General features: G+C 55.7%; 4 protein-coding genes across 4 annotated transcripts; all 4 read left to right on the top strand.

Moving 5' to 3' along the window:
• Positions 1-28,187: 28,187 nt before the first annotated feature.
• On the top strand, positions 28,188-30,679 carry B0H18DRAFT_1125903 (uncharacterized protein; the record flags this gene model as incomplete). Its single annotated transcript, XM_048035083.1, has 3 exons — positions 28,188-28,347; positions 28,401-28,877; positions 29,202-30,679. 3 exons carry the CDS (start codon positions 28,188-28,190, stop codon positions 30,677-30,679), a joined length of 2,115 nt encoding a protein of 704 aa, XP_047886286.1.
• A 575-nt stretch (positions 30,680-31,254) lies between these two features.
• Positions 31,255-32,316, top strand: B0H18DRAFT_887592 (Endonuclease/exonuclease/phosphatase; the record flags this gene model as incomplete). The annotated part of the gene is made up of 1 exon (XM_048041187.1): positions 31,255-32,316. A coding segment is annotated over one exon (1,062 nt), but the record flags the coding sequence as incomplete, so codon positions are not given.
• Positions 32,317-40,703: 8,387 nt separating this feature from the next.
• On the top strand, positions 40,704-41,804 carry B0H18DRAFT_857153 (uncharacterized protein; the record flags this gene model as incomplete). Its single annotated transcript, XM_048039666.1, has 1 exon — positions 40,704-41,804. A coding segment is annotated over one exon (1,101 nt), but the record flags the coding sequence as incomplete, so codon positions are not given.
• Positions 41,805-44,407: 2,603 nt separating this feature from the next.
• B0H18DRAFT_1046952 (uncharacterized protein) lies at positions 44,408-45,344 on the top strand. The gene has a single exon (XM_048030819.1). It carries the CDS (start codon positions 44,507-44,509, stop codon positions 45,038-45,040), a length of 534 nt encoding a protein of 177 aa, XP_047886283.1. The 5' UTR covers positions 44,408-44,506; the 3' UTR covers positions 45,041-45,344.
• The last annotated feature ends 26,486 nt before the right edge of the window (positions 45,345-71,830 follow it).

Below are 71,830 nucleotides of genomic sequence, written 5' to 3'. Positions count from 1 at the left end.
CTGCTTACTGGCCCAAGAGCTGCATTGCGCAGTCTGACAGCAGCCACATAAAACAGAAGGTCAGCGAGGAGGACCTGACGCGGGCATTGCAGCAAGTGTACACGAAGGATGCCGATGGGACGACGCGACTTCTCGTACCTCACGAAGGTCGCATCAAGCAGGTCCGTTGGTCTTCCACTCTAACCTAGACTGCCGACCTAGCGCAGCGTTGGTCATGCTTTCTCACAGATACCCATCCGCTCTACACCGAATCCGTCATTGCTGCGATGCCAGAAGGTTTCGCCCCATTCCGCCTCACACAAGCCAGGGCTGGACAAGTCCTTCCTGCGACAACTGCTCGCCATCCTCCGTGTCGCCTTCCCAACCTACCATTCGAAGGAGGCTATCATTCTCTTCGCACACACCTTCTTCCTCGTCTTCCGCACCGTGCTCAGCGTCGCAGTCGCGCGCCTCGATGGCCGGATAGTGCGTGACCTGGTCAGCGCAGACGGAAAGGGCTTCTTGAAGGGGCTCGGGCTGTGGTTCGCGCTTGCAGTGCCGAGCACATACACGAATGTCATGGTAGGTGGTACCCTGAAACGAGAACAAACGCGAAGCTGACGCGCGCCTTCCAGATTCGCCACCTCCAAGCGAAGCTTTCATTGGGATTGAGGACTCGGTTGACGCGGTACACCGACGACGTGTACCTGTCATCCTCGCCAGACCTGCGATACTATCGCACCGCGCTCGAAGGCGGGCTAGACGATGTCGACCAATACATCACGTCTGACATTGCAGCGTTCTGCGATTCTCTCACCGGGATTTAGTGCGTCTGTCGCCGCTCGCGCACACCTTCCGACTGACATCGGATAGCGGGAATGTCTTGAAGCCTTCTCTAGACCTCATCCTCTTCACCTCGCAGCTCTCGCGGACGCTCGGCTTCCGCGGGACGTTCCTCCTGGGATTGAACTACTACGTTACGGCCAGGATTCTGCGCGCAGCGACGCCTGCTTTTGGACGACTGGCTGCGGTCGAGGCGCAGCTCGAGGGAGAGTATCGCGCAGGCATGGGCCGCGTCGACAGGGAGAGTGAGGAGATCGCGTGCGTGTCTACGCTCCGTGCTAGTCCACAAGACTAACTGCTGGACAGCTTCTACGGCGGTGGGCTCCGAGAACGGAGTATACTGTGGCGAGCGTATTTGAGACTAATTCGCCATGTCAACTCCATATACAAGGTTCGTGGTGGTCCATGCATATTGCTCGCTATCTGAATAAACCATGTTGTACATAGATCCGCATTGCATACGAATGGACGGAGGACTTCGTGATCAAGTACCTCTGGAGTGCCGCTGGGTACTGCCTGATTTCGATCCCCGTGTTCCTCACGCGGCGTCGACACGTCGGCGTGCAAGCAGGCGTGCCGACGGTCTCCAGGCCCAATGACGAGGTCGCGAATCGCACCGAGACCTACATCTCCTCGCGTCGTCTGCTTCTCTCCCTCGCTGACGCGGGAGGGCGCGTCATGTACGCCTACAAAGACCTTCTCGAACTCGCTGGGCTCACAACGCGGCTGTACTCACTCCTCTCGACGCTGCACAACTTGCCCCCGCTCCCGCCCACGTCCGACGCTGCGCACCAGGACTTCATCGAGCTCACGAACGTCGACGTCGGCGTGCCGACTGTTTCGCGCGCCGTCATCGCCGGGGTGCCAGAGAAGACGGGGTCGTCCTGGATCCTCGTGAAGGACCTGTCGCTAGTGCTGCATCAGGGAGAGCATTTGATGATTACTGGGAGCAATGGCGTGGGCAAGACTGCCGTGGCACGGGTGCTCGCCGGTCTGTGGGCTGCCCAGAACGATGGAGAAGTGAAGCGGCCGGCGGGGAAGCAGGGCGTGTTCATCGTACCGCAGAGAGCTTACATGGTGACTGGATCGCTGCTTGACCAGTGCGTCGGTATCACTCTGCAGTGGTCGACACATTGCTGATGTCTGAGACAGAATCATCTATCCGCACTCATATGCTGAGTACTTGGAGTCGGGGAAGACGGAGCAGGACTTGATGGACATCTTGGCTGCGGCGAACCTGGCGTACCTGCCCGCCCGGGAGGGCGGCTGGTTCACAAGGAAGGAGTGGCGCGATGTGTTGAGCGGCGGCGAGAAGCAACGGGTGAGTTCGCGTTCAACGCTCTTAGTTTGGTTCTCATCCGGCGAATACTCCCAGATGGGTCTCGCGCGAGTCTTCTATCACATGCCCAAGTTCGCTGTCCTCGATGGTACGTGACATGCTACGTCCTGACGCTGCGTCTCGTTGACTCCATCCCGCCCGCAGAATGCACGAGCGCCGTCTCCAGCGACGTCGAAGGCCGGATGTACGAGCATGCAAAGTCGCTCGGCATCACGCTCATCACCATATCCCTACGCCCGTCGCTCATGCGGTACCACACCCATCTGCTCACGCTCGCGGGCGACGGCACAGGCAAATGGCAGCTGACGCGCATAGGCACGGCGGAGGAGCGCATGGGCATCGACCGCGAGGTGATCACGCTCGAGGGCAAGATCGCGGAGGTCGAGAAGTGGGAGGCGCGCGTGAAAGAGCTGAACCAGATGCTTTCTGCGCAAGAACAATGATCATGGCCGTACTGGGTGGATGATCTCCGTTGAATCCGAGTCCGTTGATGTATGTATAGGTTCGACACGAACCCACACTAGCGCTGCGTGGAGGGTCTTTAGATGTATGTAGTTATATACTGCTGTAGGGTATGATCTCTGGTGCCGACGTATGGGCGCTTTCCCCTCCGTCGAAATTCTGAGGAACTTTTCAAGCTCTGCTCAAAATGACTTACAAGAGAACATTTAGTAGAGCTATACGCTTCAGTTGAAGTCGGGAGGACATGCAAGACAAGAGTCGAACCAAGGGATCTGCTCAGACTGGGACAACGGAAGCCAAACGGAAGCTCACAAGAGATGGGCGCTTGATCTGTACACGTTAATGGCAGCCTCATGCCAGTATGTACCGTTGCTGGGTCGCTCTCGACCAGCAGACAGTCCGACATCCTCTGCCTCCTTTGCTCGCTCTCTCAGCCAAGGTTTCGCCGGCCAATCGCCGGGATCTCGCAAGGTACAGATGGCGAATATCTTTACGGGGCAGCCGAAGCTGCGTGCGGTGACGTGATCGCGACTCAGTTGAGCCCGAGCCACTCCCAGTAGTACTTGAGTCAGCAAGGCTCTAGTATAAAGCCTTCTACTCAGTCAACACGGCCAAGTGCTCGTCTGGCCTCCTATGACCAACTTCCTGAGAGCTTCTCCCAGACTCGCACAGATCTCTCGCTTTCTCTCGACCTCCGCAGGTCGCAAGATGTCCTTCCCATCGCAAATCAAGGCCGTTGGTATCCACAAGACGGGCGACTTCGACGTAATCGAGGACCTCACGTTGCCATTTCCGGAGAATGCACCCGGCAATGTGCTCGTAAGGGTACGTCTTTCTCCCAGCTCGTGTCCGTAGCCGAGTCTGATCTCGATCGCTGTGGGTGCATGTAGGTGCGCTATGGCGGTGTCAACTTCATTGATACGTATTTCAGGTCAGTGCGTACTCCGCCTGCCGGTGTGCACATGGCGTGCCCCCAGCTACGTCGAAGGAGATTGAGATCGCTCAACGATCGAGCAGGAAGGGGCTGTACAAGATCGATCGCTTTCCGTACGTGCAGGGCACAGAGGGCGCAGGCACCATCGCGGCGCTGCCATCGGATCCCAGCGTCGTGAATGACGAGGAGTTCAAGAAACGAGGATTCAAGGTCGGAGGGAAAGTAGCCGTTGTGAGCGTAGCATCGTCAGAATCTGAGCAGACCGTTAACGTCAGATGCAGTACGCTGGGCCCGTCGGTACCTTCACCGAATATGCCACGATTCCTTGGGCCAAGGTCTATCCCGTCCCGGAGTCTGTCTCTCTCAGAACGGCAGCGGGTCTGTTCGTCCAGGGCCTGACTGCGCTGACGTTCATCACGGAAGCGTACAACGTCCAGCGGGGGACTACATCCTCGTCCACACCATCGCAGGCGGACTGGGCCTGCAGTTCGCGCAGCTGTTGAAGGACCGCGGCGCCATCGTGATCGGGACGACGTCAACCAAGGAGAAGGCGGAGCTCGCGAAGAGCTATGGCGCTGACCATGTCATCCTTTATCGGGACGAGAACGTGGTGGAACGCGTCTTGGAGATCACGAAGGGCGAGGGCGTACATGCTGTCTTCGACGGGGTAGGGAAGGATACGTGAGTCTACCATTGCTTTCTTTTGGGAACGGATCTGACGCGCAACTCGGATTCCATAGCTTCGAAGACAACTTCAAGCTACTCCGCCGGAAGGGGACCCTCGTCTCTGTCGGGAACGCGTCGGGTGCCGTCCCGCCGTTCCCGCCCCTGAAGCTCGTCGAGAAGAACCTCAAGCTTCTCCGACCCACGTGCGTCCCCTTGTTCCTACGCCCACCGCGCCACTAACTCGCCGCGCAGTATGGGCAATTACATCTTCACGCCAGAAGAGGGACGCCTGTACAGCTCGGAGCTCTTCCGCTTCGCCGCTGAGGGCAAGCTCAAATTGCAGATCCACAAGGAGTACCCACTTACCGGCGAGGGCGTGCAGCAGGCGCAGAAGGACCTCACTGACGGGCAGACGGTTGGTAAGCTGCTCGTCAGGGTTTCTGATGAGGAGAGATAGGGCCACTCCGAGATACAGAAATGCGATGGGTGGTACGAGGTCGGCGAGATATGGAGTGCCTGGAGAATATTGGTATTTCTCTGGTGGTCTTGCTCAGCGTAAGGACGACCCTTCGTCGCATGTCTGGCGAGCTGTTCACTCTATCGAGATCTGTCCCACCGTGACTCCGCCACGTTATCCACTCTAGACCCGTTCACTGGTCGCTCTTGACGGGCGCACGTAGATTTTGCTATACTCCGCAGCGGCGGCCTCAGCTCGGGCTGTGTGTGCACTGTTCGCGAACCGTCTATGGACTGCACTGCTTTCTATTGGACAGCTCAGAAGCACGCATCTGACCACAGGCGCCGTCGAGCTGTGGCTTCTGTGGCCCGGGCGCTGTGGCACGGCCGCGCCTGGACTAGTAGCATGGTCGGAAGCTGAGAAATAGTAGGTCGGTGTGCCAGATGCCCGGTTCGCTTTGTGGGGAATTTTGCTGACTCTGTTTGTTGCTTTCAATTCAGATCTGCAGGTGACTGTTCGTATCAAATTTCCGAAGTCACGGTGATGAGGACGATGGTCCATCTCTGCTGTATCACACGAGTACGCACTACTAGCCACAATGTCCCCGAAAATGGCTGAACCCTGAGAACCACGAGTTATCGGCACTGTCCCGCGGCCTCGGGGCGTGGCCTCGGTCATCTCTCGTCCCACCACCCTCAGGCTCCCTGGCAACCTAGTCTCAGCAACGAGCTTCGAGCGAGGCTGGTCTGGTCGGTGTGGTGCACAGAGCGCATCGTTATGCGCGGTGGGCTTGAAGGCGTCCACATCGTGGGAGCTCGTCAACCTATGAACCTTGTTACTTGACTCCGATTGTAAAGGATTCGTGTCACAAAATTGCAACTCCGAAGGAGGACCATGGTTCACCGCTGGGAGCCATCATCATAGCAGAGATTTGGCATTGTGCCGGCCCCGCATAATGGGTGAAGAAGAGATCGTCGTGGACCTCGGGGTCTAGATGCTGCGCTTCGAAGCGCATCTACTCAGTTCCAACTCTCCTGAGCCCCCACGGCTGGCTGCAAGGTGGGCTATCGAGCTGTTCCCCTTGCACACTAGAACTAAATCGGGCACGACAACAGCCACACTAGACACGGGCTTGTCCGTAGCTGGTATGTCGCTAGCTGCAATAAGAGATCAGTTGCGGTGAGGTGATATTGTTGCCGTCCATGTGGCTGCCCAGCGTCACATCTCAGGCATTGACTCTGAGGGTGCGCTACCTGTCGGAGGATTGACGTGGGCGGGCGCAGTTGACATCATGATCATGTCAGGACGGATGGTCTGAAGACACGCCTGTTCCGTTCTCAACCAGTAGCTCAAGCGCTCACCCGCTCGCCGAATCTAATTTCAACGTGGCTTTCGTGTGCCCCTTTCCACTGGGTACAGAGGTTGCCTATATAGCGGGGTGATTTTCCGGCCGGTACAGGTAGACAAGTCAATCGTTCTATTCTTCTGCCACTCTTTATTTGCACCTATTATACGACACTCATGTCCTTCAACCTCTATTCGATGTCACAGATCCCCCAGGTCCCCGTCGATCATGCCCTCACTTCGCTCCCATACAGAGTTTCGGAGCCAAGCGCCCGACTCGTGTCCTCCTACACGCCGCTTCAAAATCATGCATGGCCGACGAATTTATATGGATAGTAAGTCGGGAAATCGGCATTCATATGACTATCATTGACATTGAAAGCCGTAGCACCGAGCCTCTGTCAGGCTACGGCAACGTAATACCAAGGCAGCCCCTACCGCCTTCCAGTTATGATCACGACTATTCATGGGGATTGGTCTGTCGAATTGACTTTTGCTATCAGAGCATGACCTATTGACCCGTGTTCACTAGACGATGCAAGCTGATCGGAAAAACCCCGCGATAACTGTCCCAACTAGCGCACGGTACGTCGGCGGCCTTCGAAGGCTTAACTCTGTCACGTCTCATTCGAGTCATGGTCTGAATTCCTGTGCTATAGCTCGCACGTTGAGATCAGCGGATCAGGGGTGGTCGCGCAGACCCACGACGTAGCTTCATCATCCCAGCGCGATGCAACTCGCCGTCCCTGCCTCTGGGGTCAATGCAGAATCATGCTTGACGACCACAGCAACGGGGGGATAGCGCGTCATTTGCTGGAGTACCACACGGACATCCTATCCGGAGGCGCGGTCAACGCTGGTAGACAGTTTAACCGCGAATGCGCTTCGATCTGTCAGTGGAACTTGAAGGACGGTCAACCTTGTCGCAGCGAGCACGTCTATCGTACGGTCCGCACGCTTGCACGGCACATATCGTCTCACCACATGGGAGCCGGGCGAGTGACGTGCGAGGTTTGCGGGGTGGAATTCAGTAGGAAGGATGCTCTGAAGCGCCACCAACATGTGACCTGTCGCGGTCCATCTGTTGCCAATGGTCAGGGTAGCGGCCCGGGCCCTCTGCGCCGAACAAGACGGTATGCTAGCTCCATGCTGTATAAAATTATTATAAAGCACTGACAGCATCGTAGGCAGCGCAGCGCGGCAGTATCGAGTCGTACTGCCTAAGGGCTGATCTGAACACGGACCTCTGGCTGAAGCTGTAGAATCAGCGAACTTGAAACAAGCCTTCTGAACCTACTGGCTCGCTTACGATTTATGACATTCCTGTCCCGCCGTCCTCTCTTTCTTAATTTATGCTTATAATGTTCCTCGATAGTATAGACTCCTTCGTGGTGGTGATACGTCCTTTAGGGTACGATCGTATGGGCTATCGCGCAATGGATCGACCTGTAGCTTCCGTAGCCTAATGCGGCGCACGTGTACACTGTCATTGCACCTACTAGTAATGATAGCGTTTGTATGGCTAGTATGCGACTCGAGGTTGATTCGAGCATCATTCATGCAGTGAGTAGCATTTACACCCAGAAGACTTCGGAAAACTGGTGCTAGTAAGTAGATTACGATAAGTAGGAGCGAGCCTACGGAGATTGCCGAGTCAACGATGGGGTTGTGGCTGTCAGTCATTCTTATGGGCGCTGGCTCGCTTTCTACCGTGACAGTGCGCTCGAAGTATGCTGGACCTGAAAATCTACAACGTTCGGCCTGGCCTGGTTCCTCTACCTTCTATGCACCCCGCCAGAATCTTGAAGTACAACATCGAAGGACTCAGCCCGAACAGCCTTATTACCGGAAGGCGCTGGGGCAGTACAGCACCAAGCTACAGTCACATCCGGGTCTTATTCAACTAAGTACGTCCACTGGGCCACTCAATCTCTGCGCTGAGAAACGACCATGAAAACCCCCGACTCCGAGCTTCCTATGTGAACTCATGCATCGCTCTGACCGCCCGTATCAAGTCGGTAGATGTACTGTCCGGAAAGCACTGCACGTCATGACATTGCACCGCCCTTCAAGTTTCATGTCTCGCGGAATCTTCGTAGGCAGCGTTCTCCGCAGAAGGGGTCAGGCAAGTCATATTCGTACTATTCGCTGTGGTGCCGGACGCGGTTTCGAACTAGGACAGGGGTAAGCATCGATTCATCGGGTGTTGCATTCTGAGCGCCGGAAGGAATGAAAGCCTTGCCATGTAAAGGGGGACACGTGGCGGCGAACATGTCTGCCTCGAGTTATGCGCGTTGTGGCCTTTCGACTACTGCTCTCCGCCACAGTGGCACGCAACTGCCATGCTTCTTCGACATAATTAACATGATCGACACAATCTGTTCAATAGACGACTCTGGATGGAAATCTCCGCCTTCACCGGACCACGCCTCAAGGGCACTGCTGTAGAATGTCTCCGAGCCCTAACGGAGAACATTTTCTCTTTGGTTCCGAACCACCGCATTACCCTGTGCTTAATATTGCACTCGGATCGGGCTTGCATTGCGTATTGAAAGCAGTGGCAATGCGCTTCCGTGTCCAACCTAGTTCTGACCACAGAAACTAACAGAACTCGAAGAGAGAGGAAGGCTAGTAAATCCTCTGCACAACTAGGTAATGGGAGTCACCAAATTGGGTGATGGTGTGTCCGCTGCTCACCCAGAGAAAGCCATTGCCGCGGCAATCAAAACCGCTGGCAGTGGCGATAGCGATAAACCCCTGGTCCGCCCGCACACTGTCTGGCATGTGCGACGGAGTCGAGAAGACGACACACAAATAGTTCCAACTACACACACAAGCTCACAGAGTGTGTACCACTTCTTACCTCAGCGTGCTTCCGGTGCGCATGCTGACACTGCAGAGTCTTCGTTGAACTCTACTCAACATGATCTATATATCATGTGGTCCATATGCATACTCTCCGCTACTTATCGATTCGTTCCTTTCTTCTAGCCTTTTACCTTCTCTCCCCCGTCACTCGCAAAAAAAAAATCCAATCCGATACTCATTCAATGTCGCGGCAGAGCCGTGTTGCTCGTACGGGAAAACCGTACCCGCTTCCTTGGTCTGGACACCTGCCAACGATGACGGGCGCAATCAGTGAGCGTCAAGATGCCCTGCGAGTCAGACCCTGTGGAAAGTAAGTCCACGACACGTAGGCGGGTCAACTCTGTTTTGGTCTCACAGCACCGACCCCTCTAGACACGATTCACTGCAAATCGGAGCTTACGACGGTTATTGGGCGGCGAGGGCGCCTGTACAACCCCGGCCTTTTGGTCATCTTCAAAGACCGGTGAGTCGGTCGTATACGTGCTGTCTTCGGGCGCTCAAGCGCGGTCGCGGTGTCACCGTGTATGTGTCTAGCCAGCAGTAACGACACAGTATGATGCCGCAGAGGCTGATTCAACCGCTACAACTCTGTAAGTCTTCAGCTGCCGAAAATAATTCTTGCGACTTGTCTGACAGGGCAATGGTCTAACGTCGAATTCGCGCACCTGTACAGGACTGGTGTGGCCGAGGTTGACGTCGCTCATTCCCTCCCTCGCTGCCAACAGTGCCCCTGGGAGCAATGCCCAATCATGCTTGATGACCACAGCGCCGGAGGTATCAGGCGCCACTTCCTAGAATATCACACAGACGCGATGGTGTCTCAGAGCGGCCGCAATCAAAACCGCCCTGAGGGAGCAAGTGGTAGCCTCGGAACCACGGTGATCTGCCACTGGACTTCGGAGGACGGTCATACGACCTGCGGTCTTGAGTACAAGACTGTTGTCACACTGACCCGGCACATCTCGTCGTGCCATTTGAAGCATGGGAGGAAGACCTGTCGTTGGTGTAACAAGGACTTCAGTAGAGGAGACGCCCTGACGCGGCATGAACAAAGTAGCTGCCGCGGCGATGCGTAACCTGCGCAGGAGTGAAGGAGGAATGGTATTCGGCGAACGGGCTTCCCCTCCTACACACAGCATCGGAGATGCTGTGCAGGACATCGGAGGTCACCTGGCGTTCAGTGCGATGAAGGTGTCTTTTGTTTGGACATTGAATGCGAATCGGACAGTACTTATCCGTGACTCTCCTCTGTTTCGTTCATTTACCTTATGTAACTCGTTTTGTCGTTCAATGACTACTTATATGCAGGCACTGAAATACAGTTTTTGTCAGGTTCCTATGTACTCTGCAAGAATGGACTTCGTTTCCCTGAGTGGCAGTGGCAGTGAGACGCATAGCGATGCGCTTCTGTCCGGGATTCTGTCAGCAATTCTACGAAATTTGGCTGGAATATTCGAATGACACTGGAAGCCTGGGACATGGACTAAGCCCATTCTCAGATTAGATCTGATGTAAGATCATGATTTTGATGGGATTGGGCGCCTCTGGCTCAGCTCCAGTTTGCTTCCAGCATTCACGTTGTCCAGGACCACATTTCCCCTATCCACGCCCCGGGCCTGGACTCCCCTTCGCCATGGTCAACGACGAACGCCGACGCACGAAGTCCATAGTTAGACTATGATCCACGCTGTCATCGTGGGAGACAGAAGATTGAAGCAGCACTCGATCACAGCGTGCGCAGTGCTCGTGCCGGTGAGCTCGTCCGACTGGAAGTTAACTGCGTACGTGCTTTCGTGCGGAAGTTGGTACTCTCTAGGTGGACAGAGAGAGGTCCGACGCTTGCGTGGTCATAGCTAGCATTGCAAACAACCTCCGAGTTTCAAGCCGTTGGCAGTCGCCTGCAGTCGCCCCAAGCCACGTGTCAAACGTACGCCCGTGGACACAATTGCGCCGCTATGAAGGCATCCCACTTGTTTCACAACCTCAAGCAGCAAGTGCCATGGCGAGGGTTGCCTCCATCTAAGCAGTGTGCTGCGTCTATCGAGGAGGGAAGGGTGCGGTAGAAGTATGTGTGTTCAGGCTAATGTGGCATGTTTTAGCTTGTACGATTCCGCTACGCCTCACTTGCGCGTGCCTTCAAGCTCTACAGCCTGGGTCCTGATATGCGTAGTCTACGTACAGTCCTCATGAAAAGTCACGGCGCTGGTTCGTGCTACGCTCTCCATCTCGACTGCAAACGGTTTTGACATATTCGATAACAGGCGGCGATCCTGGGCACGGAAAGTCGTTGGGCCTCCATCTCAGTTCGCGAAGCTCACTCGAGTCTCAAAGATTGGACCGGAGGTTGCTTGCAGTATGGTTTATCGTGTATGGCCGCCAGTGATACTGATTGCTGCGCCTTTGGGATCGTACCCATGTGTCGTCATACCCTCGGCGCACTGTAGGTCGCCAGGACCGCTCATGCAGCAGATATATGCGCGATGGATACGCCTCGTCGGCAGGTCCTCTTCACGATCTCAAAGAAAAAGGCCCCTCCGCGGCGCTCTCACATGCGGTATTGAAACATCAGCGCATGGGAAAGTTATCGACATCATGTGTCCCCAGATGCGGCTTAACTAACCTTCGCTGTCATTGCCTTCTGCTCCCATGTCAGAGGTCCTCCTATCTCGGCCACGATAACGTCAAATCGTAGCTGCAGCCGCGGAATATTAGTCTTCATCGAGCGCGGATCGCTGCGGAAATTAGCCTTCTATGTCCGAGCTGCCAATTGCGCAATTCTGGACCTGGATATGTCTGCCGATTCGTTTGCGAAGACGGACCGAAGCAGGCACCCGGACTCAAAGTCGCTTCATATCTTCTGTTGACGGTCAACGTTCTCATCGGTGATCCACGCTCCGTCGCAGTGACGGCAGACCCTCGGGCGGTTTGTCGAATATAGTATCCCATGTGGGCTTCGTGCCTTCGAGCCGCGGAGTCAATACCATAGTAAATCGGAATATGACGTTGTGCTTTCCCGTCACAGACGTACGACCGGTTCGCTGTGCAGGCTAGTATTCTGACCACTTCTCTAGGTCCATCTGCGCACTCATGTGCTCCTCCACGAGGTAATTGATATTGTGTGGCCGTAAGATCAGATATGCTGACTACGTTATCGTCTGAGCAGCGTAGGTTTTAAAATTTTACGATGGCGCGCGAGGACCACAGACCACCCACCCCGTGATGCTCGAAGATGCATATATAGCGGGCGCATCTTTGCTCTAGAGCCCAACCCCTCCTCCCTTTCGTTGTACGAGGGACTTCCCGTCGTTTTCCCCCTTGTTCTCTTTCGTTTCTCTTCACCCTATACTTTATATTAGACCTTTAATTCACCTTTCCGTCTTCATCTCTCTCTCCGGCACCGCGCTCAGCTCCGACCAGTTCAATGTCTGCGTATAACTTCCAACAGTACGGATATTACAACTAGTACGTATCCTGCATTCGCGGGGTCGTTGCGGCACGTCTGACCGACATCACAGTGGAGTGGCAGGAGATGCCAACGGTGGCCCGAGCTATCCCTATCAGGGGTATCAACCCGCTGCGCCGGTAGCTCCTCCGCCCCTCGTCTTCTGCAGATGGGGACAGTGCAATGTCCCGCTCGACGACGTCAGCGGCCCGGGCATCAAACGTCACCTTCAGCAGTACCACGCCGCCGACATGCCGCCGAGGAGCGCCTCTGGGCAGCCACTGGGGAGCTCAGAGTGTCGGTGGAACGAGGGTCACGGTGCGGGCACCTGCCAGACAGAGTGCCGGAGTGCCGTCGCACACGGGAGACACATCTCGACGGTGCACCTCGGGCACGGCAGGAAGATCTGCCAGTACTGCCGCAAGAACTTCAGTCGGAAGGACGCGTTGAAGCGGCACCAAGAGCAGTACTGCCCTGTTTTGCAGGGGTACGTGGCTTGAGGTTGCTTGGCCGCTTCATGCCTATGTGAGTAGTCTTTCGAGCAGACGTGGGTGGCATTCGCTGAACTCCAATAGACACCCTCCTAGCACCGGATGCTAGCGCAAGTTCGTCCAGGAGACGGCTGCTGCGCAAGGGAGCCCTCGATGATCACTCTCGCATGCTCATAGACCACGCAAACGGCCGTGGCTCGGCACGCACTTCCATACATTAAATTATTCCTATCTCACATCGCTTGATGACCTATCCTACCCTCCACATCGTACACCCAACATTCATTTCACAATACCCACTTTTTAATCGTCGACAATTTGCTGTATACCTCTATGAACCCTATGTAGCCTTGCATCTGTACATTATGACACTTTTTACTGTACGTTCCCAACATTTATCCCCGACAGATCGGGAGTTTGTTCTATTGCCATGCTGGTGTGTCGCGCGCGAAAGGCTGCAGGTCGTCCACATCTCACAGCTTGAGATGTCATAGTCTTCCTTGGACCACTGGTATGTCGTTCGTTCCGGGACATGTACTGCGAACCCCAGTGCCAGTGGACACGGCACCTGTCCGGGTCGCCGTGTAGTATGCTGTGCTGTCTGTATTGCATTGCCTTCAGTGCCTTCACCTTCGCAGCATCTCGAGACGGGAAGAATGGTTTCCTCGGAGGGCTGTGCAATGAATAGGTGGTGTCTTCAGCGGTCACTGAGCGTGCTGCTGGCAGTACGAAAGCAGGGCAGTGCTAGTACGGATCATGCATATTCATATATTCGTCGAGGAGTCGTTCAATACAAGCACATCAAGATCGTGACTGAATATGGGTTATATCGTTTCCAAACATCGATATCCACGAGAACGGGATTAAGGAGGGCGCGTCTACGCGCGTGAAGCACAGCTCCACCGTTACGAAACAAGAAATGCCAGTTCCAAGCTGTTCAACATGCTGGGCCGTCAGACCCGCTGGCGACCGCGACGGAAAGGCTAAGTGCCGAGGCATGATTAGCACAGGATAGTCATACTCTCGCATATCGTGCTCACTTCATTGGGAGAAGGGGGCGGGGGCGACATCCGATTTACACCGGGCGATTGGCCACGCGGCACGACGCCTGGATGTGCCTGTTCAGCGCATCCTTCCGGCTCATATGCATCCCGCAGTGCGGGCAGTTCTCCGCAGACGACTTGAGATGAACCGTGGCGATGTGCCTCGTAATTGTGACCTCATTGGCGTAATGCTTTTGGCAGGGAGTCCCGTCTTCGGCCGTCCACTTGCATTCGCACGGCATGCCCTTTTTCATGTCGCCTTTATGGAACCCGTGAAGATGTCGCTTCATGCCGCCTGCGGAGTCGTCGTCGAGGGAAATACCGCAGTGGCCCCAGCGGCAAGGGACGGTGAACACGCCGGGCGGAGGGTTCAAATTCGGAGCTGTCGCAGGCTGACAGGGATCTGGCGCGTTATGACCGCTGCGAAAGCTGGTAAGCGGGTCTACCTGGGCAGAGCGGCTGGAAGGATTGTCGTTGCGTTGGGAATGCGGCCTACGTCTCATCAATACCATAACCGTGGGCCGTCTGGACAGGATCACTCACGATCCATCGTCGCTGGCAGAAACTAAAGTGGAACGATCGTTGATCACGGCACCCCCGTAGACAGGTGCACTGATATGTTGAATTAGACGACATCGACTATGAGATCGCACCGCCGGACACGTACTGTGATGCCAAGGCTTGCACACTTCGCTGAGCATAACGAGGGTCGCCCCTTCGTCGGACGACTCTCGTATCACCGCCAGGACGAGAGGGTGCTGACTCGGAGAAGTAGGCGTTGGCGCGATCTTGAGGCATAACGAACGTGAGCTAGGACGACAGGAGTGTGACCGACCGGGGAAAGGGAAGGACGAACGACAGCTGGTGGCGCATGGGTATATATCCAGACTACCATGAGGCCATGTCACAATGCGCATATTCTGTATCAATTTGGGGTGAAACCCATGTCACCCCATTCAGTAGGACCCTTCCGTGGGTTTGACTCGCCCAGTAGCGTATGGCCTCGTTGGGCGCGACTGCCCAGTGAGAATAGAAGGCGCGGCGGGCGCGCACTTCTTTGGTCCCAGTGGCTGTCCTTAACTTGCATGTTAGTCCGCAGCATTGAGCGTGACGCGGGCCAGGAAACTGGACAGACTTCACTGACGAATGCCCGCGAAGAGAGAATATTCGCACAGCCGACGGATGCCAGCCGGAAGCTGGGAGCACCGCCATTCGACCTGAATAGTTGTCTTGCATACCTTGCATAGGCCAGCGTAGAGACTCGAAGACCGCAGGCTAGCGGAGGTCGGTACTTGACTCGGGACATGTAAACGAAGCGCCTTCGCAGGTTCCCCGGCACGACATGACGTCCGCGGGCTTCCCATTCATGTATAGCCACTGCACTACACACGATATCGGAGCCAGAACGTTCGATATCAATCTCAATCGTTCTAAGCTTCCGCTTGCGGAAGCCGCATCGGGAGAACCGAGCCATTCGAGACTTAATGTCGCCGTGGCTCCCAGTGAAGCAGCGTTTGACTGCGAGACGTGACGCGTGAACGCTTGAACGCGTGAACGTTTGGAACATAGCCGTCCAGGCGTCTGCGCATTGTCCGCCCATATTGCAGTATGCTTTCCTGGTTGAGGAAATCACAGTTGAGTCTTGGAGCGTACAGGTACAGTCCATTTGCTTCAGGCGAAACTTACAGCTTTAAAAGATCGCCATACTCGACTCCTTCGCCATCAGATTGAAGAGACAATTGTACATTTTTCACGAGTACTGTAGTATTCAATACAGTCCGGCGGTCACGCGTCACAAGGCCCCTCGCCACACCGGTAAAGGACCCTTGTCACGGGTCACTGGGGGTCCCGCCGGTTGTGACAAATGCACAAAAATTTGGCCGCCTCCGGCGGCGGCCTCAGCACTCGTTTTGACGACGTTTATAGCCCATCGACGCTCCGCCGCACCGTCTGCACCGTCTTTGTCACACGTCACCGTCGCTCGCGCCGCGCCGCCTGGCGGCGGCGCGGCTGTCACAGTCACAACCTGCGCCGGATTGAATTGAATACTACAGTATCTGAGAAGATTTGGCGAGCTCGTGCGATTCCTTCGACAGTATCTTGGGCAAGTAGATGGGGAGGCCAGCGTTGCTCAAACAATCCTGCATCATCCTGTCGTGGCAGCAGCAGGGACTAGCTACATAGTATAGGCCGACTGGGACCCAGATTGGGAGGTTTTGCGGGGAGACCGGCTATTGCCGAATCTAGATAAGCGCCTGAGTACTGCTAACGTTCGTCGTTTGCTGTCGTTCTCATCTGCCTACTTATCATGATTTTGCTGCTCATTCTTGCATCTGAGCTGTTGGTCGTCCTCTAAGTCAGCAACCCGAAGGTCGATAGATGTGATGCGGTCGAGGACCCGCGCGCAAGATCACATCATGATGCATGACCTACGAGGGCCATTTGTCAACCACCTCCACTTCAGCCTCAACCGACTCGAGCAGCGTTCAAGCATTCTTTTCTTCTCTCAAATGATGAGTGTAATCTTATACAGGCCTGAATGTTCTTTCCATGTATACAACCTTCAGACGTGGCGTCTTGCTCATCTTCACCCATCAAACGACCACCCCGACAACATCGTATCGACGACATACTTCCGGACTCTGTTTGTGATGATCCGGTCTTGTCGCAGTCAAACATAAAACGCTTGTGAAGTGATTACTGTCTGTTTCAAGCCCAGGACGCACCTTTCGTTCAAGAGCGGCATCGCTTCTAGGTTCCCAGGCTGCAGGCCACGGCAGGGTGACATCAGAATTGTTGATCAAGAGCTAGGTACTTACTCCAAGGCTGGAGGACCACTTACACACTTTAAAGCCGCCTCGTAAGCTGCGGCGTAAGCTCGTATCACAGGCTGTGATACGAGCTTACAGGCAGGCTTACTCTAATTTTGAGCTCCCCTACTAGTAGTAAGTGTTGTCTCGTCAATCCATCATCTGTATCCGGCGCCACCACAACGATCTGCAGATAAACTACTAGCCAAGTTCACTCTGAACAATGAAACAAGCATACGGCCGCGCCGACTGGTAACTGTGCTCCGTTCAGGCCAGCGATAGTTGTATTTTCTCGAGGAGTGAGTCCAGAGTGAGGCGTGAGGCTTAGGACGACACAGCCTAGGTTCTCGGGTAAGTAACCCACAAAGCGTTGTCCTCGGTTTAACGCTGATCATCACATCCCTAAAGTCATACAATCAGAGCGCAGCCAATGCACAGGCAAGTTGATTCGCCATGTCTCTGAACGTCGTCAATACTGTGTCTAGATCTTCTGTCAAGGTAGACTGCCGGCCTTGACAGTCATCGACGCCGCAGCAGATTGGCGCAACGACGAGCCGGCGAATCGCGTCGTGCAGACTGACGCTGCTCACTCATACGGATGCTTCCTTACCCCTACAGTCAATGTGATCCTTCTACTTTAGTAGATAATCCTAGCTCGATACAGGGGACAGAGAACATGGTTGGAATGACGGGTACAGTGTTTTGCCCGTTACTTTCATTTTTCTCCACATACTGAACCCTGCGACTGGATATGGCAGAGTCAATGCACTATTCATCGAAGAAGTGCCACAGCTACATACCAATCAAATCACGTCGTGCGGTTCTTGAGCGCTGTACGGGAACCGAATTATATTGGTCATCGACATACTCTCTAGTAAGTGATCTCATTCCTTATATTCACTGCTGAGAATTAATGCAATCGCGAGTGTTTTGGGAGCTGTGGGGCAATGTGCTAGCGTGGTCAAGCATCGATCTGTCGTGTTGCTATCTTGCTAAGCCTCAAGCCGTTATCATTATGCAGTATCAGGCTGCTGCGACTCGGTCTCAACGTTTCTGCCTCCATATCCATCCATGGGTAAGGTTGGATGGGCAAACACCAATATGTTTATACCAGCCGACCAGCTCTCTTGATGACCGCGCCAGGAAGGCGAACGGTAGGCTTTGTCCCGATTTTGGGCGGAACATAACCACAGCAGCAGCTAGGTCATTGGCGCAATTCTTTCGATGCGCATAAGCACAATGCTAGCTGAGCGCCGAAGAAGCGTAGCTGTCGCATGAGGTGTTGACAGTGCGGTTCTGTTCGTACATCTTTTTCTTGTGCCAGTGGAGGGAGTCGCCACTCTACTTCGTCGTACCTGTCGCATCCCTTGTTCCATCGTACCTCTGCCAGTCTGCGTGCGCCCCTGTCTATTTTCGCTCGTGTGGTCATTTGCATTTTACACTGATTCGCACCAAAAGATCGTCAGGTAGCCGTTGAAATACACAGTCTTACTCCAAGGCGGATTTCCTATTCTTCGACGACGAGATCCAGACCTGCTCCAAGTAGAACTGTCGCAGCCACCCCCAGCTGTCATAATGCAGTCAACTCGGTGCGTCTCGCTCAGTGATAGTGCGACCGAGGTGAGGGACGCATTTCTACCGGATAGATCACTCACTGTCAGGGACGACTCACTGTCAGGGACGACTCACTGTCAGGGACGGTAGGACGAAGCCGCCGACCTGAGATGCATCGGATGAGGATGTCGGCGATACGCTCACGATAGGTGCACTGCACACAAACGCCCACCACAAAGGAAGATGCGGATACAATGCACAGGACGCCTACACTGGAAAGTCTGCTGTCGAAAAGCAGCATTCGAAAGCATATACAACTTGATCCAAGCAGGCGAGCGTCTTCGGGTCCTACTTATATATGTTGGCCCTCCCCGAGCAGCCTATTCACGCAGCGCCAAAACGCGAAGAAGTTCGCATTCCATTCACCAGTCCACTCTGCGGCATAATCAACCCACCGCCATTCCTCATGGACACTCGGGACCGAGACGGTCGAAGTGCGGACACCTCCCGTCCTTTCACGTCTGATCCTATCGATGCGACAGCCCGTCGCTTTGTGGCTACCGAGTACGGAGAAATGAGACACCCTGTGTCATACAGTGCACCGCAAGTTCCATGCATGAGTCCCTACTTGCCAGGGTAAGCGCGGGTCAACATATATCTGGACGTGGTCTAAGTCTAAGTGGTTTCTGCCTTTGTCTTCAGAAGCCCACCAACTGCGCCACTGGCGCCCGTTGCGGCATATCTGCCGGCGACAGACTCGTAAGTCTTGTCCAAAGGTTTTCGGCGACGTACCCATCTAACCTGTCCCGCATAGTCATAACTTAACGCAATACAGAGAGATCACGGCATACGATGACTCATTCTACGGACAGTAAGTCCATACATTTCGCTGGCTCATGTCACCTTATACTCGAGTAGAGCTCTGTGGTTGACTCTTGTCATTTTTAGCGACCAGTGCTCCACAACTCAAGTAGACGATCTCGAATGGAATTACACAGAGCTCAGGTAACACTCCGTGACCTACTACAGTTCGGCCTAAACTCATCACGCGCTATTCAGATATCATGAGCATCACGCTCCCTCTCTGAACATGACGTTGTCGTCAGATAGCCTGCTATGCGTAGCAGGACCCGCATACGAAGAAGCCGGCGTCATGTATGATCAATTTCCACACGGGTCAACAAGTTGGGACACTGGTGCCACCAATGTTGACGGCCGCATGGCCATCTTAGCTGGAGCGCCTATGGACCACCAAACTCCTTGGGGCAGCTCGACTACTTGGTGCTACTGTGCCACCTGTCGCAACTTCGAGGAGACATCGATCACCCACCCAAATGTCGGTGTGCCATACTACCACTACTATTCCGCGGTTCAAAACAACCATGTCGCCTCAGAGCCACCAACGCCGCCTCCCGCTGGCTCGGAACTCCGGATTCCACCCATCTGCCGGTGGGAGGGATGCAACATCCTGCTGGACGACTCCAGCCCGTCCGGGGTGAAGCGTCACCTGTACGATTACCACGACATCACCCGCGCTGACTGCGCGAGTGGCGCGCGAGGACACTGCAAGTGGGAGATCGACGGTGCCGAACGGTGCGGGCGCGCGCTGGACCTGAGCAGCTTTGCGAAACACGTCGCGTCCGTGCACCTCAAGAGTACGCAGAGGAGATGCGAGGACTGTCGGTGCATGATCGGGCGCGCGGATTCGCTCACTCGCCATCAGCGCGACCACTGCGCTGCGAGGCGCGATTGGCAACTTGAAGGCTGGGTCTAACGCACCTGTGTATATGGGTGTCCGTGTTCTGTACCAGTGGAAATGATCTAGGGGGCTTATTTCGAATTGTGGTATCAGGGAGCTATGCACGCGCTACAAAAATCTGTACAGTACAAGGTTGGTACAAGGCGAGGATACCCTATGTACACATTGACAGTTGGGGTGAACAATAGTATTATGATACAACTCTCATGGCGACTGTCAATCGAGGGCCATACTGCTACACAATCTTTCGTCCGTCCGAGTACGTATGACACAGATAGACCGTCCGACAACCACAACCTGATTTCAATGACCGGGGCCGCACGAAACTGATCATCGCCGTCTACGCCGAACTGACTGTCATGTCAGGATTCCGCCTATCCGAGTCTTGCATAGCCTTCAGACAGCGAAAGACCACATGGACACCTTCGCGCACTACCGCCTGATCCTCGTCAATGACCCTCGACAACAAATTGGAAATCTTGTCGGGGTGCCATCGCAGCAAAGACGCGCGGATGCGCTCGCGCTTCGTAACTGTGTTCTTCCTCACTCACAATGGTCCGAGCAGAAATTCCTCTATCGCGGCGGGAGCCAGCTCGTCCACGGCCTTGGGGAAAACAGGCAGAGGCCAAGGGATATGCGTGAACGTAACGGGGTCGGTGGTCGCGAGGAGGGCGCGCCATCGCGTCTCGTAGCTGTCCCACAACTTCGTAAGTCGTGTGTCTTCGTCCAAGATTCGGACCTCCTCGCGTAGTTGCTCCGTGCGCACCTTGTCGAGGCGCCCATTCGCGTCACGCAGAGAACCGCCGCTGCGCACCCAGTCCATCTCGCCGATGAGGGCCTCGGCGCGTTCCTGCGCCCGACGCTTTTCGCGTTGTTGGGCATCCCGCCGGAGCTTTTCCTGCCAGGCCTCTTCCTTCAGACGCTCCTGCCGCTCAGCCTCGACTGCGCGCGCAGCTCGTTCTTCGCGCTCATGCGCTGTTTGTGGGTCCTCGTTGACCGTGAAGGTGAAGACGACGCGTCCATCCGGAGTTACGGTAGGCGGGAACGCGAAGTAGCCCTTTGTCCGAGGGACAGACGGCCTTGCCGCCGTCGTTTTCGAGAGGTCATTAGTGTCGACAGCGTGATTATGGTTCGTAGACATAGAGGCAAGAAGTAAAGGTGTGATGGTGGTTGGATGCCCGGCGGGCGTCACTTGCTGTGGCGCGCATGTCTTGATCTGAACTCGGATTTGTATGTCTTCTGATACTGTACGTATGAGCTGGAGTTTAGCTCGGGGCTTTGTCCATCGCTATCAGCGCTGTATTGAAAGTATTGGCATTTATCTACACTATTATGAACACCAAGATGGAGCCCGAGATTCCTCAGTGGTAGCAACGTTTGAATTGCCATACTTAAGCGGTACCGGTACTTAATGTTCACGCAGCGTGTAAACAATCTCGGCTTCTTTGTAATGGGGTGTATACGGCTATTGTATGATCAGGACATACTACAGAACCCTCTGTAACATGTTAAACTTAACTTCTTCGTCACTTGCACTTGCAAAAAGTGCCCCAGGCAGTTCGGTTAGCGTCTCCTTCCTCTTTAGGTAGCATTGTGGCTCGAACAGGTATTACATAATAGTTCAACTCCTCTCAATCTTGAGTCGACATGTGTCAATCTAAAGCACTCAGAGCAGTCGTGAATTGGGATGGCTATATAAGACGCAATCCCTCCTAACCACCCGGATTCCCACCTTGATCTCAACCTCCATCTCGCCGAGGAACACCCATTTTCTCCTTCTCTCTCTGAGTCTCTTTACAGACTCTTGTTTAGGAAGCGCGGTCCCAGATGAGCTTATGTAATCCCCTGCGCATGCAACTGCGAGTCTGGGATTGAGCGGAGACGCTGGAAGGCTCGCAGTTTTCCGACTCCGCCAGGAAGTGCTCTTCACAGTCGTCGACTCGGTGCGAGTGGAAGGCCATGGCGTCGGGTCAGTCGTCTGGCCATATGAGCGCGTCCTACTATCGCGAGCAGACTGACTTCTTTTCAAGCGTTCACCACACCGTCTCTGACAATGTCGTGCAATCCAAGGACGAAACCGATGTCGCTTCGCATGGCAGCGCACTGTCGCACCCAGTCGGCCCGCCACGGTATTGTACCGTGAAGGGATGCACGGTCATTCTCTTGTCAGATTACTTGCACAAGATGTGCGAAGCCTGTCGGGGTCGCCATCGCATCTACGCCATGACGAAACGCGCGAAACGCAAGATGGAGAAGGCCGCCTTGGGCTCGCAGGGCGCACAGCCTGTCGTATGGATGCCTCCGGACGACGCGGACGACGGCGAAGAGGATGGACGAGACGCTCCGCAAACAGCACACTCAGAGGAGGCTGAAAAGCGCACCGACGTGAGCGATACCGTGTACCCTATTCCGCGATCTCTAAACGCATTCTCGTGTCCAGGCTACCGAGCCCTACCGCTTTCCTCCCGAATCTTGGGACCACACCGCCATTGACCCGGCATTGTTTTCGCAGGAGTCTGCGCTTGCTGGCGCGCTCACACTCCCTGGTTCATCCGATCCACCCATGCGGGCCCCGACCAACGTTCGACAGCAAGGCTCTCCATCCCTATCGGATGGGTCCCCAAGCTCTGCTCCCTTCTCACATCATCTGTCTCCGATGAACCTTCAGACTGGCATGCAGATCCCCCTAGCGACGTTGAGTACCGCGATATTCGATCATCCATCTGATGGGCAGGATGAGTCGACTCCTCCTCGACTCTGTTCAATCAAAGGCTGCAAGGCCCTCGTGGCTGGCAGCTCATTCTTCAAGATGTGCGAGCCATGCAGGGACCGCTACCGCAACTACGGGATCACCAAACGCGCCAAATGGAAGCACGAGAAGCGGATAGCCGTCGCTGAACTGCAACAAGTGCGCGACGATGAGGACCAACACAGAGCCCAGGTCGGGCTACCTGTCAGTCGCACCCTTCCACACATGATCTGGCGTCCGTGTGCTCATTTCTGTCTACACAGCCGCTGCCGGATCTGACCGAGTCTGAATGGCACGAATGGCAAGCTGACGGGACGACCCGCATGCAGACGCCCCAGGGCGCAGATATCGATGACGACGCGGGTCCGAGTGCGCCCCGCCCTGCCCGGATGTGCACCGTTTCGCATTGCCGCGAGATACTACCCAGTGACTACCAGTATCTCCGGTGCGATCGGCACCGTCTGCAGAACAGGCATCACAGCAAGCTCAAGCGCGTGCGTGATAAAGAGGTTAAGGCCGCCGCCTTCAATCACTGGATGGTCTCCGTCGGTCACAACGAAAACGAAGCGTCGCCAGAGCCTGTGCTCGATGGCGGGTCGGAACTAGACGAGGAGCCTGGCGCTTCGTATGATAATGAGGGCACACCCGGGACTGGCTTCCCGCCTGCTGCGCGAGGAATGCGACGGACGAACCATGTTTGCTCTATCAAAGCTTGTTTCAATCTACTGGCGCCGACGAACCCATGGCGGATGTGTGATGTCTGTCGGGCGAGGGACCGGGCGCATCGCCGGGAAAAGGCTCTGAGAGATAGCGGGGTGATCACCACTCCGCCGCCGCGGGCGCCCCGGAAGTCGAAGGATGCTGGGGAATCTTCAGCTGATGGAGCCGGTCAAGAGCCAGTTGGAGGCGATGGGCAGACGATCGGCGGGACAGGCGGCGACCCACCGAAGAAGCCCAAGAAGAAGAAGAAAAAGAAGAAGGTGGCTGAACCAGTCGCTGTCCAGCCTGAATCCGGTGGAACTGGTGCTGCATCCGAGGTGGAGCAACAAGCAAGTGATGTAGACTTGTCACCGGGCGAATCGCAGGCCGCAGGATTGGTGTTCATGGCGCCGTTGCTGCCACCTAAGGTATGTTCTGAGATGAACGGGATAGAGTGGTCTCTCACTGTCATGATTCCATCTGGTTACGAAGTCCCCACCTCCGTCAATCGTCCAACAAGCTCCGCCATCAGAGTTATCCGCGGACCCTCTGCCGCTCGCCGATGTGCTGCCTACAGAGGTCGTGCCTCCCGCTGCGAGCCCTCTTCCAGCGGCTGTTGCATCCACGCGCCCTTTTCAGATCGTCTCAGCTGAGGAGATAGCTTCAAAATCTGCACAGGCTGAGAGCACCGCTGCGGCTCCCCGGAAGAAGCGGAAGGTCCAGAACAGTACAGCTAGCACGTCCAATGCTCCTGTGCAAATCAACGCTGAGGCATCGACTAGTACCGCTGGCGTTCTGGCTTCTGCGCCTTCTGCCCCGGTGCTTCCACCGCCAATTCAACCTGCACCTCCAGCCATACATGAAGTGCATCCGCTCCCACCATATCCTATCGATGCACCTCCGCCTGCCGCTCCGTACCCTCCATACTATGTGCCCCCGTACGGCATGCAACCATACGGCGGTCAACCCCCGTACCCGTATAGCCATTATGGTCCGCATTACCAGTATCCTCCGCCGCCCTATGGATATCAGCCGCCGTACGCACCCTACTCACAGCCTTACGCATATCCGCCCCTGCCACCGTACGCCCAACCACCGTACGGACCTCCACCATATCCTACGAATGTCTCGCCGCCACCCCCAGTGCAAGGAACGTATTCCGTCTCCGCGGATTTCGTCTCTCGCACAGACTATGCAGCAGAGTCACAGAACGTACGGCAACAGGGCGCCACATCGAATGGAGGCCCGCCCGCGCCGCACTATGCGACGTTCTCCGCGAAGACCGGCGAGCCGCACAATCGAGCATCGTCTATACCATCGGCCTTGCGGCGCAAGCGCCCTCTGGAGGGCGAGGGCATGTTCTTTGCGGGCAAGCAGCCGGCGCCGAGTACTAGCAGCTCGGTTGATCAGCCAACTTCTCCGCTGGTGCCTCCGGCGGTCCCACCTGCCGACAGTGAGGTCGCCGCTGACGTATCGAACAAATCGAGTGGTCTAAATGATATCGATGCAGTAGTCCAAGCGGTGCGTCCCAGACGAACGCGGGCTACGCAGCAGCACTAACTAGGGGTCGTCCAGCAGATGTGTAGCAATCAGAAGTGTCACCGACCGCTATCTGCCAACCACAATGGCAGTCTTTGCATACGTTGCAAGGAGCGTCTAAGGAAACGCTCCGAGAAGGCGAAGCAGCGCTTCAAGCTTGAGCCGCGCAAGCTTGCTGGCAAAGCCACGGTGGCCACCGATCGTCGTAGTACTGGCGAGGACGGGGACGAGCACGCGCATGCGGTTGGAGTAGAACACGTAATGAGTACGTGAAGCAGCATATGTAATTAACCAATATGTCTCTTGCAGCATCATTCCTGACACTCCATGCGAGGCTGCGACTCTGAATCAGATCATTCTCAGAAGGTGGCCTCGGCTGAAATCTCAGATTCAGAGCTGAATACCGTATATATATCGCAGGAGCAGGAGCATCGGCAAGCGAAGCTCAGGTACCTGCCGGTGGCCGTCTTGCATCTGTCAAAACATTACCTATAACCCCTGCTTTGTTACTAGTTGCTTCCATGTCCCACGTGCACGATCGCTGTGAAGATGACTGCACTAGCAGCGATAGCGTCCTTCGAGGAATGAAGAACCTAAGAATAAGGGATTCCCCCGGGAGGGCGTCGTCGTTGTCGACGATGCCCTGCGCAGACCTCCTCGTGGTCCCGGGGGGTGAGTAGTCCCGCAAGGGATGAAACGAACATGCGCTATAAGGCCTGCACTCCGCTGTTAAGCAGAGCGGCCGGGACTCTGCGCCCAACGACATCCGCTGCGACGGTTGCCAATCCACCCCTGTGTGGCACATGAGAGACTTCGTCTCCTCGAGCTCTGCTTTGCCAAGCTCCAATCCCCATCCCATACAACGTTAGTTCCAACCCTTCTACTACACTACCCAGCACGCCCTTGCTACCGGTTTTTTCTCTCTCTCTTCCCATCCCATACGAGGCATACCCAGACGCCAGCCACGGTGGCTGAGTGATGTTTACGTCAGCATCCAGCCACCAGACGCCCAACAACTAATCCATAACATTCTCACGCCCCAGGTGGCTCCAATGCGACTGCTCTCAGTCCCAATCTGAGATACGCTAGGCCCTCAACCATTCCATGTACCCATCCCAGGTACTTCATGCCTTTCTTCCCAATAATCTTGAGGCCGGCAACACCCAAGCCGCCTCACCCTACACCCTCCCTTGCGCGCTTATGCTCCCTGCATCTCCCACGTTCACTCCGAAATGATCGTACGAATTAACGCATAACGGCATTATGCTGCCATATAAACGCTCAGCTCCTCTATAAGAATAACTCCAACCCTTGGCTGAACAGAGAGTTCCAGACGCACCACCAACTATTTTGACAAACCATGCCCAACCCTCCCTACTACCATCCCAGCTGCCTCCCAGCCCACCTCATCGCTCCGCCCCAGCAGCAGATCCCCAACATCAGGAGACCTGTCCTTGCGCCACCACCTCCGCCAACCCTCCCTGCTCTCCATTTCTCCTCCGATCCCGAAACTGCAGTCCCGATCGAAGTGCGAGGACGACCAGAGAGGCAAGGCGCGTTCCTAACGTGGATAGCAGATGAACGCCCAACTGAACGAATTCGGAGCGACCAACTCGTGCGACTCTCGGCCGGCACCCTCCGATCTGGCCTAGGCCGCCTCGTGACCATCGTCTTCACCCAGCGACACTGGGTCACGTGGTCAATCGAAGGGGCGCCCGGAAACTGCGGCCTACGCGTCCCGATCTCATGGACCCACCTCAGCATCGAAGAACATCAAACTCACAATCGCCTATATCGTCACCTCCCCGCTACGCCTGCCCCCACCGATCCTTAATAGGAGACCCTCTACTGACGGGACCCGCCAACCCCTACGAGTTCGACGACGACGATGATGACGTGCTGCCTATCCCACGACCCTAAACGCGGAGCACTTCGGGCGGCCCCGCTCACGTCACCGTGACTACGCTCGGCCTCTACTCCAAAAATAGGACCAGCACGTGAAGCAACCAACGCCGGCACCCATACTGACTCCCTCGATCATCACCCGCACTCGAAGCCGACCCGTGAACTGCGATCAAAGAACCGCAATGGACCCTGACCAGGACCCTGTCCTACCGCCGCCCGCACGCACGTAAGCATTACTGTCATACTGTCAAAATCTCCAGGCCGTGGGCACCGTGCGCGCCCCGCCGTCAACTGCATGATCCCTCTCTTTTCTACTATAACCCACGCTCACGATGTACCAGCCTCCGCCCAACACTGGAACGATGAACATCGCTTTTGCGCAGCCAAACCGCGTAAAGGTCACTGTCGCCAAAGACCGCACCAACTCAGCAGCATCCCCGCCTCCGCGGCGCGTGAACATGCATTCCGTGAACACCGCCACCGCCGCACACCATCAGAAAGTGTCAAAAACAGAGTTTAACTACCACCGAGAGAGATCACCCTAAACAGTCCGTACCTTTTCCAACAAGTCCCCGAACTCACCCTGACCTGATGGCCTTGCGCTCGACCAGCGCTGAAGACATGCACACACCGATGACAAGCGATGCAGACCACGCCGCCTTCACCTCCACGGCACCAAGATGTCGCAGCATACTCTAGCAGTATTGCTTCGAGCCTACTCATCACGAAACGCACACGATCACGACTTACCATTCACCTCCCAGTCAATACGGCTACGATTTCAGACGACGCCCTTGGTACGCACATGCAGCGCCCAGCTGACAGCCGCGTGAACAGGAACGAAGATGACTAGGTAGATTACGGCTGTCGACCCTCCTTAACACCACCTCGAAACGGCGATGCGCGAGAACCGGACAACGCATACCGACGGTCCAATATTACCTCGACCAGTAAGCCCGTCACCACCGATCCTAAATGACCGCGCCGCGATAAATAGCCCAGCCGGGAACGCCATATTCCAGTTCTCCAGTTTCTGCTTCCCGCGCCCTCCAGCTCCCAGCTCTAACCTCTTGCACAATGCACCCCACCCTGACTCCCACTGCCTCGAACGACGGCACCGGACAGCCTCCCGCCGCCGACTGCCCCTCCGCTTCGATCGAACGCCTCCGCGCAGCCTCGCTCGTGAAGTCCTCTTCCCCGATCCGAGTCAACGCTGAGCCGCTCCCTCCGCCAACCGGCAATCCGTGGGGTCTCCCCGCGCGATCTCCCCAGTCAAGCGCTCGGGCTTCAGCTATGCCGCCGTCATGACCCGTCCCGCTTCGCCCTCGTCTGCGACCAAGGTCCCGCCGGCCGCCGACACCGCGAATCCGGCCCTGGGCGAGCAATACAAGGACACCGCGGCCACGACCGAGATCGCGCAAACTGCGTCGACAGAGACTGTCGTCAACGCAGTCGAAGTCAAAAGTAAGCCTATCTTCGTCTTACCTCCACATCTCCCCCTTCCTCACGCCTCACAGCGGAGGAGATCGAGCCCGACCTCAATGTAGGACGCACCCGCTCGGGCCGTCGTCCCTCGGCGTCGAAGAAAAGAGCTTCCAAGCCCAAGGGCAAGAAGACCCATAGACGCGACCGGAAGCCTCCGGCTGAAACCGAGGATGAGCTCCACGTCCCCAGCTCGTCTGAGGCCTCCGCCAAGTCCCCGCCGCACGCTACGCACCGCCTCACCAGCGACACACGCAAACGTCGCCGAGTGTCCACCGACACCGGCGACCACGACGAGAACGCCGGAACCGTCAACCGCGTCCAGGCCTCACCGTCTCCGACTCCCCGCGACGCACTTCACGCTGTCGACGAGGCCATCGTCATTCTCTCGTCCCCGTCTATCGGCGATGACAACCGCACTGACCCTCCCGCTATCACAACCTCGGACATCGAGCCGGAGGATGTAATCATGCGAAGTCTCGATGACAACGGTCCTCCTGCCCTTAGCCCTCGTACGTTCAACGTCGCATCTTCCCATGCCCTGAACTAACCCACTGTTCGCCGGCCGCCGCCGCGCACTCCCGACGCATACAGATGACCGGCAGGCATCGCTACGTACCCGCCAAGCTTACGGCAGCCCGTCCTGGATCCGCCGTTACCTGGAGGACCAAACCCCGAACTTCCACAATCTGCCGTCTTTGTCGGCGCGCGTATATGTGGAGGGTGACATAGAGGGTCAGCAGATAGTTCGTTGATAACATACTTGTATCAGTCCCCCTGACTCGAATGACATAGACCTATACACGCCTGCCGGCTCACCTAGTACGCGCCCTGAGAGAGACCTCCCTCCGCACCTCCCACCGCTCGACGACTTACCGCGACTCGCCCCCTCGACGCACGGACCACTACCCTCTTCCTTGCGCAAGGCGACGTCACCTCTCCCGCTCTCTACGCACCTGAGACGACTGATGCATCGTGTACCCGCGCTACCGCGACCGAGAAAGGAAAAACGGTGCTCCGCCAACCGGTGGACGGCCCATCTCGCTTCCCGTACGATGACGCTGCTGACGGCCCGCCCCCCCTTGTTCGCTCTCCCTCTATCCTCCACCCCCGGCCTGTACACTTTGCCCCCGGCCCTTTCCACAACGCACATCCTGGCTCGATTGCCCCGCTCGCACCCGCTCCCGCTCCTAACCAACCCCCAGCGGCACCTGCTGGACCTATCGCCCCGCTCGCGCATGCGCCTGGTCTGCCGCCAGCGCGCATGATGACACGCACTCCCCCGGGCGGGTGGCATGCGATCCAAGGCGACGATCTCGATTGGGCCTACCGTAACATCCTACAATCGCAGATCGACGAGTGGGACCTCGAAGAAGGTGAATCGATCTTTATCCACTTCTTAGGACAGGGCAGCGAGGACAAAGGCCAACATGGCCGTCTAACGATGGCAGAAAACATCTTCCACTCGCGTCTGAAAGCCCCGAACGCGAGGATCACACAGCCCATCGCTGCGGTCAAACCCACGACGCCGAACGCCAAGCCCTGGTTCTATCGCGTCAGCAACCTCACAATTGAGCAACGCATCGAGTTCTCGCGCCGCCCCTTCATATCCACCACTGACGGCACCATTGGCGTCTTCACCACATCGCGCATCCCCCCAACCTTCATCGGTGGCTGGTGGCACCCAGAACGCCTCGGTAAGACTGACGAGGAGATCGTCGCCGGTTTCCTGAAAGGCCTCACCTCAAAGGAGATATACGACTTGACTCGCTCGCTCATCGCGGTCGACATCGGCACAGACGGCCGGTGGCGCCACCTCACCGTCGACGACGCCCATCGCCTCGTTCTCAAATCCCTCCGAGTGCGCCAGATCCGGGTACGAGTCGGACGCGACGAGACCGATGAGGAGCCCGTTGTACTCCTCTATATTGAGTCGCCCACCGCCGATGCAAATGGCTGGCAAGCGTTCCGCTCGCGCCTCCGTGAGTTCGCATTTGGCGGGAAATACGCTGGCCCGCCTACGCTCGTGACGCAGGCTTTCTTCTGTCTGTATTGCCACAGCACTGATCACCCGCCTAACTCCTGCACTCTCCCTACGACACCTGGCTGGCATGGCCCATCCATGGACCAGGTCCGTGAAACGATCGCCGGCGCACGTCGCGCCATGGAGGCTGAACAGCGTGCTGAACAGCGAGCAAACAGTGGTGGACGAGGAGGCCGTGGCGGCCGCGGCGGTCGTGCGCGTGGAAATGGACCCCGCGGTCGTCGAAACGGCGCCGGGGCACGACGTGGCTCGCACAATGACTACGCCTAGACATCTACTGTACTTCCTTCGCACGTGTCCCCCCCCGCTTTCTCTTATATACGTCGTTGCTCCAAATATATGTGACCTTTGCGCATGATTTCGCTGGACTCCCCGTAGCCTTTCTAAAACCTCCCCCTCGCCTCGAACAATGTATTCACTGACAACCTGATCGCTGGGACTCGGATGGCCCACACTTACTGACCGCCCTGCGGGACAGGAAAGCCGGACGACCCTGGCGTGATTCCCCAACAGCTCTGAGGGCACTTCTAGACTTGCTCTGGCCGAGAGGCCGCGCTATACCTATAGCATGTCCCCTGAAGAGACCAGGAGTGTCTCTCGCCTCCGATGGATCGTTGTAGTCGGATGTGCGTACCCCAACGGTGAACTTACATATTGAACAACCCCCCACGGACGAATATCTGGTTCCCGGCATACCTCTCCTCCAACCGAGAGAGACCACCGCGTCCCCCGCCCTTGCTGATCTCAATGATCGGATGGAGGAACTCGGCGACGGGGCTACCTCGATCCATACACTCAGTTCGCCCGCCCGAACTGACCGGGATCGCGGTCGACCACCACAGGCAATGCCGTGTCGCACCACTGGGCATTCTGACCGACCCTCTGGACGTCACACAAAGGCAAGCCTTAACATCTGCTCCCTAAATCTAAATGGGAGAGGCGGCCCTGTCGGCCCTCAGAATTGCAAGTGGAACGAGATCAACCAACTTGTTCGGGAGGACCGAATCGGTCTCCTATGCTTACAAGAAACTCACTTGAGCGCTGACGACTCAGACACCGTCAAAAAGCTATATGGCAGGTGCCTAGCCATATGGAACTCACCTTCAACAACGGCGTCGTCACAGCAAGGTGTTGCCATTGTTCTCAACCGCGAACTCGTTGATACAGCTAACGTACACTTCCAAGTACTAGTCCCTGGTAGAGCTGCCCTACTCCGACTCCACTGGCATGCCGAGAAACGCCTCACCGTTCTAAATGTATATGCCCCCAATGCCCCCCGTGATAACGCTGCCTTCTGGCAACTCCTCCTCAGCATGGCAGAGAGAGGCAAATACCAAACTCCAGACATCCTCGCGGGCGACTTCAACATCGTTGAGGAAGCCATTGACCGACTACCAGCAAAGGAGGATAATATCGCCGCCGTCACCAGCTTCCGTGACCTACTACGTCGCTTCCGCCTACATGATGGCTGGCGCACGTCTGAGCCCACCCGTAAGGAATATACGTTTCCTCAGCGAGGCAGTTTATCCTGCTCACGTCTAGACCGGATCTATGCCTCCATGAACCTGATCAATTCCTCCCACACCTGGACGATACGGGCCACAAGTGTACATACCGATCACAAACTTGTCAGCGCTGCCCTTACCACCCCAAACTCGCCTTTCATAGGGCGCGGCCGGTGGACGATGCCACTGCACCTCCTGTCCGACGTCCAGTTCATGCAAGATGCGTCCGCCCTTGGAAAGACCGCGATGGATCGAATGAAGACGCTTACAGACGATACGACACGCACCCCGGGATACTCAATACAACACATACATGCTGCCTTTAAACGTGACATACAGACCCTAGCACGGCAACGTCTCCGAGTGAAAACTCCAAAACTGGCCGCTGAGATTAAACGCCTGACTGCACACCTCGTTGAGATCGAGCGCAACCCTGCCTTCACCACGTCGGCCACACTACTACACGCTGCGGCAGCTGTCAACAACCGTATCCTTGAGCTTGAACGCCGCCGATCCTCGCTCGCAAAACTTAACACCACCACAAGATATGTACTGAACGCGGAACGCGTCACAAAATACTGGTCGATGATTAATAAAGACCGTAAACCCAGAGACGTAATATACTCACTCCGTGACCCGAAGTCCACATCCCCTACTTTCGCTCGACGCTCAGACCGAATGGCGACTATAGCGAGAGACTACCATGATGAGATCCAATCGACGGATCTCCCAAGTTGGTGCCCGGCAGCCTGTTGGAGCAAACGATCCGTACGTCGTACTCAACCGGCTTTCCGGCCTCCTCGTATACCCGCTATCTTTCTTTTATGTACCTTTGCTTACGCGCTGTCCGATGCGCCCGTCCGTTCTCTTATCCCGCCGCGTCCGCCGTGCGCACCCGTACATTCATTACCATACGAGGACATTGATAGTCCATCTCGTTCCTGTTCCTGCCTGACTCGCTCGCCCACTTATACCCTCGCTCGTACGCCCATCGCCCTCAGTCTTGCTATCCCGAGCACGAACTGAGGGTGAGTTAGTTAGTTTGTCTCGTCCTGCACACAGTCACTTACACTACCTCTCGTAGCCGTCGTCTTGACTGTGTACAGGTATGCTTTAATACAACTCAGTCTTGCTATCCCGAGCACGAACTGAGGCCGTCGTCTTGACTGTGTACAGCCCGACGACTCGTGCTCGCCACTGTTGTTGCGTTAGGTTATGAGCCCCGCGTTCTAGCCGTAACAAGACTCACCTTTGCTCGCCTCACTTGCCCATTCCTTCCCTACCCGTCCTAGCCCACTGCCGCCGCTATGACGAGTACGTCACTCGCCGACTACAGCTCAGCTTTCGATAAGCTTGATGCTACGGGGAAGAATTGGTTTACCTTCCGTCAACGCTTCCAAATCGCCGTGAAGCAAAAGGACGCATGGGACCACTTCGATGGGACGTCGCCACGCCCGACCCCTGCCGATGCCGCACACGTCACACCAGCCGAACAGACGACCTTCACAGCCTGGGCGAAGAAGGAGTCGTTAGCGATGTACCTCCTCACTCAGAAACTCCCCGACATTACCTTCACGAAGCACGCCCGGAAGGAGACGGCGGCTGCCATCTGGGCCGCCATCGTCCAGGAGTTCACCTCGAAGTCGATGCTCATACGTGCGAACCTTCGCACCCAGTTCTTGACTATGCGTGCGACATCTGGCGCGAACCTCCATACCGAGCTTGATCGCCTGCGCGTCAAGTACGAGGAGCTTCTGACAAACGATATTAAGGTTAGCGATGCCGAATACGCTGCCTTGGTCATCAACTTCCTTCCCGAGGAGTTGTCGACCTTCGTGTCTCAAATCTCTGCCACCGCGAAGTTCGCCCGTCGCTTCCAGACCACGCCGATCGCTCCGCTACTCGCCGACGCACCGACGGAAGAAGCCCCTGCCCTCGACGCAGACTCTCTGATGGAGATCGCGCTGGAAGAGTGGGACCGTCGTTTTAGTGGAAACCTGAAGGCCAAGGCCAAGCAGAAAGACGCCGGCGTCGCTGCCAGCGTCATGTCGACGGAGAAGCCGAAGGGTCGCGGTCGTGGACCTCAGAAGCCCGTGGGTGTTTGCTGGAACTGCGGAGGGAAGGGCCATCGCCAGGATCAGTGCCCGAGTCCGAAGGAGAATGGCGCGAAGAGTGGTGACTCATCTGGTACGCCTAAGCCTGCTGCTCGAAGTCCAAACCCGCGAAGGGCAAGGACGGCGCTGCCAACGCGGCTGCGGCTGCGGCTGCGGCTGTCGCATCGCTCGACGAGGTTGCTGGCGCGTGGTCCGCCTACGTTCCCTCGCTCGCTTCCTCTGACGAAGGCACACTGCCCGAGTTGTTCGACGACGATGCTCGCTCCGACATCACCGGACTTACCGAAGTGTCGGACACGGACTCGATGCCATCCCTGCAGACAGTGTCAGCTTCGAGCGACTCCGGGTCTGTACGCAACGACCTACCTGCGGATAACGACGAGTTGGACATGCCTGCCCCCGACTCTGTGCCTGTTGCCGCTCGAGCTGCTGTTGTTGCACGCTGGGTCGAAGACGTCTGGGTCGCGACTGATGCCGGACCCGAGCCTGTAACCATCGCCACCTGGATGCGAGCTGTCGAGGAGGAGCTTCGTCTGTTGGAGGATCCGGTTGATGAACCCGAGGATCCCGACAATGTGTATATTACTGCTGCTCCTGCTAGCGCATTCGTCGCTACCGAATCTACCATCGTTGACCTCTATGATTCTGGGGCGAGTCACCATATGTCGCCATATCGAGAAGACTTCCTTACCTTCCACGAGACGAAGCCGCAGACGTTGAACGCTGCCAACCAGCAGCAGTTCCAGGCTACTGGAGTCGGTGACATGGTTGTCTTTGTGCCGAACGACCCATCGCCTCGTTCGCCGATCCGCCTGACACGGGTGTTGTACACGCCCGCTCTCGGTTTTAATCTTGTATCGATTGGCCGTATCGACGACGCCGGATACACCACCACGTTCGCCAGTGGGAAGTGCATCATCGCCGACAAGGACGGACGTGCTGTGGGCACCATCCCGAAGTCCCGCGGTCTCTACATGGTAACGCGCACACGCGTGGACGGTTCAGCCAATGCCGCTGCCTCAGTTGAGAAACTCACTGTCATGGACCTACATCGTCGCCTAGGCCATATCGCGCCACGCGCCATCCGTGAGCTTGTGTCGAGTGGTCATATCCTGGGGGTGCCCTGGTGCCCTCCGACGAGCCGGAGACATGTGATGTGTGCACGCGCGCGAAGCTGACCGCAAGCACGTTCCTGCTGTACGCGAAGGTCAGCGTGCGGAGGAGATGGGGGAGGAGATACATTCGGACCTGTGGGGTGCAGCCCGTACCACTACAATCGGAGGTCGGAAGTTCTACATCACCTTCACCGACGATGCGACACGATGGACGCTACTCTATCTGCTGCGGCTGAAGAGTGAGTCGTTCACAGCATTCAAGGCGTGCGAAGCCTGGCTCGAAAACCATCACGGCAAGCGCATCAAAGCCTGAACACTGATCGTGGTGGAGAGTACCTGAGCGACGAATTTAAAGCTCACCTTGAAGCTCGTGGCATCGCACACAAGCTATCTGTGCACGATACGCACGAGGAGGCCGGCGTGTCGGAACGCCTGAACCGCACGTTGATGGAGAAGACCCGCGCGATGTTGATCGCGGCGGAACTCCCGGCGTTCCTCTGGGGCGAGGCCGTGATGCACGCGGTCTGGTTGAAGAACCGCACGTCGACGAAGGCGCTCGACGGTAAGACACCGTTCGAGGCTGCCAACGGACACCCGCCGCGACTGACTGGACTGCCAGTGTGGGGTACAGTGGTGTGGGTACACGACACGTCGACTGGAAAGGTTGGCGAGCGCGCGAAGGCGGCGCGCTGGGTCGGGTACGACGCCCAGAGCAAGGGACACCGGGTGTACTGGCCTGAGGGTCGGCGCATAACAGTCGAGCGCAACATCCGCTTTGGCAAAGCGGATGCCCCTCCTGTCGTCACCGAGGATGTCGAGCTTGAGGGGGAGTCGGAGCCTGATGACAAGCCCGAATCCGACGCTGATGAGGAGAGCTCTGCTGGCGAGCAGGAGCCTCCCATCGCGACCGAGCCATCCACCCCGCCGTCGGCCCCGAAGACGCTCGAACCGCCGCCAGCGCCGCGGCCGGTACGTGTGCGAAAGCCGTCGCAAAAGGTCAGCGACATTCTCGAGGGCAAGAGCGCGGACGACGTACCGCGCGGTGTCCAGCTCCCTGCAGAGGATGCCCCTGCTCAAGCCCTGGTCGCCGAGCTCGTTGAAGAGCTGAGCGGCACCGCCATGGCTGCACACGTCGCCGAGGCTGAGGGCTTGGACCCGCAGTCAGTTGCAGAGGTCGAGAGACGGCCGGAGAAAGAGCGTTGGTGGGAGGCGATGCGTGAGGAAGTTCGTGCGCTTGAATCGCACGGCACCTGGCGTCTCAAACGGCCCCCGCCGGGCGCGAACATCGTGAGTTGCCGATGGGTGTTTCATGCGAAGAAGGACGCGGCCGGAAGCGTGTACCGCTACCGTGCACGTCTTGTGGCTCGGGGTTCTCACAGGTGCCAGGGGTTGACTTCTTCGACACCTACGCGCCTGTCGCTCGGATGGCGTCCATTCGCACCCTGCTAGCCTTTGCGGCGCGTCACGACTTCGATGTCCACCAGGTCGACATAAAAAGTGCTTACCTGAATGGTGAATTCGAAGAAGATGAGGTCATCTACATGTCGCTGCCGCCTATGCCGCCTGGTTTGAAACTCACCGAGGATAAGACCCTGGCGCTCCGTCTGCTGCGCCCGCTGTACGGACTTCGCCAGAGCGCCCGAAGCTGGCACAGGAAACTTCGAAGTGTTTTGAAGGACCGCCTCCGCATGTCCCCGTGCGACGTGGACCAGGCCGTCTTCTATCGCTCGGAGCGTGGCAAGCTCATTGCGATGGGCGTGCACGTCGACGACCTGACGATTGTTGCGTCAGTCGGTCTAATGGACGAGGTGAAAACGAACTTGCGTAAGGATTTTCAGATCACCGACGAGGGCGAGATCCACTGGATCTTAGGTTTCGCGGTCCAGCGCGACCGTGAGGCACACACCCTGTCGTTGTCCCAGGTCAGCTACATCGAGTCAATCCTCCGCCGATACAACCTCGAAGATGCGCGACCTGTTTCCTCGCCAATGGACCCGCACGTCCAGCTCTCCACTACGCAGTCGCCGCAGACGCCCGCCGAGACTGCGGAGATGCGCAACATCCCGTACCGCGAGGCTGTCGGTTCTCTCATGTACGCCTCACTAGGGACCCGCCCCGACATCACCTACGCCGTGTCGATCCTCGCGCGTTTCTCGCAGAACCCTGGTCGAGCACACTGGGAGGCTGTGAAGCGAGTCTTTCGGTACCTCGCTGGCACGAAGACGCTGAAGCTTACCTATGGTGCGACCTCGCTGGATCTCGTTGGCTATACCGACGCAGATGGGTCGACGCACGAAGATCGCAAGGCGGTCTCTGGGTACGCGTTTATCATCGACGGTGGGGCTGTCTCTTGGGCGTCGAAACGCCAGGAGCTGATCTCCCTGTCGACGACCGAGTCTGAGTATGTTGCCATTACTCATGCGTCGAAGGAGGCCCTCTGGCTTCGCTCGCTCATCGGACAGGTCTTCCGCCCCTTCACCGAGCCCGTCCCTCTCAAATCCGACAACATGTCCGCCATCTCGCTCACCCAGGACCATCAGTATCACGCTCGCACGAAGCACATCGACATTCGTTTCCACTTCATTCGCTGGATCATCCAAGACAAGAAGATGAAACTCTCGTATTGCCCTACTGACGAGATGATCGCCGACACTCTTACCAAGGCGCTTCCGAGCCCGAAGGTCAAACATTTCGCTGTTGCGCTTGGACTCCTGTAGGATCGAGGGGGAGTGTTGGAGCAAACGATCCGTACGTCGTACTCAACCGGCTTTCCGGCCTCCTCGTATACCCGCTATCTTTCTTTTATGTACCTTTGCTTACGCGCTGTCCGATGCGCCCGTCCGTTCTCTTATCCCGCCGCGTCCGCCGTGCGCACCCGTACATTCATTACCATACGAGGACATTGATAGTCCATCTCGTTCCTGTTCCTGCCTGACTCGCTCGCCCACTTATACCCTCGCTCGTACGCCCATCGCCCTCAGTCTTGCTATCCCGAGCACGAACTGAGGGTGAGTTAGTTAGTTTGTCTCGTCCTGCACACAGTCACTTACACTACCTCTCGTAGCCGTCGTCTTGACTGTGTACAGGTATGCTTTAATACAACGTAGTCTTGCTATCCCGAGCACGAACTGAGGGTGACCGTCGTCTTGACTGTGTACAGCCCGACGACCGTGCTCGCCACTGTTGTTGCGTTACAGCCCAAGAGGCCGCGATGGCGAACATCCTGTCTGAACTACCCTCCTCCTTAGACCGAGAAGACCTCGAACTCCTGTCGTGTGACGTCAGCCGAGACGAGGTGAAGCAAGCCCTACGCAGTACTCAAACCGGCCGCGCCACTGGCCTTGATGGTATCCCATACGAATTTTGGTCCGCCCTTGCGAAAGGTGACTCCTCGGAAGGAGCATATAATAGTCTTGATTACCTCACTCTCGTCTTCAATGACATCGAGCGGTACGGCGTGACCCCAGACAATAATTTTGCAGACGGATGGATGTGTCCCCTATACAAAAAGGGAGACAGGCGCGAGATCAGTAACTACCGACCCATCACCCTCCTGAATTCAGATTACAAAATCTACACGAAGGCTCTCACCACTCGTCTCGGCCAAGTTGCCGACAAGCTCATCCATAGCGATCAGGCAGGTTTTGTCCCGGGTCGTCACATCGAGGATCAAACCCAAACTTGTCGAGTCCTCGTCGATTATGCTGAAGCTGTCGACGACAACGGAGTCATCGTTGCCCTCGACCAAGAAAAAGCATATGATAAAATAGACCACACCTATCTATGGCGCACGCTGGACGCCCTTCGCCTTCCTCGCCGTTTTATCAACAAAGTGAAAGCCCTATATGCGAACGCACATACCCAAGTCATTATCAATGGAGAGTCTAGCTCTCGCTTCCGGGTAACCCGAGGCGTCCGACAAGGTGACCCTCTATCCTGTCTACTCTTTGACCTGGCGATTGAACCTCTCGCCTCCTCCCTTCGTCGGTCAGACATCCATGGCTTCCACATACCCGGCGCGGCTGATCGGCTCGTGACGAAGCTCTTTGCAGATGACACATCCACATTCCTGCACCAGGATGACGACTGGGATCAGCTCTGGCGTGTACTCTCTGACTGGTGTACAGCATCCCGCGCCAAATTCAATGACGGAAAAACCGAAGTCATCCCCGTTGGATCAGAATCCTACCGCCATTCTGTGCTCACAACTCGTTGCCTGAACCCCACCGATCCTGCTTCTGCACCCATCCCTCCACATGTCAGAATAGCTTCCGACGGCGAACCTGTGCGAATTCTAGGTGCATGGATAGGCAACACTGTCAGCCAAGTTGGCGTTTGGGCTCCAGCTCTCCAAAAGATACACACCTTCCTTGACCGATGGGGCAAATGCAGACCATCCATGCTAGGGAAACGCCATATTGTACAGATGGGGCCGGGCGGCATCTCCCAGTATTTAACGGTAGTACAGGGCATGCCACCCTCCATCGAAGCAGAACTCACGAAGGCCATCCGCGTGTTCATGTGGGGCAGCGATACAATCCCTCCTATAAACCTTTGCACCCTCCACAAGCCTGTCAAGCAAGGTGGCCTCGGCCTCCTGGATATCAAAGCACGGAACGAGGCTATTAACCTCATGTGGCTCCGCCGCTACCTCACTCTGGATAGCGACCGTCCGGTCTGGGCTTTCGCTATGGACGCCATCATAAGCAAACACGCGACACGCGACGCAGGCGCGATACGAGCCAAAGCCCAAATCAACACTTACCTCCAGAACTGGAGTCCGGCACTCCATGCTAGGTCAGGCCTCCCGTGGTACATACGGGACATGCTCTCCGTAGGCCGTAAATACGGCGTACACCTCGAAGCCCTGAGGGTAGAACAGTCGCTTAAGACCCAGCTGCCGATCTGGTACCATATTGGAGCCACCAAGGTCTTACGCAAGCTAAACAACACTAAGATCAGTGACTGCCTGCGAGACCACCACGATATCGCCCTCGTCACTGACCTTCTCAAACTAACCCAATTCACCTGTGGCAACTCACCTCCGAACCGGATGCCGCTCTGGGGCACGAACAACTGCCCCTGCCCCGAATGCGCACTCTCGCGTGTGCGCGGCTGCACCCACCCAGCAAAGTGCCGCGACGCCGCTTTCCGTCTCCTTAGTGAGATTGGACCCAAGTGGAACCCCTTATCCTCAACCCATAATGATGGACTCACACTTACAACCAGGCGACGTTCCAAGAACCTCGGGGCAAACGTTGACGAGGGCGACACCCTCGTTTTTGATCCATCCGTCACGGCTCGCGGCGGCCTCTCGGAGTCCTTCCGCGCTTTCACCACCTTAAACTCCACAACATGGCCCCCGTCACACCGCATGCGCCCCGGAAGAGTAGTACCGGAAGAAGCCACAACGGTATTTCTCTTCCGCACTCTACCCAACCCTGCAGGGCGTGCTGAAAACGATCCGCCTACTACCCCTCCACCCTTGCATGCTGTATGGTTCGGAGTGGCAGACCCGCGGAACGTAACTCTCTGGCCAATACGAGACGCCTCCACACATTCGGAAGTCCCCGCCGACCTCGTCGCGGCAATCTACGCTGTGAACGTCACGCCGCTTGATGCCCCTCTGCACTTCCTCAGCCCCTCGGATGACCTGGTTGAGCTCCTCTTCGACAAGACCCCGCTATGGGAAGACCAAGGCTGGATTGATGTCGCCTCTTCTGACTATATGCGGGCCCTCCTGAACAGATTGCGTCAACGCTGTGCTCCCACCTCCTTCGGAAAAATCACAACACCCCACCTCTGGAAGGCCCTTGAGTCCGCACGGCAATATATGTCCAACGCGCTTCAACCTTCCCTCCCCCAGACGGGCCCGATTGACCTGGCACGCGACCCCCGCTTCGACGTCTCTGGAGCTCGACTTTGCTCTCTAACCCAAGCCCTGGCCTACAAAGGTATCATTGCCTGGACTGCTGCACCTGTACGCGCAGTTACGGCCAAGAATATTGATGCACTACGGACTCACAACGCTGCTAGTATGGGCACCCTCTCGGACAGCGCACTATGGACTAGCTTGCGCCACCGGGACTTCAGCCGAGCTTTTTCGATCTTCCTGTGGAAAAGTGTACATGGTGCATTACGATGCGGGCCTTACTGGCTCAAGATCACCAACTACACCACCCGCGCGAACTGTAGTTTCTGCGGCCTTCTTGAGACGCCGTCCCATATCCTTTTTGACTGCACGGCAACCGGTCAAGAACTTATCTGGCATATAATTGCCACACTGTGGAAGAAGAAGGGCCTTCCTTGGCCGGCCATCTCCATCCTCGACGTCCACTCTCTCGGACTGAAGCTCTGGACAGATCAGAAAAGCCGTGTCAGGATTGGCGCGACACGCCTCTGGCGGATCCTGATTTCGGAGGCCTCTCACCTCATCTGGAAACTCCGCTGTGAAAGAGTCATCGGCCACTCTGATGAGCCAGGCTGGGAGCATAATGACCAACAAATCCGACGACGCCTCGCCTACACATTGAACAACCGTCTCCTAATAGATGTTGCCGCAACTCAGAGGAAGTTCGAAAAGTTGGCGCGCAACTCCGAACTCGTGATCGCAACGTGGAATAGTACGATCCACGATGAACTAGCGCTCCCGGACGACTGGACAAAGTGCAAAGGTTTTTTAGTGGGTAGTGTCCCGGTTTTACGTCTCGATTTGAGCCCATTCAGCTGTCTCATGGAAGGTCATGGTACAGCCGACGCGCAGTCTCATGGAATGGGATGGGATGGGCCGACCTCGGCCGACCGCAACTGTCTCATGGAAGGTGATCAAGTCGGCCGAGCGCAAGGCGGGCAAAGCGGCACAAGGCGGGCAAGGCGGTGCGTGGGACGATTGGCTGCCCCAGACATTCTCACCCAGCTGACCATTCTGTCTCGCCCAAGACAATGCACTATCCGACTCTCGGCTGGAGAAAATCTGTAGCCGACCACCGCCTTGATTCAGCCGACCTTCTTGTCTCGCCCAAGACGATGCACTATCCGACCGTCGGCTGCAAAGCTTTTGCAGCCGACCACCGTCTTGATCCAGCCGACCTTCTTGTCTCGCCCAAGACGATGCACTATCCGACTCTCGGCTGGAGAAAATCTGTAGCCGACCACTGTCTTGATTCAGCCGACCATTCTTGTCTCACCCAAGACAATGCACTATCCGACCGTCGGTTGGAGAAGGTTTGCAGCCGACCACTGTCTGGATTCAGCCGACTGTCTTGTCTCACCCAAGACAATGCATGAGCCGAGCATCAGCTGAGGTATCTTTCCTGGCCGATATCCGTCTTGACTCAGCCGACCTTCTTGGACCTTCTTGACCTTCTTGACCTTCTTGACCTTCTTACTCACTAAGACCTTCTTGACCCAAGGTAACTAATGGTTGGCTCATCTTGGTCAATACCAACGTGTTAATGAGGTATCTAGGTGGGCAAACACCAATGAGGTTTCAATGTGGAAAGTGTCAAGGAGGATATCAAAATGGCGAGCATATTGAAGAAGCCTTCTTGGAGGTGTCAAGACGGACAAGTGAAGACAGACAAATCAAAACGGGCAAGTTAAGACGGACAAATTAAGGCGGACAAGTTAAGACGGACAAGTTAAGACTGACAAGTTAAGGCTGACAAGTTAAGACGGACATTCTCAAGACGGACATTCTCAAGACGGACATCTCAAGACGGACATTGTCAAGACGGACATTGTCAAGACGGACATCTCAAGACAGACAAGTTGAGATGGACATCTCAAGACGGACATCTCAAGACGGAGAGCTCCTTGGAGGTATCAAGGCGGACTGGTCAAGAAGCCTCCTTGACACTCACCGTCTTGAATCGTGATAACCTCCTTGACATTGACAAGGCAGCAAGTATGCATCTTGTTTCTTGACTCGACTTGAATGGTATGTACGTGCAAAACTGTATGCTGTTTGCTCATTGGTTTGGGGCCAATGGTGTGGATGTATTATTGAACATGTCCAATATATGTTTGTACCGTGACTGTGTCTATAGACAGTCATTACGGTGTTGAGGTGCAATACACCATGTAGTAACTGTATATCAGCAAATAGAGATACAATGGTAAGACACTGAGGTATTCCTTGTTCTGTTAGAGTGATTCCTGAATGGCTCGCAGCAATTGACAATGATGATACTTCGCTGATCTACTGTATTTGCTGTGGAACTACATGTAGTAGATTAGGGAAGCCACTCACGTAGGCCATTAGCCTCATTGTTGTGTATGTAAAGAGCACTTTGGCTTTGTGTAATCTCAGCTCGTATGGGAAGAGGATCTCAGGATATGTTTCAAAAATGACATGTTGTTTGGAGATATTGAGAGGCATGTGGATTAAATCTCAGCTTCTGCAAGACAATTGTTTGAATCAAGTACATACAGAAGTTGTATTCATGCTGTGTCTATGGTACATGTGGCTGCTGGCAATTCTCTGAAGCAATCTGGCAATGTTATAGCTTGAGATAGCTAAGAAGGTTATACATGGAGAGCATGTCTTAGACAAACACACCCCACGTTCAATTCTCACAGAATTCTATACAAGCCATGTACTACACATAGTCATGCTTGGTACAAAGTCTCATAGCATATGGTGGCTCAGAGGTGAAGTTATAAAGAGAATGAGACCATCTCGGGTGACTCGGGGACATGGCCGAGGCAATGTCCGAGGGCAAAACACTGGAGAGTGTTCACGCATTTAGTGGGTGCTCTGACCACTATCATTGAGTTCGTGTACATATCTTCTAGTTGTCCACTCCTTTGTACTTCTATACTATTGAATGCTGATAGAGGTTGTACTGAACATATGATCATGACATCCCGAAGTCTATATCAAGTGTAACTGCAGTACAGTTACGAAGAGTGTATGTGCATGTTGGGCCAACTGACAACGAGTTTCATTGCTCAAAGCGAACCATCACATCCATACAGTGACAGAGTATGAATTTGGCAGTGTTGGCCATAGGCAAGCTCGACTGGAACTATATTGAGCAAGCCTTATAGCAACAGATCACACTTCTTGTCCATGCTCTCTCTCGTCTGAAACTGCCCACAATGCTGTTAACAAACAAATCTAGTTTATATCGGAAGTTTGATCTAGTTTGTAGGCTCTTACAGTTTTAGTACACCGAGACTTCAAACAGACAAGAAAGCGAGCACAACTAGAAGGAGAATGTAACGGTGGGTGATTGATAATGCAAGATGGCAGGTAGGCGAGCAAGACGGTGGGTGTGCAAGACGGCGGGTGTGCAAGACGGCAGGTGTGCAAGACGGCGGGTGTGCAAGACGGTGAATGTATAAGATAGCAGGTGAGACATGCCGCACCCGCAACGAGCGTACCCGTATCCATGGGTGGTGCTACCTGTATCCTACCCCGGTTCACTGTGGGTTGGCGTACCTCGGTGGTCCCTGCGCGGGTTTGGGCTCGTTGCCCGCGCCCGCCGCCGTCCTCCTCGCTCGCTTAGGCTTACTCATCCCTGCTTCTTACGCGCCATCCGCACGCCCTCCCACCTGCTCGGCGCTGTGCCCACGCCCACGGCGCGCTCGTCGGCTGCATTTGTACGCGGGGCACTGGCCCTGTGTGCTCGTGGTCGACGTGTTCCGCACACCCCGGCCCTGTCCATTGTCTGTCCCGTCCTGAGCTCATGCGCGCGCGCGTTTGTTGGCCGTGTTTGCGTGCTGGGCGGTTGCCCAGCGCACACGCGGTCGGCGTGTGCTCCCGCACGCCCGCTCGTCCGCCCGCCGCCGTTCATCGGCCGTGTCTGCACACGGGGCATTGGCCCCTGGGTACATGTGGTCGCCTTCCGCGTCGCGCCCCACGTCGCCGCCGCCTTCTGTGCCTACCGTTAGTGATTTCGCTTGCGTGTGTTTGCACTCACATGTGGTGGGCAATTCCCCTCGCCCGTCATGCCCATCGTGCGATACATCGCCGCGTCGCATACTCGCCTTTTTGCTCGTCCGGGGCCCGCGCGCGCAGTGCGCTTGTTGGCCGTGTTTGCATCCGGGGCAGTCGCCCTATGTGCGCCGTCCGCCTTCTAAGGTATCCGCTCACTCGCTTGGCTGCTCGTCGTCTTGCCCGTCTACTTGCCCGCCGTCTTGCCCGTCTACTTGCCCGCCGTCTTGCCCGTCTACTTGCCCACCGTCTTGTCCGTCTACTTGCCCCCCCCCCCCTGCCCACCTGCCCACCCACTGACCTGCCCGCTGACGCGCTCGCCTTGCGCGCGTTCGTTGGCCATGTTCGTGTGCCGGGTAGTTGCCCAGCGCGCGCGCGGTCGGCGTGCGCTCCCGCCCGCCCGCTCGTCTGCCCGCCGCCGTTCATCGGTCATGTCTGCGCAAAAGGCATTGGCCCTTGGTACACGTCGTCGCCGTGCGCGTCGTGCAGCACGTCGCCGCCACTTCCTGTGCCTGCAGTCAGTGATCTCACTCGCATGTGTTCGCACTCACGCGCGGCGGGCAACGCGCCCGTTTTGCCCGTCATGCGACACATCACCGCGTGTGCGTACCCGTCTTTTTGCTCGCCCGTCTCACCACTCGTCCACCCCCGCCCTGCTTGTGCTTGCACTGTCTGGGCGCCCTTGTACGTTGCCATACCCTGTGCCCGCTGACCTCTCGCACTCCTCCCAGCTCGTCGTTGTGTCCGCGTGTTGTGTCCGCGCGCTGTGTCCGCGTGCCATGCGGTGAGCTTGCATCTGGGGCAGTTGCCCTATGTGCGCCCGTCGCCGTCCTCGCGTGTTGTCTCACCTGAGACCGTGCGTGGGGGTACTCACCTGCTCGAGTTGCCCGCATCCCCGCAGTCTTGACGCCCTCGTGGCGTTTCCGCGTGCCCTTGTGGCACTGCATGTGGCACTCCAGACAGTAGGCCGGTGAATTGGCAGGTGAGAAAGACGGCAGGTGAGCAAGACGGCAGGTGTGCGAGACGATGGGCGTGCAAGACGGTGGACGGCGGGTGAGTAAGACGGCAGGTGTGTGAGACGGCGGGTGTGTGAGATAGCGGGTGAGACGATAGACCGGCGAGACGGCGTGCGAGCAGGACAGCAGGACAGCAGTGGGGCGAGGGTATGCAGGCGATAGGGTAGGCGGGCAAGACGGTATGAGCGCAAGACGGCGAGCGACAGGTCGCCTGGTGAATGAGAGGGCAAGGCGGTGCATGAGAGTGAGATCTTGAGAGCTGACGCACTGACACGTTGAAAGTCTCCGAGTCAACGCGTCTGAACGCGTGCCCAGTTGTGACGCGCCGCGCTGCACTGCGCCACGATCGCACTGTGCCAACCGACGCTTTGAGCACGCAAGAAGAGCCCAGCCGACCGTAAAAGTATTGATTACTAGGATCACTACGGTACTGTATACATCACCCCCAGCCAAACACATTATACACCTATGTCGGCTGCACGATCCTCATCGTACAAGCCGACGCGTCGGCCGCCGTCGACTCATGCGATGGTATTCCGCGAGACTGCGCGTCGGCTGTAGGATGAGGATCGGTCAGAAAGCGCTGCTTGGTGTGTCGATTTTGACCCGGGTTGACGAGTCCCACACTGACTGTATAGTCGTGCGTAAAAGCATTTTTCTCCTTGGATTGCACTAACGAAGACCCGTTCGCAAGCTGGATACGTCGGGGCTGACCAATTGTCAACTGCCGCTATCCGTACAGCCCTCCAAAAAAAAAAAAAAAAAAAAGAATAAGGGATTCGTCAGACTCGTAAAGGACGTGGTAGGACAACTTTCGCTGCTTATTCTTGGCATTTGGTTCTTATACCTTCCTTTCAGGAAGACAGTCGACCTCTGACAGAGGCACCCGGCGAAGTCAAGCCCCTGGAGGGTCCTGTGCCATCACGCTGGCGCCAATGGTTCGGTTGGGCGTACAACTATGACACTCCGTTATGGTACCTACGTGCCACGGATGCAAGAATGCCATTGCCAGTCCGCGACGCTATCAAGAATGGAGACCGTTATTGCGATCTGACCGACGAAGACATCCAGCAACACGAAAGATTGCTTATACTATATGCCGAGGCTCAGCTGGAAGATTACCTGCAAGCACAGTACCGCATCAAACTGCACAGTTTTGAGCCTCTCTCGCCAACGTACACTCACGCTCTTGCACTTTGGTCCGATAAGCAGTGGCTCGCAAGTCCTCCGCGTCGGGATGACGAGTTGCTTCGGATGTTTGTCAATAAAAAACTCAGAGGATTGGGTGGCAGTGAAGTGAAGTGGTGGTGGGAGAACCTCTGCTAGGATCGGTAAGAATGTCTACTCTGACGTCATAGTGATACGTAGAGGGACCACCCTCGTCCTCCTCGCCCTCCTGGTCCACCGTGACATACTTACATACATCGCCCCGTCCGACCACGTTCAAGTGCCATCGTACATCTACCGCCTGACATACACACACTTACTATCTGCTTGCTTCATCGTTATAGCCCCAAAATCATGTCGCTCAGCCGCACTCAACTTGAAGATGACATTGTGGGCAAAGACATATGTCTTAACATGCAGCAACTACGGATTGCGGACCCTGAGTCGAAGCCGGTGGCATCGAACCTTGTGAATGATTTCCAAGCTGTGTTGATCTTTGGCACGTCTCTGACGTGTCTATCATAGCACCGGGAAGAACAAGAACAAGATGCAACGCCGTGGTTCTTCTTGTCGACTGGAACAACGCCCAGGTCCTCCCGTCAGGAGTATTACTACGGTTGGGCGTTCGGCCTCCATACCCCGTTGCAGTATCTGCGGAGAACGGATGCGATCCTTGACCTCTCGACCGTGCCCTGGCAAGCCCTTCGTACATATTTCGAGGGCCGGGAGAGAATCCATCACCGCGATTTGACGAACGAGGATGTGCAGCAACAATGCGAAAGGCTGGACCGATGTGCCCATAGCGATGTCGACCTTTACCTCCAACAGCGTTACTCTTGTCTATTGCGCATTTTCGTCCCAGACTCAAACAAATACCCTTTTGCTATGGCAATACGAGCCATTCGCCCACAGAAGGGGTCTGATGTACACAAAAGTTTGTCCAGCATGATCGACGAAGTGGGCAACACTTTGGAAGGGTTGAAAGCCAGTCGAGCAGAGTGGTGGAACGAGATCGTCTAGCGAGAAGGCTTAGGTGGGTCAGTCCTGTCACCGCGTACAGTATCTTCGCTGACTTGCGCTGTTGGTCATTTCACTGTTGACAGCTGGGTATTTCGAACTATGTTTTGGGCGAGCGTGTCATTGTTACTCAGTCTGCCTCGACCCGGACACGTGTATGGACTTAATTCATATGCTTTCGTTTCGTTTCCTTTGAGACTTGTTCTGCTATCGATCCACTCGCAGTCTCGTATGCTCCAGTCATGTATGGATGTTTGAGCGAGTCATTGCGCGTCATACAGATGATGTTGAAGACCTTTAAATGTAAGGCGCACAAGGAGCGCTGCAGCGCCGAAACCGCGTCGATACGTCCGTTGGATACTTCGAAGTAGCCAATGGCCAACTCCGCCAGCCAAGTCTGGGACGTAGGTGCTCGAGTAACACGCCTCAAGAACATCGTCTGAGAGGTCAACAGATCGATGAAGTGGCTACCTCGAAGCGGCCTGTGAGGCGACAAACAAGTGTTACCGTCTAAGTTAGTCACGTACAGAATACGTCAACGAGCTCAACTCCTGAGCACAACCATCGGGGGACACTGTGGTCCCGCCCACGAGCACAGTGATTCCCTCGAATAGACTGTTTCGTCATCGCGAAAATAATTTGCAGGGTTGTCCCGTTCACAGTCAGACAGTCGGACTTCAATGGGTTCCCCTGGGCTCCACCTGTTGCTTCCGCTCAAGTAGCATGGATTAGAATGACGCTCGTAATCCACCGTCGATTGTCGACGAGGCACAATGACTATGGAGTCAAGTGAGCAGGGGCGTTCCGCCGTTCTTCCTGGTGACTCTGGTCGGGGTGTCAACCTCGGCTGCGTAGAGGCTTTATCTACGGCGTCTTGAGGATCGAATTGAAGGGTTGTGAGCGCTGGGTCCTCCGGCACATCTCTGCGATCTATTGCACGAGCAGTGAGAAGCAATGAAGGGATAGCCTAGATGACGGTCATCACATATCCCATGATGAGTTCTGGTGCCTTCTTACCTGCATTTGTCCAAGCAAAGGCAGTATTGCGGCTTGCATTGATGTGCCGATGGCGACGGCCACGATCGTGATGATGGCCACTGCTGAATAGAACGCAGCCGACTCGAGGATAATGCCGACTACAAATGTGTAAATCCCTCGAGATTCGCTTGTTCTTTGAATGCCCCGTAAGTCCCACGACAATCGCAATATGCGGGCGATCATGATGACGGGCAACAAGACATTATAACCGAGTGCCACAGCGATGTAGACCAGGCCTGGCGTGGGTATCGTGCCCGTCCAAGTCATGACTAACCCTACGAGGTCATGCACAAAGTAGGATCCAGTGACTGTTTCATATCATCGTCAGTCATGCTTGAAGGCAGGCAGTGGCTGCTAAACTTGCCGATGAGACCAACAAGGATCGCACTGAAAGGTACCCAGACCAGAGGGGAATGCCCGTAGATCGTGCTACATCTCCAGAGCTATTGTTGTTCATCTATTCAGTCTGGTCAAACCGCGACAACTGAGGTTACCAACCAATATGGCATCGGAAGACCATTGAAGAATGAGATAGCTGTACAATTACCGTCAGTATTGTCACCAATGATTAGGTGAAACGACTTACACCAGCGTCACAGCAAGACTGAGTTTATTCGTTGGAGTGTATGCTGTGAATAGCTCGCCGACGTTGAGACCATCGCTATGTCCAAAGAAGATCTTGATGTCGCAAACGAGTTGCAAGGTTATACTGAGAGTCGCCAATACGAACAGTAGACATGTGCATGGGAAGAATTTGTCGTGTGCGCGAGATGAGGGCGGTCGTAGAAAGTGCCTCAGAATGCTAGAGAAAAAGGCTGCATGGGCGCCTGAGACACTCGACGTCAGTAGGAATAGCAGTGAGAGTAGCACGACAACCGACCGTATGCCAACATCGACAAAGCCATTCCTAACATATTTGCTTCCTGGACTCGAGATGATGTGGGGGTTACGCAGGCGATGGTCATGAGGGGCTAGCAGCGGTGTACCTTCGGTTAGCATTTATGGTTCGACTAAATACTTGAACGCATACCTATGAGAACCGTGTGCTATCATAGTACAGCAACTACTGTGAACAGGGCCAGTTGACTCGCGTAGGCTGCCTTCCTGACGGTACGGTATTAGGTTTCCGGGTATCATGGGCCCCGTATATAGGCGCTATACTAGTTACACGGTTTCCGACTTAATGGGCATTTCAGTGGCACTGTCATTGGCGGCGCTGTGCATGTCAGTGCTTTCGTATTCGAAATGGACGAGCTAGCAGAGGCGCACTATAACGGAGCATACGAAGACTTTCGCGATATGCTGGCGCCAAACCCATATTCAGACGAGTACATCCAAAGTACATCGACCTATTGCTGCTGTATATCTTCGACCGAGCTACGTACACGGTCCAGCCACATATCCAATATCGCCAACTGCATACCAAAATCATGGCCATGTCCATCAGCTGTTGCACTATCTGGAGACCGCTGCTTTAGGATCAGAGCTGCCACGGTAGGTTATCAGCACCTTACCGTCAGCCCATCGGCTCAACTGGGCCTTCAGGGGATCCACCAGCGTGCGCACGGCATTTCGCAAGTTGTCCTTGTCTCGGATCCCAGTCTGCACGCGACGATACGTGTCAATCGGTCATTTACTAGAGCAACACCACACATACCCGATTTCGGACGTCTCTCAAGAGAAGAACGTAGTATAAGGATAAACATTCGACCAGCCTCAAGGGTTCTTTGGTGTCGAGGAACTCATCTGGCTCCAATGTATTCCCAGGTGCGAACAAATCGGGTGGGTCTGGACGCAAGATGATAGGTCCAAAGGCCTTCAGGAAGGCTGGTGACGCGAACATGTTCCTCTGAGTCTCGGCAGATCCTGGTGGTGTTGCGAGCGCTTCGAGCAGCGCTTCCTTCACCAGACAGATGGCAGCTATGCGCATTTGTGGCGACGAGTCTGAGTCTGTTAGAAGGCCTTGCAGGAGTTGTACCCGGACGGGAGAAGTCGAAAGTGCGAGTGCAGCGGAAAGGACGCGGAACGTGTAGTGGCGTATACCGGGATCCGGGTGGACGCTAGCTAGAGGGGGCAGGACGTGCGCAAGTGGGACAATAAGGTCCGGAGGGAATTCGTAACGCGGAGCTTGCGAGACAAGAGGGACAATGGCGTTGATGAGCACTGACAGCACCTCGTCTAGAGCCATGTTCGCCTGAAGGGACATGAGGATTACAGGGAAGAACGAAGTCAGGACTTGCGTGTTGAATGTGTAGTTTGGCGAGTGCGCTAGGAGCATTAAGGTTCCCAGTGAGGGCTGGGTGATGCAGTTCTGAACTGTCAATCCGACGGTTGTCATGGCTGCCTGTTGCTGGAATGAAGTCAAACTCTCTCGTGCTATAATCTCATACGCACCCAGATGGCACCTATGATATCTTCCTCTACCGTCGCATCCTTGCCGCGTGAGGGGATCACTAATCGCGGATATTGCAGCTCAAAGGCGTGTTGCGCAAGAGAGCCATTCGTGCTGTTCGAGCACAACTCGAGGGTCGAGATGACAAACGGAAGTAAGACATCCTAGACGGTGACATCAGCGGGGCAATCCCGCGCAGTGGAGAGAAGCCCGCGTACTGCAATATCCTTTCGCTCTTCCGCGTCAATCCTGACGTCGAGGTTGACCCATCGCGTGATCTCCTCCATGAATTGACGTGTCGAGTCGAGGACCTTACGGCCTATGGAGCCGCCAGCGCTATGCATAGATCCAGACATTACTGACTGAAGCTCGGCTAGCAGAGGCTGGATTTGCTGCGCCGGTGACTTCTTTCGCCTAGGCAAACGTGGTATGGCTGCCCCAGTTGAGACATCTGAGGTAAGTGAATCGAGTGGAGCACCAACCTAGTGAGTATACGGCCAAGACCCGAACAAGTTGACGAACTAGCCACAGCTCGTCGTCAGCAGCTTCATCCGACTCTTGGTCCATCTCCAAGTGTTCCAAGATTTCTTGCGTAGCCATGATAGCTTCTTTGGCACTGCACTCTCGGCTAATAAGTCGTATGAACTCATCGGCACCGTTCTCCGGACAAGGAATAAGAAGCGGAAGCATGGTTAGAGGTTCCTATCTTGCTTGCATTAGTGAGGTGAACAATAGGGACGTATGCGACGCACCAGTGAAGCTGCGAGATCGGATTTCTGGATCGCTTGAACCAGCTGTTCAAGCGTAGGATGCGCATTCCCTTCGCGAACAGCGGAGGTTACCAAGATTGTGAGGGCAACGCTGGGATCCTGTGTCCTGCTGTTATGAGCAAATGCCGGAGCGCGGTGTCCATTGGTCTCTACCTCGTCCAGCGGTTCACCCCCGAGATCCAGTTCTTGCTGCAATTTGGCTATTGCAGACTCGGAGTTCGCCATGATGTACTGCCACTGCTTCAAGTTCTGCACGACAGTGCGATCTCAGTGCCAGTGCACTACTCGTTCAAATACTTGTGGATTGATATGCGTTCTAGAACGAGGGCAACGAGGTGAGGATCAGGCAAGAGCAAACCACTTGTTGAGGGACACTGTTTGTCGGATGGTGCGTTGAGTCGAGGACGAGGAGGAGGCGATCAATGGTCTATTAGATGTGCTTGTATTGAACTGTTACATCGAACATAAGCACGTGTATCATGAACGTATGCCGGCGTTTGTGGGATCACTGATGAATGTAAGCAAGGATAAGTATCGTCACTGATCAACTGTTCACACGCCAACGTCGCGGCATGTAAGTACAGTATCGCCACTTACTCTCGCCTTCAGCGTATACCCTCGCCGACTCACTCTTGTTGCACCCTACCTTGAGCAATTATGGCTGCTGCAGCTGTTCACCCTATTCAGCGTCCGCTGAAGGGCTCGCGGATCTCGTCGTTTTACCCTGTGAAGGACATTCCACCAATTTCGGCGCTCGACAGCGCGTTCCAGCTGCAGGAGTACATCTCGTTGCTCATTCGAAAAGACGTGCATGACGTCGACTCCATCGTGTCAATACCAGGAAAAGGCAAGCAGCGGGAGGGAAGCGACAGCGAGGGCGCGAAGGGCGACGATGCAGAGAACGCAGAGAGCAAGGAAGTGACGGTGGACGAGGCGTGCTGGATCTACGAACAGCTGCGGTATGGCTTCGAGCCCTCTTTTGCACGCGTGTAGACTCACGACAACATGGCAGGCGACTTGCGCAGGATCTCTCTCACCCGCTCATCACGATGCTGCAGCAGGAATGCACGCGTCAGACGTGTCCCGAGATGAAGGCTGGAGAGTGGTTGTACCTCTGCGTTGCTCACGGCACTGAAGGCGCAATGGAGGTAAGGGACAATTCTTGACAACAGCCAAAAACTAATATAAAGGGTATAGCAATGCTGCGCCATCGACTATATCTTGCACACGCTCGACAGCGCGACCTCGCTCCTCAACTCCCCGCGTAACTTCCCGTCACGCCTCTCCATTCCCGCACCCTCCCACCGGCACTTCTCGTCTCTCGCCCGCCGACTCGGACGAATCTTCGCGCACGCGTACTTCCATCACCGCGCCGCCTTCGCGCAGGCCGAGGCAGAGAGCGCACTCTATGCGCGCTTCCTCGCGCTCACTTCGCGTTTCGACCTCGTCCCGGCCGAGTTCCTCGTCATCCCGCCCGGTATCGTCGGCTACGAGGAGCACGACGGCCCAGACGAGTACCCGCGCAGCATGCTCGGTGCCGCGCTTGATCCGCGTCGTGAGCGGGAGCGCGGCCGTGAGGACGAGCCGCGCGGCGTGCTGCACGTAGACGCGCTCGGGGAGTCGTTGTCTGGAGGTGACGAGCGGCGCGAGCCTAGCCCGCGGAAGATGGGTAGGAGCAGGACGGACACGATGGTGCACAGCGAGATGGCGAGTGTCGTGGAGGAGCTCGGGCGCGCCGCCGCTGCCGAAGGTGAGGCAGAGGGATCAAGAGAACGCGTGCCTACGATCCGCGCGAGTGACGTGCAAAAGAAGGCAGAGGAGCAAGCAACTGCGGAGGAACAACCGGAGACTCAGACGGCGGAAGAGTCGGAACCCACGATCGAGACGGACCCTCCTGTTGAGACGGAAGATACTGCTGAAGAAGATACCCAAGCCCAGTCGAGCGACATTGCTGAACAGGTTGAGGTAGGTCTTCGATCAGTTCATGTGTAGGGGCTTTGTCTGATTTGTGATTCAGGTCGAACCCGAGACAGCCTCAGAAGATATTGCGCAGCCGGCTGAAGAAGTCCCTCCCACAGAGGAAGCTGATATCGCGTCAGCTGAAACTGCTCCCACCGACGAGTCTGATATTGCGTCGACCGAAACTGCTCCCGCCGACGAGTCTGCCGAGCAGCACGAGGAAACGCCCTCAGAAACACAGCCCGAGCCAACTTCGGAGGCGGAGCAGGTCGCGCAAGAGGCGACCGAGACCGAGGAGGAGACGACGGCGAACGCAGAAGAGCTAGCTGCAGACGTCGTCGCTGAACCCGAGGCCGCTGCTGAAACAAGGGGCGACGAAGTGCTAGAGCCCCTGCTAGCGGACGAGGAGGCCCAGCCCGAGCCACCTGTCGAAGCGTCTGAGGCGGCGCCCGCTGAGGAGGCGTCCGCTGAGGAGCCGGCTGAGGTAGAACAGGTGCAGGCCGACCTTGTGGAAGAGGTGCCGTCGGAGGCTCCCCAGGACTCGGAGACGACGGAGACCGAAGAAGACGCGGCCACTGTTGCGGGAGAAGAAGAGGTGACCGATGTGCATCCCACGACGGACACCGCGGATAGTGAGGAGGCTTGACGGCCCCTCCCGTATGTTGATACTTCGGACTGATTATTCGAGACGCCTTTATTGAGCCTCTGCTTGACAAGGTTCTCCTGAACGTCCAAGTCCCCTACCAGTACGAGGCATTGTGAATCACAGTGCGTCATTCAAGACTGCAAGGTGGGATTTCGAGTAGATACCAGGCTATGATAAAGCATCGCGGGCCGCTGACCATCTCCCGGGAAGGCGACGAAGATGGCGACATGTCGAGTTCCGATCTTCTTCACCACTCCTGCCTAAGAGGGTCCAAGCACTCAGCCTAAAGAGGATGCCCATTGCCAACACGACCGAAGAAACGTGAGAGCGCTATGAGATCGCTGAACATTGGTACCGAAATGAAGTGGAGCACACTGAATCCCGAAGGTGCTGTCCTCATGTAGCGCCGCGCCGAGCTAACACATAGTTGGATTGACTGATGTCCGGCATACGCCCGCCCTACTTATGCATGCGTCGCACCAGGGTTTCACTCAGAGAAATCCGAGTCAGTTCAGAGCACGCATGGGCAGGTGCCAGGCGTGCAGAGCGCGTGGGTACGCTCGAATGTGGGACATACATACGTTAACTTTCGTCCTCCTCGCCGATGGTTCAACTTCTCACCCTTTGAACGTCTGCCGAGAACCGAGAAAACCTCTCCGCTTCCGAAGTTGGTGAGAGTGGGAGCGCATATCGCGGTGATTCCCAGGTCAAGTTGCGAAGGTGAGTCCTGGGTGAGTCTCTGCCTCAGTGAGGATCCGGAGTTCATGCACATTATCGGGTTGTGATCCCAACCCAGGCTGTACCTGTTGGCACTCGCGTCTAAATGGGCAAATCAATTTAGTCCTCATTAGACTCCGGTCACACTCGGCGGTACCTAGTAATCACTGATCAGCGTGCTATATTAGCTTCCGCATGCAAAGCGTACACATGCACACAGCATACGCACATCGTGGCCAGGGTGGACCTGGGTGCCCGGGTGGACTGGTTCACGTATGCGTGGAAAAGAACGCATCTACGTGGACCATCCTACACTGTTGCCAGGGTAGACACGCGCTTCAGATATTACGCTGTTAGTTAGGCCGCAACGAACGCAATTGGACGAACTTACGACCAATTAAAAATATTGCCGGCGGGTAGTACATGCAGTCCAGGCTAAGCGCGACGCCAGCCGTTTACGGCAGCATTGCATATCTCTAGCGCTTGTCGTCATGTCATTTTCGGGGAATTTACCACTCTTCGCTCGTACTTTCACCTCGCAGCGAGCCCTCTCTGCGTCGGGCGCGACGACGGTCCTGAGAAGATAGGGGGAGACCGATGGCCTATGTTGACAAGATTTCGGGCATCATGACGCCCCCGGACCCGTTGGATGTGTTGCTCAAACCACCCGAAGACGAGAGCGATGAAGACCGCAGAGCACGGCTGTCTGCGGAGGAGGAGGCAAAGAGGTTGTCGGATATGATCGACGAGGAGCTCAAGGCACAGGAAAGGGCGGAGAAGAAGGGCCCGAAGCCCATCAAGATCCTGCTTCTCGGTGAGTTTCGTAGTCGATCATTTGTCGGGGGTCGCTGAGCCGTCGGGTATGTAGGTCAAAGTGAATCAGGCAAGTGTCGTCGTTCGTGTCCAACTGAACTATCCAACATCTGACATGATGGCGGCGTGAAGGGAAATCGACTACGTTGAAGAGTAAGTGCGCTGGCTGGGCTCTTGTGTGCGCCGCGCTGATCAGGATCGACAGACTTCCAGCTCATGAATTCGCCGAAAGTACGTGTCGAATCCTACCTGTCCCAGATCATGTACGCTGACGGAGTCCGCAGGCCTTTCGCGCGGAACGGGCATCATGGCGCGCAGTGATCCACCTCAACGTCGTCCGTTCGATCCGCATCATCCTCGATGTCATGACCGAAGCGCAATCAGCCCAAGCGCAACCACACTCCCCCAACGGCGCGCGCCCCTCCAGCAGCCGCTCTCCATCTGAGTCGAGCACCCGCATATACCCCCCGCTCACTGCGGATCACCTGAAGCTCAAGATGCGGCTCTCACCGCTGCTCCAGGTCGAAAAGGCACTCATCCGGAAGCTCACGCCACCCGGCTCCGCCGAGTTCGAGGCGACCCACCTCGCACAGGCCTCGAACGTGAGCTACATGGAGCGCCTGCGCCAGAAGGAGGTCGCCATAAACTCCCTATTCGCGTGGAAGGGCGTCTTTGGCAGGCTGATGCTGGATGGCCGCGATAGCGTAGAGAGTCGAGAAGGTATCGACTGGGACGACCCGGAGGTGAGCGATGATCGTTTCTTCGTGTTATCATGAGACTGGAACTGTGAATGATAGGATCCTGGACGGATAATTCATGCCTGCGGTGAGGATATGATCCGTTTATGGAACGACGACACCATTCGTGCGCTGCTCCAAGTGCAAGGTGTCAGGTTAGAGGACCAACCTGGATTGTGGGTGTCCCGATTACGACCACGTAGAGCGTATCACTCATCGATGTGCAGCTTCCTCGATTCGCTAGAACGAGTTACTTCTCCCCGATACGTCCCAACAGATGGTACGTGAGCAGCCGACTGTACTGAGCTGTAGAGACTATGTGTGCTTTAGAGGACATTCTCCGCGCACGACTTAAGACGCTCGGTGTGACGGAATACCGATTCGCGATCAAAGAAGGTGTGTGGCCTCCGTGTGAACCACTGTAGGCTTCTCAGCTAATCGTTGCAGGCACGCTAGGCGGGATTACGCGAGATTGGAGGGTGTTTGATGTTGGCGGACACAGATCACTAGTGAGTGTAGCGCTACCATCACTCGGTGGTTATACTCACCTGTATTACAGCGAGGTTTGGTCTTCTTTCACTTCGTGAAAACACTGCCTAAAGCCCCACGACAGCGGCATGGGCGCCCTACTTTGACGACATGAAGTAAGCCATTATTTTCATATGCTGCATCAGTGCTGACCGTGCTACTAGCGCAATCCTCTTCCTCGCACCCATCAGCTGCTTCGACCAAATGCTCGAAGAAGATTCAACCGTGAACAGACTTGTGCGCGCCTCTCTGACCTGCCATGCCTAATCGCCCTGAACTTATTACTGCGTGGATGCAGGAAGACTCGGTGCTCCTCTGGAAGACGATCGTCTCGAACCCGCTGCTTGCGAAGACGAGCATCGTGCTGTTTCTGAACAAGGTCGACATCTTCAAGGCGAAGCTCGAGGCGGGCATCAAACTGAGCAAGTTCATCCTCTCGTACGGGGACCGGTCAAACGACTATGAGAGCACGTCGACATGTGAGTTATTACTCCTGTGTTCCTCCCCGCTATGAGTCGGAGAGTCGCTTCGAATGCTGACGGATTGCCTGCAGATTTGAAGCGGAAGTTCGCACAGATCCATAAGGATCGAAGCCCGGAGCCGAGGATGTTCTACTGCCATTTCACGACAGTGACCGTAAGCAGATCGCCCCTATCTTTCAGCCATCTCGTCTCACCGTGTCGTTATTTTCAGGATACCAAGTCCACGCAACACATACTTACGGACGGTAAGTCTACCAACGCTGCTGCACTTGTCTCGCCGGTGGCACGAAGGCTGACACACAATTATGTTTCATGCAGTCCAAGACACTGTCGTTGTCCAAAGCTTGAAAGAGAGCAGTTTGATTTCATGACGTGATTTATGCTTCGAGCGGCGGACCTTATTATAATCGGATCTGTTGTACAGTAGTACTTAGTGGGGGATAGATGATACCTGATCTGTGAGGAATATATGCTCTTTGTGTTCGGATACCCTATCTCGTTCTCAGAGGGCTTGAGACTGGTCGTGACAGGAATCATTGGTGTTGATAAAATGCTGTAAGTGCTTAGGGGGACTGTACATGAATGAGGTGATAAGTATTCAGCGGGCTGGTCACTGTTACCTGTACGTTCCGGTTTCGGTAGAAAACCTTCCGCTTCGGGTATGTCAAAAACTAATTTGTAATAGGACGTATGGACTTCGCAATGCGGGGAAATACTTGCAGACTTGATTAACATATGTCGCCTCTTTTTCGCGCTGTGTGCGCAACGTGCAATACACTGTAGACATCGACAAATCTTGGACAAGTGTCTCCGGCGCTCGGTCCGCGCGCCCGTAGATACACGTCCACGTGACGGTCCGGTCCCTAAGAGGCACGGAGAGACGCCCGTCTGGGCCCATTCGCACCGTTATAAGACCCACCACGGTGTCCTCCTGATGTCCCGCCTCTTCTCTCGCGACGGCAGGCTCAACAGGGAGACTGGGGAAGACCATAGAAGATGCTCGCGGCGAGGACGTTTCGATCGTTCTCGAGCAGCGTACGGCGAGGAACACGCGGAGTTTCGTCTCGCGTCCGTCCGCAGGTTGCAGCCTCCGGACAACCATGGACCGGTATAATCACTGCAGGCGTTCTAATTGGGTCATATGTGAGTTTTACTTTCTAGCATCATACTTCGCGCCTAGCACCGCAGTATGTTCACTAGGACGCAGGTCACTGAGTGAAGTAAATCCTAGTCAGGGTTCTGCTCTACATTACAGCTGTTGTAGAGACCATAGGCGGGCCTGCACTAGTATGTGTGTGGAGCTTGAGTTTGGCCCATCAGTCGCCGTGGGCGAGACTGGCGCGGCAACGGCGGGCTGTGGCGAGTGCGCGACCTCGCCAACCATCGGCCATCTCGCCAGCCAAAACCCAGCTCCATACATCTTCGCGCGCGAGCGGTCTATCTTTTCTACAACAGCTGTGAACGAGGAAATGAGGAATTCAGCAGCCGCAGTGTCTCTTGTGTATCTCTTATGTCATTCTCAATGTGTGCCTTGACCTGCATGCTCTGTTATTCTTGCCCACCCCTAACAATCCATTCATTTCAGGTTGGATATACACTATTGAACCCTATAAGGCTTGATGCCCTTGGTAGAAAGGCTTCGAACCCTAGCGAAGCGGCCCCTCGATACATACCGTACGAGGAGGTGCAAAAGCACAATACGCGGGAGAGCTGCTGGGTCATCATCAACGGTCAGGTCTATGACGCAACTTCCGTGCTCGAATGGCATCCAGGAGGTGCCGCAGCCATCTTGAAGAATGCGGGAAAGGATGCGACGTAGGTCTTCGGCGTTTCCGTGACACGGCTATCGCGCTAAGTAGTTGATCATAGCAAAGCATTCGTTCCCATTCACCCACCGAACACGCTGCAACACCTCCCCATGGAGGCTCACATCGGACCTGTCGACCCCGCCACGATACCCGAGGACGCGAATCAACCTACGGAGGACGAGATTCGCGTAGCGGAAGCCAGACAGAACCTTCCTCCTCCGTCTGCTGCCATCAACCTGCATGATATCGAGGTTCAGCTGTGTTCATTAGCGCGCCAACAATGTACTGATCGAACCTCATAGATCTTGGCGGAGAAGGTCCTCACGCGCACAGCTTGGGCCTACTACCGTTCGACTGCTGACGACGAAGCGAGTGAGTGATGATTCGCTTTGCCTTACCCATGCTATACAGACCTTCCTGCCAGCGTACTTTGAGAACAGCAACGCGTTCAAACGGTTTTGGTTCCGGCCCAGAGTGTAGGTAAAGCCAGTTCTTACATGCTTACTATACTCAGCGAAGCCCTTCAGTATGAATAAGGTATGCCAGATTTCGACGGCGACCACGCTCTTCGGTATTCCCAGCTCTCTCCCGATCTTCATCTGCCCCGCCGCGCTCTATCGGCTGGGTCACCCCGATGGCGAGATGAACGCGGTGCGCGCTGCTGGCCAAGAAGGGATCATCCAGGGCGTAAGTTGGCCGATTTCGAGAACACAGAACCACTTGATCACGGTGCACACATGTAGATCTCGAACAACGCGAGCTGCTCGACGGAGGAGTGCATGTCCGCCAAGCTGCCGGGGCAGGGACTCGTCTTCCAGCTGTACCTGAACAAGGACCGGAGGGCGTCAGAGGCGCTCGTGAAGAAGATCGAGGCGCAGGGGTTCAAGGCGATCATGCTGACGGTGGACTCGGCCGTACCTGGGAAGCGCGAGCTTGACCAGAGGGCGAAGGGCGAGGATTTCAACGTAGGAGTTAGTTTTTTGGGTGAGTGCAGGAGGCTGACGCGTGTTCAGGATGGGCCGTCAACGTTCGGGAAGTCAGAGAGTAGCGGCCTGGGCGTGGCGCATGTACGTGTATTGTGTGGCTGGCTCTGTACGGGTTTCAGTGACATTTCTTCTAGGCGATCTCTGGATACCAGGATCCCGACATTCTCTGTAAGTCAGACATCGCCGAAGTTAAGGTTGTATTATTAATCAAAGTATGTAAGGGGACGACATTCCATGGCTACGTCGTATCACCAAGCTGCCGATCATCATCAAGGGTGTCCAATGCGTTGAGGTGGGGCGTTGCTTGACATAGCTGCGAGATCGTTACGCTCATTTTCCGTGGCTTAGGATGCAGAGAAGGCCTTTGAAGAGTACGGTGTGAAGGCCATCATCCTATCGAATCACGGCGGACGAGAGCTAGATTACTCCCCTGCTCCCATGACCATCCTGTACGAGCTCTACCAACGACGCCCGGACCTCCTGAAGAAGAACGAAGTCTACATCGACGGCGGCGTGCGCCGCGGGACGGACGTGCTCAAGGCGCTCTGCCTCGGCGCGCGCGGAGTCGGCCTCGGGCGCCCGTTCTTGTATGCCAACGGCGTGTGGGGCGAGGATGGCTGTCGGCGTGTCGTTCAGAGTAAGTGCTTTAGCTGTTGATTTGTTCGCGCTGCGGGTGCTGACGAGTAGGTTGCAGTCATGCGCGAGGAGATCGAGACGGGGATGCGGTTGTTGGGCGTGACGAGTCTTGACCAGCTTAGACCGGAGTTACTGAGCTACATGGATAAGAGGCTTGGACAGCCCGAGCGGCGGTCGAATAGATCATGACATTACGTGTCACGAAGATACTAGAGTTATTGCATATAGCCTGTTCATACGGTGTACTTACCACTGCTACGGGAACTCGTCATCACAAGCAGAGATGTGAGGTTGCGGCTGGGGAGCTCGTTGCATGCTCAAACGTAGTTTTCGCCCCCGTCCTGCGCCTTCGTTGCATACCCCGTGCATGACAGTGAGGAGTCTTTTTGATATGTCGCGCTGTAGCGTCGGCATACTAATCAGGCGCGCGGAAATTGGGAGATTGGTCCTCTGTACTGGAAATGAGCACCCGCTTCCTGTCATTGTCCCACTGGCAACCCTTCAACCTACTATGTACGTACTGCAGGGTTCTACGCACCATGACGACGACCCGATAATAAACCGATTGTATGTGAACAGGGAGATTACACTGTCAGTGCCAAGGATATTCAGGCACTTTCAATGGCCATGCAACAAGCCGACTGGTCTAATTACTCAGCTACTTACGCAGCTTCGGGGCTGTGCTGATCGTACGCACATGTAGACTTGAGATGATACTCACACATTACAGTGCCGGTTCTCAGGTGAGTTCAGGCTCAACGGCTTGAGCACGATAGCTACGACATGACAGATTGAGAAAGAAAGCCATCGAATCGGCAAGACGAGAGCCGAAGATATACCAAGGTTTAGGTTATGACAGTGCGGACAGATGAACATAGGGCCGAGACGCAGACTGCGAACAAGCAAACGAAGACAGCAATCCGATTGACAGACGGCAAGTGCAAGCGGGCGGCAGGCAGTCCTACACCCGGACACGGGCTATGAGCGGCGTATTGATTCCCTTCTGGATCCTCGTATCCACCCAAAAGCGGAATGCGTCTTCCGTGCGGACCGCGCGCTCACAGTCGCCCGCCGAGCCCACCGCGTACGAGAGCGCGACGGGGAACCCGACCTTCGCCTCCACGCGGCGGATCAGCCTCTCGAGCGTGACGCCCTCCGGGACCTTGAACTTCCAGATGTCGTCCATGCACGGCACGGACACTTTGATGACGATCTTGCCGTCCTTGGGCGCCCACCGCGTCGCCACGAACGATTCGGAGGCGATGATGACGTTGGCGGCGTGCGTGCGGCTGACGGCGAGCGCGCGAGATGCGGATGTGGTGTTCTCCTTTCCGCGACGGACGCTCCGGGAGCGGAGTTGCCCGCTGCTCTTGACCCTCTTGGGCAGGTTGTGGATCGCGTGGAGGACGGTCTTGGGAGTTGCGGTGGTGTTGGCGGGCATCTCGGGCAGTGCGATAGCGGCGGAGAGAGCAGGAAATGAAAGCAACGAAGACGGAAGGCGAGACCGAGGACAAGGTCGCTAGCTGTGTGAGAGAACTACGCACCTGCGCGCGTTCGCCGAGGACTCACGGAAGGCTGACAAGTGATGGCGCAAGTCCGTCTGGACCTAAACTTGGCGCGACAGTCAGCCAATCCAATGCACGAGTCGAAACAGCTTTGAGAGATGACTCTTGGATATAGAGCACGAGTCCAACATTCAGTCATTCGCGGGCAAGATGGGATATCGGAGGACCCCCGAATATATATACCCTCAGGAGGCTAGGTCGGCGACAGTCCATGTCCGGACAGGTGGAACCGATATGTCCTGGAATCGATCTACCCTCCCCGCCCAAGGGAGACGGCTTTTGTTCGGACAGCTAAGACTAGGGCACGCATGTTCATGATCCTAGCCACATGTCCGGACGGCCTCGCCATTCCTGGCCGTGCCATGTCCGGACGTTGTGAGTAGCATTTTCTATGCTGCAACCTCGTTTGTCCGGATTCTGACCAACCCTCAACGGCCGAAGAGGATGCGTCGTGTCCGGATTCCGACCTAGCCTCCTGAGGGTATATTCGGGGGCCTTGATGTTCGGCGGCCCATGGTCTATGAAGGTTGCAAGAGTGATCTATAGGGACTGTGCCCTAGAGATGATGTCGCGTTAGCAGAGTAAATGAAAATGACCGAGATAGAAGGAGCGTGTCAGATTTCCGTTCTTGATCTACATCTCAACGCGGTTTCTTCTCAGCTTCCCGCTGAGTAGTATACCAGCGCGAGACGTAGACCTTGGGTGTCACCAGGGCAGTGACCCTTCCACGTTTGTGAAGCTCGCATCACTCAAAAATGGAACAGCTGGAGACAGACCCACCTGGCAAAAGCTTTGCTCGTGCAATGCTTGATGATTTATGATTCCATGAAGTCGTTCGAGTATAGGCGACGTCCTGCTTGGCATCATTCCAACGAAACCAAGCCTTGTGGATGTTATAGACAATCAAGCAGACAGTAACTCATGTCGGCTGACCAGAGTAAGTGCAATTCTAACGAGGGAGCATGGAAAATCGGATGGACAGTGCCTTGCCAATGGATGACCTGTATTACTACGTACTACGTCGTGAGGAGGTGGCCGAGAGAGAAGTACGTGTGACAGCGTGGGAGACTGTGACCGAGGCTCGTACGTACGGGCGTGACCCGATCAGACATGCGCTAAGTAGCGCCCATACCTTCCTTCACCCGTTCGTCCTTCCTTTCAATCCTCAACTATGTACTCCGTCTCATTCATGCGCATGGTCGACAGATAGAACGGTAAACCTTCTGTTAAATTGAATGCGATAAACCGTGAGCAGCTATATTTCGATGTAACATGCTCGCCTCATCAGGTCGTGGCTTACCAGTGCAAACTATAGATCTGCTCTAAGCGTTGATCCCACATTGTTCATTGCGGATCAGGAGCTCCTGATTGATGGTTCGCAGCCTCTTTTTCATCATTTCTGGAGTAAGGCTACTGGACTACGTCTTTGGGACGAGGAAGAACGGCCTTTTCGGGGCTACGAGTTGTCAATAGGTAATAAGGGCGCTACCCGCCTCCCAGTCCGCACAAGAACCGTAACTTCTCGTCCAGGATTGGTTCCGAAGTGTCTCATTTCCTCTTATCTGTTTGCCGAATTAACAGCTCCTGCTTAATAGAGGTGCCCATGGCGACAGTCATCCTCACAGGGTTTGATATCTTGACAGTCAGTGTGATTGTGATGAATGTGCGAATGCCCAAAGAACCCAGGGTCCGTGCCTCGTAAGTACCCGTGATGACAGCGAGCGTGTCCGCCATCCTTTCCAGCCTTTGTTCCCGTTCGCCGCTCACGACTGGACTTCTCGTGCTCCGGCCAGTCTTGTTCTGTTTTTCACGCAGGGCGTGTGCTGGTTAGGCTTCCTATGGTTTCTCCGATTTCAGACATCGATGCTTCCGCTTTGACCGTGATTTACGGGGCTGCTGAGACGGCGGGAATACGGGTGAGCTCCAGTCCGGTGTGCTTCTTCGCCAGATCTGACTTCGCCCCACCCGCTAGAGCCTGGTGGCTGCCGGTGCGCTGTCCGGGATTGCAGTGTTCGTGTTGTGTGTGGTGAGTGGTTTCTCCTTGTGTCGTTTACCGGCGGAGCATGATTGATAGTCTGTTCCAGGTCATGACCCTGCGACCACCGTGTTACCGCAATACGCACGTCATCCCGATCTTTGTCTCTCTTCTTTGTGCGAACTACCTCCAGGCGATCGCGTCCATGATGGACATCCAGTGGATCATGGATGGCGCCGTAGAGGGCGGGAGTTTCTGCGGCGTCCAGGGCGCGCTGAAGAACGCCGGCAATGTTGCGGCCGCATTTTGGTCGGTTGCACTGTCGGTGCACGTTTTCATGCTTCTTTTCTTGAGGAAAAACATGAGCCATGCCACTTGCACGGCTTTGGTGGTTGGCGGCTGGTCGTTCGTCATTTTCGTCCCTGTCATCGGTGTGACTGCGATTCAAACCACCGCGAGAGGCCCGTACTTTGGTCCGTCAGGTTATTGGTGAGACAAACTTTCTCATGTTATGTGCCATATTGAAATCACGCAGGTGTTGGATCACGCATAACTACTATGGGGAGCAGACATTCTTAGAATACTTCTTTGTATGTTCCCCTACTTGCGTGCATCTGTCGGGTACTGAGACGCTCACTCTTTGACAGGAATTCGTCTCGGCAACATGTTCGATCGTGCTCTATACGGTCATTGTGCTTCGCGTGCGGGGAAACTTGACGAAGATGGATGGTAAATGGTGCCTACGGTTCGTGCCCCGAGGCGAACGCTGGCTGTTGGCCATCTCCCGCGATTTCACCGATACGGCGATGATGAGCGTCGCCGCGCGGATGGTCTGGTAAGGCATCTCCGTTTCCAAACCCGTATCGAAAAGGTGTTAATGAACCTCGGTTTTATCAGGCATCCCGTACGCGCTCAGTATGAATTTGCATGATGAGACCCTGATAGAGTTCTCTGTGCGGTAGGTTGCGTACACTGTGTGCCTCCTCCCGGTAACCATAGCACGCTTTATCTCCTTTGGCGGCCACGAAGTGCCCTTCTGGGCGACAGTATTGGCAGATTTCATCTTCAACCTTCAGGGTGAGTCGACTCCTCCATGACGCTGACATGTCGATGTCTTCGCTGGCGTCCCGACGCTCATCGGATCCTCGCCCAGGTCTGGTGAACGTCATCCTCGTCTTGTGCACCCGCCACCTCATCCCGAACACGGCCTGCCTCCCGATGTTCATGCCCCGGAAATGCATCAACCACGATTCCCCTGAGGCTTGCGGTATCTCGCCCTTCGTGATGTCACAGCCGGAGCCCAAGGCGAAGGAGATTGCCGAGAAGAGCCTGCCTCCGATCCCAGAGGACCCGTCCACGCCCGGGATGAGGGCCCTTCCCAGCCCGGTGGTCGTCCCGTGGACAGTCACAGTACATAGCCCAGCTGTCAGCCTCCAGCGTTCGGATTCCATAGCGAGTATCTCGACCGTCAGCTCCGCGGACTCTCAGACCCCAATGATTCGCAATTAACACCCCGTCGCCTTCCCCATCGGCCACTCTTAGAATTTGCTTTGTTTGTAAGTGCCCGCGTTGATGTGTCCTCGCCGATTTTGTTTGTTAATGTCACTCCAAAGGTTTTGTTGTACAATCGGCCCGTTCCCTTCACGCTCCTTGGAATTGACACTCATTGAATGATGCTGTTGTAGTATTAGGGCCCACTCATGCTGGGCATTAGATGTATATCGAGTCGGGGCTAGCCCTTAGATACCCAGTGATGCAACCGAGAAGCCTGTCATGGACTAGGCCTGGCGACGTGGATATCGCGGGGACGTTTGTAGCCTGTATGTACAAAGTGAGTGAGCTCTCTCAGTAAATCGAGACAGTCAGTGGCCTGATGACGACCCCCCCCGGCAGATGCCTGTTTTGGTTTATGGCTCATGACGCCGTTGTCCCTGGATGTACCTAAGTTTAAACAACACTGTTCGCCTCGTTTTTCCAGAAAACTGACGGAAGGTTCGGGTTCAAGAAGTCAGATGCACCGGCGGCATGTCAGAACGACTATCGTTCCAGGTAGTAGTACTTCACAGTGGAGTAAGGATAAGGTTCCTTAGGTTCTTCCGGATTGACACGTCGAGGACATTTTTGGATGCAAGACACCGGTTCTTCGACCTTCCCGTCGGCGAAGGTGAGAACACGTTCGTTCCGCATTTTTCGAGCCACACTGAATCGTTCCTTCCATGTCTTGGACGCAGCAGTCCGTAAGGCACATCGATAGAGGATCCCTCACAATTGAGACACCACCCATCATTTCCCTTCCTTGTGAATCCCGTGCGAAGGTCACGACAGCCCATAGTTGTGGTTCTCAATTCAGCCACCCCTTCTATACCACTGTCAACGTCCAAGTTTCTCAACACCACTGCGCCATGTACTTGCTCTGCGCCGATATTGGTTGTGTCACCGGATGTTCCGCGCGCCTGGGACGGAACATAGCATCATTGCCCAATGACCGCGCGATGAGGGCTCCGTGGTTCATATAAATACAGGTCGTACTGTCTAATGTTGACACAGCTCAGCACAGCATCCGCAGTCCACAGCATGGCATCTCAACGCCCCACTCGCGCTGGTCACGTCAACTACACTGACCCTTTCTCCGTCTATGGCAGAGCTATCATCCACAAATACCACGCTGAACTCCGAGCCAAGTATCAAGGGGTTCCTATGCAACTCCCGCCCGCTTTTCCGGACGTTATATCGATGACGCTCAATGAAGGCGGAGACCTTGGTCGTCTTGGCCGTCACGGGCAGCCGGTCTTGATACCGTGCCCTCGCGACACCGACTCCGCCAAAGTAGGCATCATCGGCCGGCGTCGGAGGCCTGTACGCCGCGATGATGCTGGAATCTCTTGAGATTGATTACGACATCTTGGAAGCCTCCGATCGCATTGGAGGCAGGCTTTACACCTACAAGTTCTCGGAGAAAGAACACGACTACTTCGTACGCACTCTCTAAGGTCCTGACCGAGTGCGATCGACTCATTGTGCTTCACTTACCCAGGATGTAGGCGCGATGCGTTTCCCAGACACGCCGATGATGAAGCGAACGTTCCATCTCTTCGACAAGCTCACACAGGAAGCCGGCCTATCGCAGATTCCCTATATATTTGAGAGTCCGAACACCACGCTCATGTATAACGGTGTGCTGATGAAGCGAAGCTCATCGACTGAAGACCCAGCCGCCTGGGACATCGACATTCCTTCGCAATTCGAGCAACACGGCTGGTCCGCCCTACTCGACAATGCGGTGGATCCCTTCGTCAAAGAGACTTCGCTAGGGACGACAAAAAGGGCTGGCGGCTCATGATGGACTACGATCAGTACTCGACCCGCGCGTACATGTCCGCCAATCGCAGCGACATTCGACAGGAGCTCGATGGACTCGGACTCATGCCGTACCCGACACCTGTGGTTGACTGGATCGAGACGTTCGACAACTCGAGTGCAGCGTACGATCGAGCACTGTCGGAGGACGTCCTGGATAGTCTGGCATTCGCCTTTCCCCAGGAGACGCCGGTTGAATGGTGGTGTGTCGAGTGAGTGCTTCGCTCCCGTCGTGCCCCTCAGCGCTGAACCATTTATGACCAGTGGCGGTTCACAAGTCATCGCAGAGAAAATGGCGGGTTTGCTGACGCAGGCGCCTGTCCAGAATTGCCGAGTGACCGCCATTGCCCTGAAGGACTTTGACCCTTCAGCGCAGCAGGACTGGGACCAAGCGAAGGTTGAGTTGACCTTCGCCGATCCCCTGGTCGAACCACGGTCGTATGGGCACGTCATCAGCACCGTCACTCTTCCGTGCCTCCGAACCATGGACCTCAGCCGGGCATCGCTCACATCGGCTCAAAGCACTGCCATCCGCACGCTGCGCTATGGGCCTGCCATTAAGATCGGTGTCAAGTTCAAGACCTCTTGGTGGACCGACGCCACTGTGATGGCGAAGTACCAGCAACCGGATTATCCATACGGGGCCATCGTTGGAGGGCAATCCTCGAACGATCGCATGGTGCGCACCGTTGTCTATCCCTCCTATGGCGAGAACGGGGGCGAGAAGTCCACCGTCCTCATCGTCAGCTACTGTTGGACGGAGGACGCGAACAGTTGGACCGCTCTGTTCGGAGATAGCTCGAAGGAAGAAGTGAAGGACATCGTATTGCGGGACCTTGTGGCCGTTCACGGGTTCCGGCAGGCTGACGGCCATAAGTTCTTGGAAAGCCAGTGGGTGGACAGTTACCAATGGAGTTGGGCAGCTCAGCCGGATTACATGGGTGGGTTGTTCTCCGGCGAATCATGCCATGACTTTGAATCCTTGCTGATCCATGATTTCGCAGGTGCATTCGGTTACTTCGGTCCTGGTCAATTCTCCTATACGTACACAAACATGACGCAGCCAGCTGCCGTTGGACGCCTCCATTTCGCTGGCGAGGCTTTGAGTCCTCGGCACGCGTGAGTAGAGTCAGTGTTTTTACTGTGCAACAGAGCACTGACAGCAGATGTGTCGCAGTTGGGTCGTTGGCGCTCTCGACGCCTCGTGGCGCGCTGTCTACGAAATTCTCCAGACAAGCTACCCTGGCCAAGTGGATAAGTTCAAACAATTGTGGGGCTCAGACGAGGAGTGGACTGATGAAGTCCTCGACCGCCACGTGTGTTACTCTCTTATCGCCCAGGGGCTGAGGGATGCGAACTTGAAGCAGAGAGCTTAGGACGGGGCGTTTGATACCACTGCTAGCAATTTGTACGAGTATGCAGGCGCTTTCTTGATATCTGATTGTAAGTACTACACAACGCTTGCGAATCTTGGGTTGGTATGCATTCAATACGAGGGTCAACTCACAATATGTCAACCTCGAATTGATGGTGGCGTTGCCAGTGGCTGGGCGGTGCCAGCACTTAGCGGGCCATCTGCCAGCCTGAGTACTATACTTCTCTTGTCAAAAGTCACAGCCTATCCAAAGTCATACCGCAGTATGAGTTGGAGCCGTTGAACCGGTAGAAAGAGAGATGCAGTAAGTAGTGAAGCTAGTTAAGTTCTTTTTACTGGCGCCGGCGGTCACGTAGCCGCGTGCGCCACTCGAGTCGGATCCCGGGCCGGAGACAAAGTCAACGCCGACTCCAAGCACCGCCTGCCACTGGTGCCAGTACTTCAGCTTCACTGAAACGAAAATGTACCAGTCACAAGCTGGTACAGGCTGTTGAGTATGTGATATCGACATTCGATAGGCTCAGGCCGGGGCGGTCATCATTGAGAGTTCTTTGCGTCTCTTCAAGTTTGTACTGTACCGTCCGTACAGTCTGGCAGGGGCCATCAAAGAATGCATTATACGGTGATGTGCCAAAAGCAAGCGCTACAATTCAAGTTCGATTCTTCTATGCTACAGATAAGGGTACGATGTCATCCGTCTCTGCAGTGTTACACTTCCACCAGGGAAGCGACCGATTCATGTAAGTCCATTAGGCGAAGGTACGTGTGATACCAACGATAGTCTAGGTTGGTGCGTCTGGGGTTTCGACGCTGCTCACGGGCTGAAGTCCGAGGGCATAAAGTTCCAGGAAACGGTGATGGTGCCTTCGTCGAGAGAGGCACCGAGCGCCTGGAACAGCGAAGGGCTCAAGTCTGCGTGGGCCAGGGTTAGACACAAGACGCGACGTATACTCAGGGACTTGGACGTACCGATGGCCTCCGAGTCGCAGCCCATGCACTTGTCGCGGGTTTGGCCGTACGCGACGACGCCGGTTGCAGTGTTCTCGATGCGCATGTACTGACAGACACATGTCTCAGGACCGTGAATCCGACCACATCGACGAAGCGAGACGCACCTGGTTGCAGTTACCACTGTTGTATATGCTTTGTGAGATCGCAACGATGTAGTCGCTGTCCGAGTCGGTGTACCCGCAAGAACCCAGGCCGACTTCGTAGTAGGTGCCCTGCAGAATAGTGAGTACTGCACATTCTCGCGGCTGAGACAGATGCTGGGACTTACCCTGCCGGTGTGGGTGGTGCGCGCTTCAAGGGTGGTGCTGTTCGTGATCACGGGCGAGGCGGCGACGAACGCGAAGAGTGCGCAGAGCGCAAGAACGATGGTAGCGAAGCGAGACATTATTGTGCAGAATGTCAGAAAGACCGATGGATTCGAAGGAATGACGTCGCGAGGATGCGAAGGGACCGGCAGGTTCAGCTTCGAGGTCGATGGAACGGTGCGAGTGAACTCGTTAGGACACAAAGAGTCGTTGCATGAGGGTCTTTTATACCGAGACAAAAACGAGGGTACCCGACCGAGTGCGCCTCAAAGTCTGAGGGCGACCCCTCGAAAATGACCTCGCAGCCACGGACGCTCTAGACTCACCCCGTCAAGGGCGTTGTATGTCTCATACCCTATTTCTTCGGCCCAAGGGCTAGAGCCACGCCGACGTTTAGCCCAAACAGGGGCGTCGGAGCGCCTCCAGCCAATCGGCTTGCACGGGAGA

This window comes from Fomitopsis serialis (genome assembly GCF_022376445.1).
Source record: "Fomitopsis serialis strain Sig1Antser10 chromosome Unknown B0H18scaffold_173, whole genome shotgun sequence".
Taxonomy (NCBI): domain Eukaryota; kingdom Fungi; phylum Basidiomycota; class Agaricomycetes; order Polyporales; family Fomitopsidaceae; genus Fomitopsis; species Fomitopsis serialis.
Note: the sequence above shows the minus strand (reverse complement) of the source record. Positions and strands in the feature narration are given on the sequence as shown.

Excerpts from the sequence above, each read along its gene's own strand:
- B0H18DRAFT_1046952 (XM_048030819.1), top strand. The coding sequence starts at position 44,507 with ATGCCGCACCCGCAACGAGCGTACCCGTATCCATGGGTGGTGCTACCT.